Source organism: Panthera leo, chromosome C2 (genome assembly GCF_018350215.1).
Source record: "Panthera leo isolate Ple1 chromosome C2, P.leo_Ple1_pat1.1, whole genome shotgun sequence".
NCBI classification, from domain to species: domain Eukaryota; kingdom Metazoa; phylum Chordata; class Mammalia; order Carnivora; family Felidae; genus Panthera; species Panthera leo.
The window spans coordinates 132,825,809-132,897,897 of record NC_056687.1 but is presented as its reverse complement, the minus strand read 5'-3'; the positions used below and the strand labels follow the sequence as shown (position 1 = coordinate 132,897,897).

General features: G+C 43.4%; 1 long non-coding RNA gene across 4 annotated transcripts; it reads right to left on the bottom strand.

The window, feature by feature from the left end:
• Positions 1-31,625: 31,625 nt before the first annotated feature.
• Positions 31,626-69,917, bottom strand: LOC122198693. 4 transcript variants are annotated; one of them, XR_006193100.1, is made up of 7 exons: positions 69,802-69,917; positions 68,763-68,879; positions 59,171-59,508; positions 40,870-40,943; positions 38,482-38,593; positions 33,630-33,784; positions 31,626-32,952 (listed from the first exon to the last, which is right to left on the bottom strand). It is a non-coding gene; the product is annotated as an uncharacterized LOC122198693 (long non-coding RNA). The 4 variants fall into 4 exon arrangements; XR_006193101.1 differs by having other exon boundaries at positions 33,663-33,784; XR_006193099.1 differs by having other exon boundaries at positions 31,626-33,784.
• Positions 69,918-72,089: the final 2,172 nt, after the last annotated feature.

Here is a 72,089-nt window from a genome sequence, read left to right as displayed (position 1 = left end):
AAGGTGACATATATCTGTAGTTGGGAAAATATTTTGATACGACCTGATTCAAGTCAGTCAACTGAATCACTGAATGCGGTTTTTAATTTTTTTTAATGTTTTTATTTATTTTTGAGACAAAGAGAGACAGAGCATGAGCAGGGGAGGGGCAAAGAGAGAGGGAGACACAGAATCCGAAGCAGGCTCCAGGCTCTGAGCTGTCAGCACAGAGCCCGAAGCCGGGCTCGAATTCATGGTGTGTGAGATCATGATCTGAGCTGAAGTTGGACGCTTAACCCACTGAGCCACCCAGGCACCCCTGAATGCAGTTTTTAAGTCACAGAAGACAAAGTGCTTTTTTTATTGAAAGAGCCAGGCTTTGTTGAGATTTTAGAAGAAGAAGATGGAGGAAGACAAGGAAGAACAGGAGGAAGAGAGAAGAAAGGAGGCAAGAAAGTTACTTTGCTCAGAATTCTAGAAACTAGAGCCTAAATATCCTCCAATTTTTTTTTTAACGTTTATTTATTTTTGAGACAGAGAGAGACAGAGCATGAACAGGGGAGGGGCACAGAGAGAGGGAGACACAGAATCTGAAACAGGCTCCAGGCTCCGAGCTGTCAGCACAGAGCCCGACGCGGGGCTCGAACTCACGGACCGTGAGATCATGACCTGAGCCGAAGTTGGACGCTTAACCGACCAAGCCACCCAGGCGCCCCAATATCCTCCAATTTTGGAGGACTCGCTAACTATAGAGATTTGTACTATCAACCCTAGACTTGAGAAGATGGCAGAAATAATAGAAAACTAATTTTCTATACTTGAGGGGATAAGTGCATAAGGAAGAGGGTTGGAGAGGTATAGGAAAGTTGGATGCACGTGAGTGTTTCCGAGTGGTGGCTGTGGTCCTGCCCTTGCCCAGTGTTGAAATCCTGAAAGAGAGGAGGGAGGATTTGGGTTTGAGGCTCTGAAGAAAGCCCTGTTTGTCCCCTGCAGCCCTAGAAGAAGGGACCCTCTCCAAGTGTTCTATGCCAACACAGTGTGACCACCTTGGAGTAGAAAATGGTGGTAGGGCTGATCTAGACAAAGAGAGGACTCCAGTGGCTCTCTGATGACTGCCGAGAGAGCTGGCAGGAGAGTTTACCTGGGCAAGGGGTGCAGTTACCTGCGTTAGTGGGGCGAAGGCTTAGGCTCCAAAATCACAGACATACCTCAGGACATCTGCCAGAACTGAGGTAAGACCCAAGGCTCTCAGGAACCCTGGGCACAGGTCCAGCCAAGAAAACAGACTAGCTTTGTCCTTTGGCCACTAAGGAAGGAAGCTACCACCAAATACCAAGTGGGACAAGATTGTGCAGTAGAGACCAGCGTTGTCTCACACATCTTCAAAACCATAAGGTCATCTGAGCCTTTTAAACCCAAAAGAAACCCCAAAGAATGGGAAAGGCAACCTCAAGAGATGCAAATTTTCTTCATATTTTAATATCTCTGGGATGGGGATGTGAGTTACAATCAATGACCCCATATAGTTACCCTCATTTGGCCAGTTTGTAGTCATGACATAGTCATGGGTGTCTATTTATGTGTGAAGATCAAAAGTACCAGTTTCAAAAATTGCAGAATAAATGGGTATCAACAACTTGGAGAAAAATCCCAAAGTAATAGGGAAACATTCATTACCCTTAGAAATACAATGGCTGTAGGGAGGGATGAGAGAAGCAGTCAATAAAACACTCCCAAAACAGAGCCCAAAAGTTGGGGTTTCAGATTGGGTTCCCCAGGAAGTAGGATCTGATATGAAGATAACCATGCAGAAGTCTTATTAGGGAATACCCCTGGAATTGACACCTGTGGAAGAAGCAGATTGGGTGGAGAAAGAAACTGAGCTGTGATGTAGTCACAACAAAGGACTCAGCCAAACTCATGGGGAGCTCTGAAGATGGCTGACCCTTTACAGTAGCTCCAGGTTGGGGCAAGGGGCCAGACCTTTATGTCTCTGTGTTGGCCACTTTTAGGGGGCACATCTTGGGCAAGGTGGACTTTTTTCAAATAAGGCAATCCTGAAAGAGGACTGACAAGTGAGAGCCGTCTGCCGGCAACAATCCCAGCAGCTGAGGGAACAAGAGTTTCCTTGCTAAAGGAGAATCTGAGTGGCACATCACAGCTTTCACCACAGCATGCTGGCTCTACCTGATTGAAAATGTGGCTTACAAAGCACCCGGCACCATTGGCTTTTGGATTTTTTATGGATTCATTTTAAGAAATGCTTTACCACCAAAGCTCTTGATGGCATAGAGGATAATATTGTGTGGAAAACACAACATCAATGACTCTGAGTCAAAAAAAAAAAATGATGCCATTGGATTATGGTGTTGCAGACCCACACTCAGAATAGGTGTCTCTTGCTGTGAGAACAAATAGCCACCGAGTGATCAGTTGGTCTTCTGGAGGAGAAGTGCCATATCAGGGACTCAGCATTGGTTTCTGTTGATGGCAAGTCAGACATTTAGAGGGGGCAATAGCTGTATCAGTTTTTTAAAGTGTGAGTCCATGTAATTAGGTCCATGTGGAACCCCTATGTCTGTACCGTGGCCAGTCCACTCATGGGTCCATTTGATAATTTATCATGCCATATCTGGGGAAAGCTAATGATGAAGTCTGGCTGATGTCAACTTTGGTTGGGTATTTTGTCTACCTGGATGTTCAATTCCTGTTTTGTGGTGGATGCTTTATAGTGGATACTAACATGTCATACAAAAATCTTCATGCTTGATGCTCACTCCCAGAGATTGTCTACTTGCTTCTACCCCAGAATTTTTTGTTACAAATCTTCTAGTAATTGTCTTTCTAGGCCTCTAGACAGTACATCAACTCTTTGAACATTTCCCATGAGTCCATAAATATTCTTATCTTGGGCAACTTGTATTTCCACACAAAGTGGATAGCAAGTGCACTACCTACAGCTCGACCCATCAACAAGCTTTTCCCTTTCCACTTTCTTTCAGTGCCAATGCTGAACGTGGTTGTGATACAGAAGCTTCATATTCAGCTTTTATCCACGTACTGAACCAATACAAATGTAAACCAAGTCAAGGTTTTTCCTCTTCCATCAACTGGTCTTATAGGAACCCTCATGTGGCTATAAAGATGAGCTGATAAGCTGACGGAGGGGTGCAAATGCAAGAATGGTGGGTGACAGGTAAGCAAACTGTCCATGCAGTTTACTCACGCCCTCTTGTCTTGCGTGGGCTCAATTCCAGGTGTACCATTTCCATCTTACAGCGGATTGCTGCTCACCTCACCCAATTTATGCCTTAGAAGATCCAACAATTTGCTATGAGGAACTGAATTTCGATGTCAAAAATCAGAGTCAGGGGTAGCTCTATTTTCTCCTTTTTATGATTTACAATAAATATAACATTTGGAAAGATTTCCCAGGACCTCAAATTCCTGGAAGAAGCAGAAAAAATGGGGACAGGAGATGATTTGGTTGTGAGGTCGGGATCCATAATGATGGCAATCTGGAATTTGAGGAGCCAATTCAGTGGCAAGACAGACTGGTTTCAAGCAGTAATAGCACTTAGGGACAGAGTTGGAGGCAGAGAAATTCCTAAAGTGAGTGGCTGACTGAGATGAGGACATCCATAAACAATGGAGCCACGTATTTTGGATGCTCATATGTTTGAAGTTCCATAAGCACCTCTTACATGAAGCACAGAAGTGATATGAAGCACAGCTGAAGGTGGACACTGCCTGTATTCGGTTATGTGATAGGTTGAATATGGCCACAAAACCTTTGCCACTCTTCCCAAGAGGGAGTCTCCCCCCCTCAAATATAGGCAAACTCTGTGACCTGTTGGTTTGACCAACAGAATATGACAGACAGGCCAGTGTGGTGTAGCTTCCAGGATTAACCCCCAAGATCACTATGCTGTGAGGGAACCAAGCCTCTGGAGAAAAAGAAGCCATTTGGAAGAACACAAATGCACTAGAGATGTGCACAAGGCCAAACTTGAGGCTGAGCTCTGCCAGATGGGTGGTCCCAGCTGACATCCCCTGGAGCAGAAGGACCACCCAGCTCATCCCTGCCTGAATTCCTGACACACAGAATTGTGAACAAAAGTCAACGGTTGCTGTTTGCACCAACAAAGTCTTAGGGTAGTCTATTATGCAGCAGTACATAACTACAACAGGTTACTACAGTGTCCAGTGACAGCGGGCTTACCAGAAACCATAGTTTTGATGACTCTTACCCCTTTAGATAGAACAGAAATGAACCTATCAGCAGTCTGGGTGAGAAGCAGTGGAGAGAGAATCCGGAGACACTGACTCAGTAAGTCTGTCTCTTTAAAGGAAACTCATTTTCTATTTGGTTTTCCAAGGCTCTCTGTCATAAAGGAGACACTGGCTTTATTATTAGAGCATCTCACATGATTAAGCTAATGTTTCTATATTCCTCCTCCTCAACCACACCTCCTTCTCCCCACCTCCACCACCATCCCCGCCACTGACAACAAAAAGGCCTTGCTTGAGGCTTATTCTGCAAATTTGACATATGTACATAAAATCATCCAAATAAAAGAACGTTTTAAATAAAATGAACTTAGCCCAAAAAAAAACCTCTTTTTAGTATTTTTATATAGTTTTCTTGACCTTGATGAACAAGTAAATGCAGCATATCCCAAGGGCATCTGTCTCCTCAGCTTTGCAGAGAACTCCCTGGAACTTCTCCGAGGAGTTTATTGAGCTCCTACTATGCTCCAGGCACTGTTCTAGGCATTTGGGATACATTGGCATACAAAATAGGCCAAAAAAGATAAAAATCACTGTCTTCTTGGAGCTTACACTCAACTGAGGAGAGACAGACAATAAATACAATAAGTATGTAAATTATACGGTATAACAGAAAGTGAAAAGTTCCGTTGGGAAAGTAGAACGTGGTGAGGTGGAATAGCGTTACAGGAGGAGGGGAACAGGTTTCAGTACCAAACAGTACCACACCCATTGAGGTAGGCCTCATTAAAGAGATGACTTTTGCACAAAGACTTGAAGGAGGAGAGGGAATGGCCATCTGGGTATCTAGCAGAAGGGCGTTCCAGGCAGAGGCAACAAGGAGGGCAAAGATGGGAATATGCCTGGTGAGTTCAAGGAACAAGAATATTATTGTGCCTGGTGAGAAATGAGGGTGAAGAATGAGGGTGGGAGAGAGAGAGGGTAGTTGGTGGGATAAGTGTCAATCATGTAGAGCCTTTGGCCATTGTAAAGTGTGGCTTTACCTCTGATTGAAGTGGGGGCCATTACTGGCAAAGAAACGACATATGCTGATGTGCCTTTTCCACAGGATCCCTCTGACCTCTGAACTGAGAATAAACTTGCAGGGAACAAGGACAGAGGGAGTCTACTGCACTAATCCAAGGGAGAGATGAGGATCCATGCCCTGAGTTGGGGCTATGTTGAGTACATGGCATATAAAACACGGGGGAAAGAATGAGAGGAATGTAAATGGTTTTTCTTGTTCTCTTTGACGTACCAACTCTGCTCTAGACTACGGCTAGAGGCTGAACTGGTCCCGGCTGATCTTTTCTGGGGATTATGACAAATGGAATGGAGGTAGTGAGAGAGAAAGGGAGACTGTTTCCTTCCAAGTGTGCTGGCAACTGCTCATCTTAGAGGAGTGGCTGGCCGGTCCAGAGAAATCTGATCCTCGCTTGATGTGTATTTTGGGGCACTGAGTGCTTGTGCACTCTTTGAACAGGAAATTCAGCCAGCCGGTCGATAATGGCTGAGTTTTAAAGACTGAAAATACCTCTCATCTAGGAGCACTGGCACCCAGCTTCCTTCCAAAAGAACTGGGGGAGGAACTTGCAGCCAAATATGCAGCAGGACATGTGGGCTAAGAGGAATAAGTTCTCCTGGGCTTTTGATGTTCTAACGTCACTTCCCTTTACACGTGACTCACAGATAATCCCATGCCTGCCACATTCAAGGGAGTACAATGAATGCTATAAAGGAAACTGTCTGGAAGGATTTAGCCCCAGAGCTGAATTCATCCAAGACCCACATCAAATACTTGGAGTGAGCTGATGACCCTGTGACTCGTCTTATTCCTCTAAACACATGATCATCCCCAAATAAATCCACTTCATCAGAGGTTCTTCTCAGTTGTGGTTTGGTCAATCAAAACTTGCTGCAGTTTATACAGAGGTTTAGGAACCCTAAGGGAACTTGACTTTTAAAAGGTGGTCTATTGTATTTTCCTTTGTCCCTTTTCTGTATATCTGGCCTCCTTTTCTCTTTTTCCTCAGCTCAGCCCCAAGACTCTCACTGTTTCTTTCAATCAACCAACACATTTTGGGGACCTCCTATGTACCAAGCACTGAGCTCAGCTTTACAGATTCAGAGCTAAATAATTCAAAATCCCTAGACTTAATTGTATTTACTGTCGAAAGTACAGGGACTTGTACAGAACCCTGATGTACTATGAACAAGAGCTGTAACTAAGTACCCCAAAGGAGGGTTAGATTAGCTTCTGTACCAAGTCTTGGAGTGTGAGATAAAGAGATAAGTGTACACATAGCAGAGAAAATAATAGCTAATAACTACAACTGCTCCTCCCCAAAATATTTTTTTTTATTATTTTTGTTTTGAGAGAAATAAAGAGAGACAGAGCAGAGGAAGGGCAGAGAGAGAGGGAGACACAGAATTCAAAGCAGGCTCCAGGCTCCGAGCTGTCAGCACAGAGCCCTACGCAGGGCTCAAACTCACAAACCATGAGATCATGACCTGAGCAGAAATCTCAACTTAACCAACTAAGACACCCAAGCGCCCCCCTCAAAATATTTTTATACATATAAAGTTATTGTAAGTGTGTTAATAGAAAAGGTGCATAGTACCCAATTTACAAATAATAATAAAATCTACAATACTTATTATTGTAGATTACATTAGTCAATTAATTCTCGTAAAATGTTTTCACTGATTTTTGCTGAAACTTTGAATCCATAACCAAACTATGGTTGCAACTGATATGGATATTGGTTGCTATTTTGTTTTCACGAATGAGGAAGACAAAAGTGAGATAAGAACGCATGTCAGAACTTCACTGGATGGTTGATGACATGAGCCACTTTGCTGAATCAGGTAATCGTTTCAAATATCGGAAGAGTATTTTCTTACGTTTTTATACTATTCATAACATAATACTTATAGACATGACACATTTTTTAATGTAATATGTGTTATTAACAGTTATCTGTCGTTTTCTCTTGTTTTTTTTTTTTTTTTTTAACATTTATTTGTTTAGGGGAGACAGCAAGGGGGGGAGGGAGGGAGAGAGGGGGACAGAGGATCCAAAGTGAGCTCTGTGCTGACAGGCCAACAGCAGCAAGCCCGATGTGAGTGAGGCTCAACCTTAGGAACGTGAGATCATGACCTGAGCCACCCAGGTGCCCCTTACCTGTTACTTTCTTAAGTCTGGGCAATCAACAAAACAATAAATCAAGTCCTGATTTGTAGCATTTGTTGATTTCTGAGGCTGCCATGGCCAATCTCAAGCCACCAGCGTGGCAAATAGATGCACAATAGCAAGATATGATACAGTATTTCCAGCATACAGATACAATAGACGTAAATAACCTCAAGGGCATAAGTAACAGGAAAATGCAGCAAAATGGAAAGGATGAGCTTTGAGCAATTATTTCCTTTTTATTTTATTTTTTTTTTAATTTTTTTTTAACTTTTTTTTTTTTTATTTTATTTTTGAGACAGAGAGAGACAGAGTATGAACAGGGGAGGGGAAGAGAGAGAGGGAGACACAGAATCCGAAATGGGCTCCAGGCTCTGAGCTGTCAGCACAGAGCCCGACGCGGGGCTCGAACCCCCAAACCGTGGGATCATGACCTGAGCCGAAGTCGGACGCTCAACCTACTGAGCCACCCAGGCACCCCTTATTTCCTTTTTAAATATAACTTATCAAATGATGAGTTAATGTAACTTAATGTTTAATAATGGCTATGTTTAACAGTCGTCTTGCAAATTGCCTGGAAACTGAGCAACTGGTTCTCGTCAACCTATCCAAACCACCTCCAGCACAGAACTGATCCCAGCATACAGTGGGAATTCAAATAATGACAACTTCCTTTCTTTCTTCTATTAAGAACCAAAAAAATAGAAATAAATTAGCTGAGGTGAGAGAAAAAAAATGACTGCCATGAATCCATAAAGAAAGGGCTTTCCAGAAAGCACTGGTAATGTTTGCCCCTCCTTCGTCTGAGTGCTCTCTGGGTTATTTTCTCTGGGAAGTGTCAGGCCCACGTTGCTCTGTGAAGGAGAAAGGGCTCTGTGGAATGACCCACATGTGTCAGTCTCCCTCCCAAGCAGGCTGAGCACGATGGGCTTCCCCACAGAGCAGATAATGCTCCCGCTTTGTGTCCAGACAAGGGCGCTCACCCCTGCCTGACCTCACATGCTGTGTCAAGTGACATGGATAGACTGTCTCCAGCGGCTCAGCCATCTCCTTGCCCAGCAAGAACTGGAAATATTTGTGACAGTGGCACAAAGAACATTTCTCAAGCGTCAATCGGGAAAACACTCCATCCTTCTGAAACTCATGTGACAAAACCCACGGGGAGTAAGCTGCTAATATTGAAATAACAAAAGCCATATGCTCTCTGACAGCAGTTTGGGTTTTAAAATACACCTCACCATCCCTGTGAGCTGGTGCTTAACAATCCTTTTTCAGACACCTCCACCAAGCACCGATGGGCTTGCTCTCAGGATGACAAAGAACCAGAGTGTTCCAAATGATGGTCTTAAGGGGTTGGTAAAATGTGATAGCACCTTTTACTTGGAGCACTCAGCAAGGTTTCCTTTGCCTACAGGCTGGAAAGTGAGGACAGGTAAAGAGGAACAGAGAGAGCTAAGAGGAAGTCACGTCCCCAAGCTGGGCAAAGTGATGGTCAAGCTAGTAATCAATTCCCACTTCCCTGGATGAGTATCCAGGGACGACTGCTTCATCTTCTATCTCAGTGGCCACAAGAGATGGCAGAGCGGACCAGCCACGTTGCACATCTATTATTTTGTCCTACACTCTCCCTACTTCTTAGAACCTTCCTTCCCATTTTCTAAGAATCAAGCCACATGGTTTCCATGGGAGCAACCAGTTTGTGCAATATTATCTTGCTCCTCTAGCTACAGATGATGGATTCAGGGATAGGCATCCAGCCCGATTAAAGCTAATCAATCTTATCTCCTAGGAAATTTTGACTTTGTGCTTTGGAAAAGGGATGGGTCTCTCTCCAGAATGCTGAATCTGCCACATGCAAAAATTTGGTCCAGTTGGTGGCCGTGTTCCTCGGTGTAGATTAAGTAGGAGACAAAACCAGTCATTACATGACAGAAAAGAAAAGAAGACAGTAGAGAAAAGCAGAGGCAAGCCATGGTGAGAAATCATTTCAAGTCCATGGTTCTACTGGGATCCTGATGCCCAAATGCCCTGCTATCTGTAGGTCCATATCACTCTTATAAGCCTTTTAAAGCCCTGAATGGCTAGCTTTCCAGGTAATTCTGTGCTGCCCATCAGTGTCCTCTGATGAGTTAGTCTACCATATGGCTTCCTGTTTGCTGCTATAAAAAAAATGACTATTTTTGAACTGTCATCAATGGCAATAATAATAATAATATTTATGGAGCCCTTACAAGTAGCAAAACAGTGCATTTAGAACTGTACATAATTTAGTTCACCTAATCCTACCAACCATCCTATACAGACGGTATTATTTTTATCCCTATTTTACAGATGGGTAGCAATGGGTCTTTGAGCTTTCTATGATTAAGCATCTACACCCCATGGGTCCACTAGAACATGTGAGGAGCTGTGTCCCTTGAGTACTACTATTTGTCTCACTAAACATCCTGATTTCTGTTTCAAAAATATGGCTGTTCTGTTAATTAATTAATTAATCTATGTTTTGCCTTTTTTTAGGAAAGAATTTGAGGAGCACTTCTTTAATAGATAGATAGATGATAGGTAGATAGATAGATGAAAGATAGATTGGTAGATAATGCAGTGCAAAATAATACATTTTATTGGATGCTCAATTGGGATAAAGAGAACGTGCAAACAAGAAGATACGATGAATGCAGGAATAATGACTGTGCAGCAAAAGCATCCAACACAGCGTAATATGGAAGACACTTACCACAGCATTGTTTACAATAATACAAAGTTAGAAAGAAAGCATAGGTACCACATGAAGAGACAGGATAAATTATGACACATCCATTTGATAAAATGTATCATAAAATCAGACCAAGGACGTTAGAAAATGGTCACAATAGATTTTTTTTATTGATAAAACAGACTGTGAGTTGTGACACCAGTTTTGTGAAAATTTAAGGCAGATGGGAACAAACCTCAGGCCACAAATCCAAGTCTGCAAGTGACCATCTTTCTTTAATTTACTTTCATAATGTTCAAGTGGTAGGAATGTAATCATATAACAGCCGCACACCTCGCCAGAGTTCTGGGCACCATATCCTGAAAACACAACGGTGCCATTCTAACTCGCCCCTACCCGTGCCTTCTCCCCACCTCCTCTGTTGCCAACGACATACCCACTTTGGCCACTGGAGTATGCCCAAGTAGGAACAAAAATTCATTTGAAGAGATACATGTCCATATTATCCCAGGGTACATGAAATACTAGTGAATTGTTAGTCCACATTTGTCACTCGTAATAGAGTTATCCACAATCTCGCTATAAATTCACGGAGGGTGAGTATGCTCACTCTTGCCTGGGCTAGACCATGGGACATGAATGGAGTCTTGAAATATGTTTGCATGGCTGAGCCATTCTCTTGTGCCCTTGGATCCACTGTGACAGAAATGCACTCTGGGTAGTTGCTGCCCCTTTGGCCTGGGCCCCTGTGGAGCTGAGGTGAACCCAACCTGCAGACTGGAGCCTGGAAGAGAATGCTGACCCAGCTAAGTTGTAGCCAACCCATGGAACAGTAGGCATAGACTAAGAGATTGTTTCGTGCCACTGAACTTTGGGATGATTTGTGACACAGCACTGTCGTGGTAATAGTTCACTGATACATGTGCATCACGTTCCTCCCCACAGCACCTCTGCTACAAGAAAACCACTGGATATACCCTTTGGAGAAGAAAAACGCGTGACAGAGGAGTTCATCCAATAAAGTTATTTGATGTCAACAAGTGTCCTTGCTGTCTTTCTGACTTGGTCTCTGTGAAGCATTTAGCTAGGCTTCTCCATGATATTTCAGCCTCGCATCTGTTTTGTTTGGTCAAGCAGCCTGCAAGGGTGTCCAACGGGCAGTAGTCCACTCATGCAAGCACGGGCCCTAGATAATAGCCCACAGAGTCATGAGCAAGTGTAAGTTCCTGATACGACTCTCCCAACAGCCCGTGTGATAAACAGTCTCCCTCACCTCCCAGGGCCTTCCCCCCCACACCGTGAGTGCCTTCGATAAGACCCCCATGGACCTTATCAAAATTCTTCTCTTTTTTGTTTGAATTGACCGATCTGGTCTCAGCCTCGGAACCCCAAAGCACTTCACCCATGAACCCTAGTAAAGGCATGTGCCCAGGGCCTGTTGCTCCCTTTGTCTGCACCCTGCCTTGACCTCCCTGTGGCCCCTGGAGGCATGCTGTGTACTTCCTCCAGGACCTGTGAGTGATAAACCTATTTCAGTTTCTCCTGTGGTCTGTTGTTGAACCACAGCTCACCATCCCAGACCCTCTGCTTCCCTTACCAAATGTTAATTTAACAAAGTCCCAACAGTCTCCTTTTCCAGCTCATGGGATCTGTCTGAAGTGTGTCCAGAGAGGAAACAAATGCATATGGCCCAGTATGACCTCGCCACACAGAGGCAAATGCCAACTCCAACGGTTCAGGTGAACATCAAAACATTTGCTAAAAGACCCCAAACCCCAGGGTATGTTTCCAGTGTGGAGACCTATTGTCTCTCATCTAGAGTACGTTGTCCAATATCGCCAAGGATTAAACAAAATCATGTGTGTGAAACTTTGTTGAACTGTGCTCCCAGATAGGAGCCCCAGCCGTTCCATATTTGAAGTTGGAACAGAAGGAGGGGTTGATCCTTGGGCATGGGCCAGGCTCTCAGCTGAAGGAGAAACCAGCAAAAAAAAAAAAAACAACCTGATTTTTTTTTTTTTTTTTTCCCAGCAAAGATATATTGGAGACAATTCAGAAACTCAGGTAGTGAGGTGAAAGACCATATCTCCTATCTGGGTCTGCACCAGTTTCCCCCACACTGGTGTATATACATCAAGTGAGGAATGTCCGTGTTATCAATTGATTCTGTAAACGAACAAGAGGAAGACACACTGCTATTTCCAAGTTTTGTCGATAACGGCAAGGGGGTTTCAGCCCAGGGAACTGACAGAGCCCAGAGAGAGTCTGACAGAGACAGAAGTGCCAATGGGCTGATGGGCAACAAGCTATGAACACTAATAAGTAATGGTGCTCCTTGAGCCGCCCAGATCAACTAATGTTCCTCATATCCTTTTCTTGGAGTCAGCTTCAGGGCAGTCCAAATTAAGAAGGGTTTGTTGTGTTTTTTTTTTTAATGTTTATTTATTTTTGAGAGAGAGAGACAGAGTGTGAGTGGGCAAGGGGCAGAGAGAGAGGGAAACACAGTCTGAAGCAGGCTCCAGGCTCTGAGCTGTCAGCACAGAGCCCAATCCAAGGCTCAAACTCATGAACCGCAAGGTCTGAGCCAAAGTCAGACGCTTAACCAACCGAGCCACCCAGACACCCCCAGGGGGTCCAAATTAAGACCTGAAGACTGCTCAGATTCTTTCCCCCGTGCAGAGAGACTCTGTCTTTTTGATATAGTCAGCTCACAAACTGGGCGTCTTAAATAACAGAAATGATTTTCTCATAGTCCAAGACCAGCCGGGTTGATTCCTTCCGGGGCTATGAGGAAGAATCTGGCCCATGCTACCCCAGCTTCTGTGGTTTGCTGGCCATCTTTGGCGTTACTTGGCTTGTAGACGCATCACCCCAATCTCTGCCTTCATGTCCTCCTGGTGTTTCCATGAGTCTACACCTGAGTCCGAAGTTCCCCTTTGTGCAAGGACACCAGTCGTGTTGGATTAGGAGCCCACTCCAGTGTGACCTCATCATCACTAATTACGCCTTCCATGAACCTATTCCAAATAAGGTCACATTCTAAGGTACTGGGGGTGAGGACTTCGACGTATGAATTAGGAGAGGGAGACCATTCAACCCACAACAACAGGTTGAAGTACAGTATAATGGTTAAGGCACAGAAAGGAAATTGACTCGGTTTGAATTTTTACTGTTCCATTTCCTCGCTCAGTGGCCTTGGGCAACTTCTTAACATCTCTGAATCTTAGTCTCCTCACCTATGAAATGGAGAGGATAACAGCCGTCTCAGAGAGTCGTTGGCAGGATTAAATTCAGTGATGCGTCTAAGTGCAAAATAAGTGAGAATATATCATTCTTGTTACTGTTCATAGCTTGCTGCCCATCGGTCCTTTGGCACTTCTCCCTCTGGCAGAGTCTCTCTGGGCAGCCCCCTGGGCTGAAACCCTCTTTCCATTATCATTACAACTTGGAAATAGCAGTGTTCCTTCCTCCTGTTCTTCCTGGGGTTGCCTGGGCTTTTCTTTCTTCAGAGTCAGTTGATAACATTGACATTCCTCACTTGGTAGATGAGCCTGCATGGGGGAAACCAGGGGTGTGCAGCATGGGAAAGTGAATCAGGAAAGGGGAGTCTCCAGTCAACAGTGTCTGAGTGGCGTGGCGGCCACTCTGGGCAACTGGAGCCCCATCCTATGGAGGAACTCCAGGAAACAGACAAAACACAGACCTCGGAGTTATCGCTAAGAAGAATGGAGGAGTCAAGGCATTTACACACATTAAATCCTATTAATCCTGGCTGAGAGCTACACTGGAGGAGAGGTAGCATTAATCTCCTGATGCTTCTGGCCTACCGTGTGGGTAGACAGGAAGGCCTCCCACAGTTTCAAAGAAAGCCCTCAGGCAAGAGTTGCAGCTGTTGGTAGTTGAAATTTCGCCTGCGGCACAATGGAAGCCCTAAGGACATGGTAGAGACACTTCTGTAGATTTTTCCTCTTGTCCAAACCAGCATCCCAGGGGGTTGGTGAACCATGTTACTGAGAAAAGTTAAAGTTGAGCGTGAGCAGCAAATGATCCAGGACCAATATCGCAAGAGCCACCAAATTAAAATGAAAATTCGTGGAGAACACTCATTTCTCATTAGCAGGAGTGCTGCTGCCATAAAGGCAAATTCATTACCTGAATGGTCTGGGGGCCTCCAGGTGGGATGAGGATCATCAGTGTTAATAAACCTGGTGCCAAAAACCAAGTGCAAATCTAAAGTTGTTGTTTGCACAAGCGGGAGAGGAACAGAGAGAGGGGGAGAAGAAGAGACTCTCAACCAGGCTCTGCACTGTCAGCACAGAGACTGACGCAGGGCTGGAACTCACCAACTGTGAGATCGCGACCTGAGCCGAAATCGAGTCGGATGCTGAACCGACTGAGCTACCCAGGTGTCCTCCTGAAGGCAAATTTAGAGCTCGGTATTCTGTCTCGGTCAAAGGGGTGTGGGCTGATCACAGGTAGGTGGCCATTTTTATTGTTTCCAGCATCCAGGGAAACACCCTTCTCAGAAAATAAATGCTGGACTTGTGTTTGGGACCCTTTCTCCAATCCTTGCAGTGCCCTTTTTATCCGTCCAGGGCCAGGTCAAGTTCACCACTCCCTGCCCATCAACCCCGCAGAAGCCACTTGGTCTGAACTGATGTTCAGAACACTTGTCTGCTCTGGGAGGTAACATCAAACGATGCAGGGCAGCAAGTAAGAGGCCACCATGGAGCTCAGCTGAGACACACAAGTCCCTCATGCCAGCCCTCCTTAAAATGAGGGTAGGCCAAGTCAGAACCCTCAGGTCTGGGTCTCCTCCAAAATATCTCTTCTGTCATTTATGTTATTATTGCCGTATCTCTTTTCTTAATTCTCATTATTACTGAAACATCTCTGCATGTGTTCTGTCTCTGCAAAGCCATCATTAACTCCTTGAGGGCAGAGATCATTAATTCTACAGGTTTGGGGTACCCTGTAGCTTCTTGTCTTCTTCCCTGCCAACAGAACTCAAATTTTGTTCAGGAGGCGAGGTGTCCAATTTTGGACAGTGACACCTGCGAATAAGTCTGTTGTGAGGGCTTCTGGGAAGGCCTTTGCCTTCAATAAAAAGAGGCCAATAATGGTGATGTTGTTCCCCTTTTCTACTTTGTTTTTGTCCTGCTTTCAACGGAGATGTGATGGCCGGAGCTGACACAATAGCCTTGTAACCATGAGGGAAAGTCTGAAAGAATTAGACAAATGCTGCTCCTGATACTGCTGAACTCAGGAACCAACCCAGTGACTGCCTACCTCCAAACTTCTTCTTGAATGAGAACAAGCCCCCGCGTGTTTAAGCCACTGTAGATGAGCTGTCCATGCTTGCAGCTTCACAATCGTCTTTGCCAGAAGAAAGAGCAGAAACTGTAGGAACACAAGTTCCGCTACGTTGTGTTCCGTTCTGCTTCCCAAATCCCGCAGAAGGGCTTGGCGAAACTCGCGTCTCCTGTGAAATCTGAACCAGAAGTGATATCTGGGATGTAAGGAAATATCTGGATTTGCCTACTACTACAAAGGGGTCAGAATAGAGTTGAGTGAGCTACTCTGCAATACCATACCGTCCATGGTGAGTAGGGAGATGGGGGTCCCCAGGAATGCTATTCCTAAGTCACGCTTGTTGTAGCAAAGTAACACGCTAGCTGTTGTAACAGGCAAACCCCCAAATCTCAATGGCTTAGCACAATAGAAGCTTATCATTTAATCCTGCGTCTTGCTGATTGTGGAAGGGCGATGGGAGTGTCCTGTACTGTGCAGTCATTTTGGGGTCCAAACTGTCTTCTTCAATACTCAACCGGGAGACAGAGGAAGACACGCTCACTTCTTCAAAGTCTTGACCTGGAAGAGACCTATATCACTTCCATTCGTATTCCGTTGACGCAAACTCGCCGTGTCGCTCCCACCTGGTAAGATACAAGGAACATGGTCTCTGGCTTGGCAGCAACTTCCTTAGAACACTGCTCTAGATGGAGAGAACAAACCTTTGGTGGACAGCTAGCTCTCTGCCACCAGCTAAACTGGATAGAATCTCTGTGGATGCCTTCATCCCTAACGTGGTGCATCAGGGCTCAGTAACTCTTCAGTCCATAAACGGATGAATAAACGAATCTTTGCATCTCAACCCACTTGTTAAATTTAAAGAAACTAGTATCTTTTTAATGCCAATGCCCATAAAAATCATTTTCTCCTAAGAATCATTTTAAAATGTTGCTAACCCTTTTTAAGCGAGGGGAACATGCATTAATAACTTGAATGTATCATTTTAAATTCAGTTTATGATATTGAGGATCTTTTTCATTTTTAAAAATTTTAATTCCAGTATAGTTAATGTACAGTTATATTAGTTTCAGCTGTACAATATAGTGATTCAACAATTCTGTCCATTACTCAGTGCTCATCATGATAAGGGTATTCTTAATCCCCTTCACCTATTTTAGCCATGCCCCCACCCACCTCCCCTCTGGTAACCATCAGTTTACTCTCTATAGCTAAGTCGGCTTTTTGGTTTGTCTCGTTGCATCTTTGTTCATTTGTTTAGCTTCTTAAATTCCACATAGGAGTGAGATCATATGGTATTTGTCTTTCTTTGACTGATGTATTTCACTTAGAATTATACCTCTAGATCCATCCATATTGTTGCCAATGGCAAGATTTCATTCTTTTATGGCTGAGTAATACTCCATGGTATGTATATGCCACATCTTCTTTATCCATTCATCTATTGATGGACCCTTGGGCTGCCTCCAGAATTTGGCTATTGTAAATAATGCTGCAATAAACACAGGGTTGCATGTATCTATCCCAATTCGTGTTTTTGTATTCTTTGGGTAAATACCCAGTAGTGAAATTAATGGATCCCAGGGTAGTTCTGTTTAAAAATTTTTGATGAGGGGCGCCTGGGTGGCTCAGTCGGTTAAGCGTCCAACTTCAGCTCAGGTCACGATCTCGCGGTCCGTGAGTTCAAGCCCCGTGTCGGGCTCTGGGCTGATGGCTCAGAGCCTGAAGCCTGCTTCCAATTCTGTGTCTCTCTCTCTCTCTGCCCCTCCCCCGTTCATGCTCTGTCTCTCTCTGTCTCAAAAATAAACATTAAAAAAAAATTAAAATAAAATTTTTTTTTGATGAACCTCCATACTGTTTTCCACAGTGGCTGCACCAATTTGCATACCCACCAACAGTGCGTGAGGGTTCCTTTTTCTCCACATCCTCACCAACACTTATTGTTTATTGTGACCTTGAGGTTCTTAACTGGGGAAGTCTATGGATAGGATTCAGAAAGTTTGTACTTTGGGTAGGGAAAAGGTAACATTTTATTTTCACTAATCTGTAATTGAAATTTAACATTTCCTTCAATTCTGCGGGTAGGTACCCCATCATAGGAATGTTAGCAGCACCTATGACTGTCACCAAGCAAAATCAAAGATATTTTTATGCTATTTTACAGTTATTGTAGATAACTTATTGCTAAAGCTCATCATCGCTTTGAAACTATTGTGGTCAGTGGACCTGCTGTTGGATCTTGATTGCATGTTAACAAAGAAACACATATTGTGTTTCAGATATTTTGATAGCTGTCCTTTAATAACATAGTTGTACTATGTTATATTTTATGCATGTCAATTTTTCTTCAGCAGGGGGTCCAGAGGCTTCACTAGATTGCCAAAAGGATCCATGGATCAGATAAAATTAAGACCCCCTGCTCTAGAGTGTGCAAGGCTATTGGTGCAAACAGCTTCCCACAACCCTTTTAAGTAAATAGTTCCTTCTCTTTTGCCCCTCCTCCCAGCCTAGCTCCCTTCCCCCAATTTTTTGGGATCTTCAGTTGTCCTGGGCTCTTCTCAGAGGCTGGTGGGAGGCCTGTGTTGTATCTTCAGAACTGGATAGAGTTGGCCAGGCAGCTCCCCCAAGGGAAGGGGAAGCAAGGAAATGTGGTCATGTCTGATTCCTGGGCCTCACCCCGAATCACTGAACACGCCAGAACTGTGTGGATCCTCCTCCAGATGCCCTGAGGGCACCAAAGCGGGCTTTCGTCTGGGCTTCCTTCTTCCCTCCCAGCAAGCCCAGGGATTTCCCCTGATCAGACAAGCTTCTGCAGTGAAGGGCATGGGTTGCTTTCCTCCCCAGCAAATATTCACACCTTCCTTTTGCACTGCTCCAGGAGATGCTAGTTAAGTGCTATTAATTGGGGCCTGATTTGCATCCCTTATGGATTATTAGCTGTTTGTAGCTAATGGGGATCAAAGCTTGCACATACAACTCCACCCCATTCACCCCCCGCAGGGGCCTGGGTTACCCCAGTCTGCTCCTCGGAGCCTAGTGAGAACAAGGAATAACAGGTTTGACATGGTAGGGCCAGGATGCCCCCTGGAAATGGAATTGACACACACCCCTGGCTCCCGAGTGACACAAAGGAAGCCCTTTCACCGTGCTTGCTTGGGAGGATGGCTGCACGACTTCTGGGCTGTGCTGTATGGTTTAGTCCACTGTAGGAGATTTTTCCTGGCACCCCTGCCCCCAAGCCCTGTCATCACAAGCTGGCTGGCATTAGAATTTGAAGAGATTTTTTTTTTTGTCTTGTTTTTTTTTTTTTTTTTTAAATCAGTCTTTAAGTGCTCTTTGTGTTCATAATTAGTCGTAAGCCCTGGGATGGCTCAATTCACTTCCCTGTGCGGGCACCCGCCCCCCCTTGCTTGCCCAAGTGCTGTTAATTAGCCCTGCAAAGATCGGCAAGCCTGATTGGCAGCAGCTTTTGCAAAAAGGTTCCCAGCCCTCTCAGCAACAAAGAAAAAACGTCTTAGCATCTCGGTATCATAGCTGTCATCCGATTCTTTGCTTTCTCATTCTGCTACTGCTGAGGATTTCATGGATGCATTTATTTATTTTGAAATGTTAGCACCAACGTTTTGGTAGAAATTTGTAAGTTTCGCGTTTGAAAAATAACCTTGTGTTTGAGATTTGTCACATTTGCAAGAAGGGATGGAATGGGGGCGGGGCATTCCTTTTTAGAGTAAGAACAGGGCTAGCTGTTTAGAAAGCTGCCTGGCAGTGTCACTAAATCTAAGCATGGACACACCCGTGAGCTGGCAGTCCCACTCCTGGGTAGTTCCCCCAGAAATGCACTGAGCGCTTCCTCAAAAAGTGCTGAAACGTGCCCAGTTGCACTATCATAGTAGCCTCAAACTAGAAACTGCCCAAATGCCCATCAACAATATAATGACTTTTAAAACTGGGCGAATTCACACAATGGAACACCATACAGCAGTGAGAATACAGACTGCAGCTACAAACAACAATATGGATGAATTTCAGAAACGCAAAATTGAGATAGACACAAAAGAGAGTATCCTGTGTCATTCTGCTTACAGCGAGAACAAAAATTGGTGAAAATTAATCTATGCTATTCGTCCAAAAAGTGGTTAATTTGGGGTAAGGGGGGCAGGCAGTAGGAACTAGAAGGGTTTCCTGGATGCTGGTCATGTTCTATCCCTGACCTGTAGGTTGGTTATAAGAGAGCGGTTAGTGGTTACTGTATGAAAATGTATTGAATTGTAAATGTGTGTGTGTACTTTTCTGCACGTATATTGCACTTCAGTAAATAGTTTTTTGTTTTTTTTTAAATGGTGCCAGGTTGAAGTTACCTTCTTAGGAGGAAGCTTTAAGGTTACCTGCTCGTTTAGTAATTTGGAGTAGACACAGTTGATTTTGCCTCCCTAGCCAGCTGAACTCTGCCTGGGATGTGGTATCCTAGAGGCCTGGGGCTGCTTTAAGGACCGAGGTCCCTTGATCATGGACTGTGGTTCTGAAAGCCTAGGAAGTCATCCTAATCATGGCTCAAAGAAAACCAGGTAGATGACCTGAAGAACTTAAGTACAGGGGGGAAAGTCAGGGATGAGAAAAGGAATACAAGGCATACAAAGTTGTCTAGGTTCATCCCCTAGGCACCCTAGGCATGGTGGCCAGGGCCTGGGGGCATCTTTAAACCCTATGAAAAATTTGGAGGGCTTAAAAACATGTGTAATGACTCCAAAAGGCAAAACAGAAAATTATATGATTGAATTGAGCCATCCCGGGGTCAAGCTCCATCTGACTCCAGATGCCCAGGCATTCCAGACATTTCGGTCTCAGCTGAGCTCCTGGTCCAGCCTTCAGACTGTTCCAGCTAACTCCATTTGGAGGAAAACCACCACTGAAAGACGACATGTTGTTGTTTTAAGCCACTAAGTTTTGAGGTGATTTGTTACACAGCATTAGCTAACTGCAACAAAACCCTCTCAAATGTTTTAGAGCAAGAACAAAATGCAGTTTATCTAATTACATGTTATCAAATGTAAGATACTTGATATAGAGTGAAACAGGTCCAGAATCTTCAAAGACCTTAAATATCCCAGGTCCTAACAAAAGGACCAGCAAATCCTGCTGCAGCTGGTAGGAGAAGGGCTTCTGAGTCACTCCAGTCCCTAGAACCAGTAGCTGCAGCAGGATTTTTGTGGTTGTTGTGGCCGCTGTTGTTTTGTTTGGGTGAAAGGCCTGGCTGGCCCAGATCAGCCTGCCAGTTAGCTGCTATCATCTTTATGGCAAAGAAGGCAGCTGGGGATTTTTCCACATATGTGCCTTGGCATATGGCTTCTGGGGGATTTGAACTCTTAATTAGAAGCTTCCTTTTGCCCAGAAATTATTGTGCAGCTGAGTGATAAGAATGAAATCAGCCAAGTCTGATCTCAGATTCCCAGAAGCACAGCAAATAAGCAGACCGAACAGGAAACCTTGAAAGCAGTGGCTGAGATGTGCTGCTCACCTCACCCTGTCCTTGAGTCCCTGAGCCCTCTCTCACTGCCACACACTACAAGGAAACCAGCTTCTGCTTTACTCTGTTCTACCAATCTGGGACCTGATGGCCCACACCTGCAGGAACCTCCCTGACCTTAAGCAAAGAGAATGGTGGGCAGTGGTTCACTCATTATTCAATACTATATATTAAGAATGTCCTGTGTGCCAGGCAGGCACTATGCCGGGCATATGTTAGTAAATAGAATAGACATAGCCCTTCCTGTCAAGGAGGCCACAGCTCAGTGGAGGAGACAGATGGTAAATAGGTAAGCACACAAAAACCATAGAAATGCCACATCCATTCCTGCCTTGGAGGCTGTTTGCATGATTTCCTCCTCTGAAGTTGCTCTTTATTCTCATATTTTTGTTGTTAGATGTCAGCTTAAACACAACCTCCTGGCAACGGCCTTCCCTGCCACCCAGTCTGATCCATCCTTCTGATTTTATTCTCTGAGTAGCACTTACTATTACCAGATATTTTGAGTGTTTATTGGTTTATCATCTCTTTCTCATCCAACGAAAGTAAGCTCCAAGAGAACAGGATCTCTTGTTCGCTGCTCTGTCTGGAGCCCCGTTAACACGGTGCCCAGCATGTAGTAGGTGCTCAGTAAATGTGAAGGAATCAATGAATGAACCACGACATAAAGTTGGCATCTCACCTTTACATCACCAAAAGTTTTATTTTTTATCATATGAAAGTTAGCTGCTGATTTTACTTACTTTTTCCCACATAAGAAGAAAGAAAGAAAGAAAGAAAGAAAGAAAATTGTGATAATTTGCACATTTTTAAAAGGACAAGTAGGTACTAACAGCCCATTTTGTCTTCCGTTCCTCATGAAAAACCTGGGGCATCAGAGAAGACTGACAGAATTCTAGCCAGAAACAATGTAAGTGGACATTTTAGTCAGGGGAGGGGGGGAGGTTCTTAACCTGGGTAAGTGCGTTACATCCAATGGGCCTTGAGAAATCTTGAATTGTGCCCAGGCCCTCATTACGATTGTCACAATGTCCAGGTGGGCATGACTGACTTGAGAAGCTCCCGCCAACACTGGGACTCATTGTCAAGTATTTTAAGATCATTGTCCTTCCTCCCCTCCATTGAGCACCTGCCAGCCCGGTGCGGAACGGGCGCTGTGCTAGACCTGAGTGTATAAAGATGAACACAACACAGTCTCTGACCTCAAGGTGCTCAGACATCATGGAGGAGACTGAGACCAAAACCAACGGGTATCGTCGGCTGTGATTCATGCAGTGAAGGAGCTGGGCGGAGGAACACCCTGGTGGGACACCTAACACAACCCCTGGTCAGGGGTTGCCCGGAGGAGGCGTTTCCCAAGTTGAATGTCAACAAACTAGAAACGGAATGGGCAGGGTGGACAGAAGGGACAGAGGGTATGGGCACAGAGGGGAAAAACAGCTTGAGAAGTCAGAGAACAATGAGGAATTGCGAAAGGGTGCTGGAGCAGAGGAGGGCAAGGAGGAAGAGGTGGAAGATGAGGTTGGCCAGACAGCAGGAAACGGTTGGCACAACGTTGGACTCCGGTTCTGATGATGAGATGTTACCTTGTTCCTTCTCTCCTCCCTGCCTTAGCATCCCACCTGGGACCTAGTAACCTGCCGGGTAAGAACAGGATCCAGATTTACGAAGAGCAGTGTGAGCATTTTTGTCATTGTTCATTTCTTTAGGAAGACCTTTTTACCTGCATTAGAGAGTCTGAAGGTAAGCATTTTTCCCTTGTACTTCTTTTTGCTCCTAGTAACAGCTAGCTTTTAAAAAGTCAGCATATGTCCATTAACTTTGAAAAACTGCAGCAAAGAATCCAGGAAATTTCCACTGTTTGGACAACCGGCAAAGAGAATAGCTTTCTCTCAGCAGCAGGCCACGGTTTCACCCATACTGCAGTCAGGGAGGACAGACAGCAAACTGGAGAGAGAGATTAGCATTGAATGGAACTTATTTTTTTCCCAGTTTCTTAGGAAACCTTAGAGACCCGAATTTTGTTTTCCTCTTCCACAATGAAAACGTGAATATTTCTTGTAGTTCCTTCTGCTTTGTTCATCAAAAACCTTGGCCACTAAAATAGGTGCCGTGGTGCTGTGCAACCTAAAAGGGCAATTTTGGAAGAAGCCCTACAGGGTAGATTTCCGGCTCCCCTCCCAGGCTATTCACCGAGGGGCAAAGAAATTCCTTTTAACCTGGACTACTCAGCAATAAATGTTTTGCCCACATTTAGACCGATAGCCAGAGATCCCTTGTCATCTTAAAATCCGCTGTGCTGGGTTTACACACACTCACATCATGAGACTTGGAGGGGAGGGGGCCGAGTGCTATTGGTGCCTCAAGAGAGAGAGGGGCGGAAGGACCTCAGATGAGTGTGTGGCATCGCCTGCGGCTGCCTGGGGCTGGTAGCACAGTGGCTTTGGGGCCTGGGGGACTGGGGACAAGAGGCAGGGAACAGCAGGAGAGGGCAGTATTAATACCAGGATCACGGCCACTGGAAAGGGCATGAAGTCCCGTTAGCCCCACGGCAACACGACCCTCAGAGATGATGACAAGTTCCGGAACAAAAGGGGAATGTGAGAGATTGACCAGATTTAGCAAATAAAAATGGAGGATGCTCAGTTAAATTAGAATTTCAGATTAAAAAGAAATGAAAAATAAAATTTTAATGTATAAGACGTCCTATGTAATACTTGGGATAGACTTACACTAAAAATTATTTATTTGGTTTTTCTCTAATCTGAAATTCTAATTTACCAAGCTGTCCTCTATTTTATCTGGCAATCCTACCTTGTAGATCTGCAGCCCACCAGATCCTCCCCCGTAGTATTTTCTTTCCCCTTTCCTCCTCTTCTGGCCCTCCTTCTTCCCCATCAATACACGAAAGGATCTGACAATAGGTCCCAAGTAACTGAAGCTCATTCAATACCAGTGTATTCTCTTGCCTCAATTTGCATGTTTTCTCTTTTGAGGTTGTCAAACGTTTAAAGACTTTGTTCCCAGCTGAAGTTACCTAAGCAATATGCAGCTGATGAGGGGAGAGCTGGAAGCGAACTGCCTTAATTCAGGTAGAAATGTTGGAGGGTTTGAGCTGTTCTCGCCAGGCTCTCTGCAACGTCAGCACCTCTCCCCTGAGAAATTCAGTTCACAGCCTGTGGATCCAGTTGTTGCTAACGAAGCTCGTTGCTGCTCAGGAGTTTACGTTTGGGGAGCAGGGAGAAAGGGAACACTCTGGGAAGAAAGAGGCTGAGACCAACATCCAGCTCTTGCATGGTAAGATCTAGGATGTCTGTTATTTAGTTTATGTGAGTGTCAGAGTTTGCATGTGAGGTGATAATTAAGTGGTAGGTGGTACCGGGGAAAATTATCAACACAGAGGCTGATGAAAGACACCAGCGACCTAAACACATCAGCAAAGTTAAATGGATTTGGCTGTGTAGAAGTAATACTAATTGCAGTCATTTTGGTGTGCCGTCTACCATGGATGCCTAACTGGTGCCATAATGCTTATGGGTATCATTATACATGCCTTCCGCTAACTTTGTTGTAAAGTATAATTTGATTAGAACTGGAGACTCAACATGTATTCAACCGAGCCTGTACAGTTGGTTACTCACACTGAACGGATACCCGCTACTCTTGAGACTTTAGTGCAAACGGGGCCTGGGTCATGGTGAGAAAAGCAACTGCGCGGGCAGCCTCTGAAATAGCTCCGACAACGCCCTATGTCCCGGGACTCGGGCCTTCTCGTCATCCCTTCCCCTCCGGCGTGGCCTGGACCTGACTCACTCCCAACACACAGAAAACAACGAAAGGGATGGATGTCACTTCTGAGATCAGAAAAACGCCTGTGACTTCTGTCCTCCTAGCCTTCTCTCATGCTCTCTGGCTCTCTGGCTTGCTTGCTCTAGGAAAAGCCAGCTGTCACGTTGTCAGCTGCCCTCTGGAGAGGCACACATGGCAAGGAACTGAGGCAGGCCTCTGGCCAACAGCCAGCAAGAACCTGAGACTTGCCAATAGCCGCACGCGCGTGGGTTCAGCTTCCCCGAGCTGAGCTTTGAGATGCAGGCAGCCCTGATGGACGCCTGCAACGAGGTTGAGGTTGCAACCTCGTGAGGAGCTCCAAACTGCAGGGAAACTGCCCCACAGAAACTGTGAGATAATAATAATTATTATTATTAACTTAGCAATAATAAATGTTCGTTGTTTTACCCTGCTAAAAATTGGGGGTTATTTATTAGATAGCCACAGGTAACTACTACAGTCGCTTATTCAAGACAGGACTTACAGGGTTTCTTGGGTGGCTCAGTCGGAAAAGTATGCAACTCTTGATCTTGGGGTCATGAGTTCAAGCCTCACGCTGGACCTAGAACTTTAGGGGAAAAAAGACTGTACTTATGTGGTAGGGAGGTATGTCATTGAGAGAGGTGGCTGATTGTATTGTATTCTATGATGCAGACACAGCAACAAATGAGGCATCTACACCATGTGGGGGGTGTGTGTGTGTGCATGTGTGTGTAGTGGGTAGGGACGGGGCAAAAAGAAAGACATGGAAACTGGTGGTTTACTGCATCAGCATTGCCAAGTTCTTGTAGCTCTAGCAGTGCTCCCACCTGTCACTGAACAATCTTGAAGTCTTGGTGTTATAACTCAGACCTGCTGTTTCCTGTTTGCAAACTGAATCTCCAGTCACTGGCTGGGCCCCAAATTGCTATCTTTCTTCTCCCTTTGATTTGTGTTCTTGGGTCAGTCTGTGCTGACCAGGTCACAGGCTACTTCTTTCTGCAACTCCTTGGATATTAATTAACTCTTCGGGGAGGTGGGCTAGTTAGTCAAAGCTCTTGTCTCTTGACTTCAAACCTACCATTCTGGACTCCGCTTGGCGCTGTGGGCCTGGAGCCCCGCAAGCCGAATTCCTGCTTTGTCAGCAGCTCCTTGCCAGGTTCTGCCAATAGGGGGCGTTAGAGGGCGCTTGCCAGGCTGAAGGACTTGTTCTCTCAATGCTGCTTCCCCTCTACTTCCTGTTCCTACAAGCATCGCCCCAGCTGTAGCAGGTCCTGTGGCAGCAGCCGAATGTCTTCAAAACTGTACAGCCAACCTCACAGGGCCCTGTGAGACGCTAGCAGGCGCTGCGTCGCACTCACTTCTCGGAGGGTGGGGTCCCAACCCCCAGGACGTCCTCTGAGTTCCTAAGTTTTCATAATGTCAATCTCTTCCTCGAGTACCCCAGCCTGAGGAGCGGTGGCTGCTTCCCACAGTTGCCACCTCCACGATACGTTAGGGTTCTTGCTTTTCCAGTTACCTTATTCACAACCTTGTCTTGAAAGGGCGGGCCTATGCCGGCCGACTCCATCTTGTTCTGTGTTCTCCACCTTGAGTGACTATGTCCCCGACATGACCCCTTTTCCGGGAAAATCACAGACACCTCAGACCACGCCTCCTCCCCTTGAGTAACCTCCCGCTCACCCGTTCAAACTTCCTGATCAAAACACGCCCAGTAACAGGACTCCGACCCTTCCCCAGCCAATCGGCCGAGGCCACGACCCTTCCCCAGCCAATCGGCTGAGGCCACAGCCATTACCTCACCAACTGCCCCTAGACCCCTATAAAACCTTTGTGCTTTTGAAACTCGCTCTCTCTCCCTGGTATCTCACCGCTGCGTCGGTGCAGGTAGGGGATTGAGCTCGAGCTAGCTCGAATAAAGGTTCTTTTGCTTTTGCATCGGACTCGGCTCCCTGGTGGTCTTTGGGGATCACGAATTCTGGGCATAACAGTCTATCGAATCCTCTCTTATAGAAACAAACCGATGCAATTTCTGTGTCCCAATTATATTCGGGCTGTTACAGGGGCTCCCCCGCCCCTACTCCTGGCCTCTGACCAGGCTCGGCCCCAGCTTCCCATCTTACCGCTTGAAAGAAAGCTGCCCACCCTGCAGGGGCACAACCCCACCAGGGACTCTTCTGGAAGTTGTGTGCCCTAGGCTCCTGCTGGCCTCACACTCGTTCCAGCCTGGCCTTTCGGAGAGAGCCAGGAAGTGGGGACCACAGACACCAGCCGACCTCAGAGCCAGACACAGTGACAGTCTCAGAGGAGGAGAGACGTTAGTATAAAGAAGCCAGAGTCCACCCAGCTCAGGGATTGTTGGTGCCATACAGATGATCCCTGACTTAGGATGGATCGACTTGGATTTTTCGACTTCACGGTGGTGCAAAACCACCATAGAAACAGCACTTCGAATTTTGGTCTTCTCTGGGCTAGTGCTATGGAGTCTCTGATCCTCTCTCATGAGTCTGGGCTCAGGCAGTCATGTGATCACAAGGGTAAACATTCGCTCTACTTCAACCATTCTGTTTTTCACTCTCTGTACAGTGTTCAATAAATTACATGGGTTACTCAACATTTTATTATCAAATGGGCTTTGTGTTAGATGATTTTGCCCGACTATAGGCTAATTAAGCATTCGGAGCATGTTCAAATTAGGCTAGGCTAAGCTATGAGGTTAGGTATATGAGATGCATTTTCTTTTTTTTTTAAGTTTTATTTACTTTGAGAGAGGGGGGTGGTGCACTCACATGCACACAAGTAGGGGAGGGGCAGAGAGAAGGAGAGACAGAATCCCAAGCAGGCTCCCACTGTCAGCGCAGAGCCGGATGTGGGGCTCCAACTCATCAACTGTGAGATCATGGCCTGAGCCGAGATCAAGAGTCAGAGGCTTAACTGACTGAGCCACCCAGGCACCCCTACATTTTCAATTTACAGTATTTTCAACTTATGATGGGTTATGAGGACACAATCCCCTCACAAGCTGAGGGAGATCTGTATGTCCAAACACAGCTGGAGCCACAGGTGACAGCTGAGAACAGGTGGCTGGGAGGAGCAGCACTGGGCCACCAGGTCTGGGTACCGTGTGGGGTTATGGTCCACCTGCTGCTGGCTGGTTTCATCTGCTTATGCTACACCTCCACGGTTGGCTCTGTCATTTCTTTCAAAGGGTCCAATGTCACAAGTCTCCGACTGACAAATGGCCGCGAGGCCAAGGAAAGGACTGTATTTTTAAATATTTGTGTTTAAGTTAGGGGGCCCTTTGAAACACAATTGCTTAAAAAAGGAGGCCAGAGTATAAACTTAAATTTGCATGCGAAACTCAGTATAACAAGCAGAGTCTAACCAGAAAAACTGAATTCAGTTTGTATCTAAGCAGATCGGGGTGTAACACAGTGAATTGGTTACACAGTCAGTGGAAAAATCTAAGTGTCCAAACAGCCACCCAGAGATTAGCACCACAGGAAGCCAGTAGGCTTCAAGGCAGGAAGGACGGAGGGAAAGAAGTGGTATTGGAGGCTGGGTTCTCCAAAAGCAGACTTAAGCATAGTTTGTGGTATAAGACACTTACTAAGGGTCAACCCCTGGGAAGTGGGAGAAGCAGCAGCAGGATGTCAGGGGAAGAAGGTGCAGTGGGGTGCAGCCTGAACTAAACCTCAGCCAAGTCTGGAGGGTTGCTCACCAGAGCATCCCGCATCAAGCCAACACGGTGAGGCATTTAATACCGCACTCCCTCGGTCACCAGATGTAGGTGGTTTGGAAAGGCACGACCTCCAGCAAGGCTGACCCTGCGGTAGCTGACAGCTGGAGGCTGGCTGCGTGCCCTGCCGTTGGGCAGCAAGTCCTTCCTTGAAGGAGATTTGAGCATTTTGTGTTTGCCACCGCACTTTCACTGGAGCCCAGGGGCTCAGGTTCCCTGGCGGAGGCAGGAAACACACTGGGCCTGAACAGGAGAGGTAGAGCTGGGAGACAAGGCTGCCAATGGAGAACCTGCCCAGGGCAGAAAGGGAGAAGAGAAACACCTGCCCTCCCCCTTCCTCTTCCTTATAATGTCTGATCCATAGCTCTTACTGGCCTGGCCAGAAACAGCTAACAGGGAGCTTGAGAAGCTCCAAAGGACGCTTGAGAAATGCAGCCTGCTGGTGTCAACACCCTTGAGCAGAGCTGAGGAAGGGAAAGGACCCTGCAAGCAAACAGGCCCAGGAAATCAACTTTTCTTCTTTTTTTGGTTTATTTTTTTTATAGAGAGTGGGGGGGAGGGGGTTGGGGCAGAGAGGAGAGAGAATCTTTTTTTTTAAATTTTTTTAAATGTTTATTTTTGACAGAGAGAGAGAGAGAGAGAGACAGAGCATGAGCAGGGGAGAGGCAGAGAGAGAGGGAGACACAGAATCCAAAGCAGGCTCCAGGCTCCGAGCTGTCAGCACAGCGCCCAACGCAGGGCTTGAACTCACAGACCGCGAGATCATGACCTGAGCCAAAGTCGGACGCTCAGCCGACTGAGCCACCCAGGCGCCCCAACTTTTCTTCTTTCCAAAGCCCACCTGTCTCCCCTGTGATGAGCACTGTGCTGCCCCACCCAGCACGGCCTGCAGAAACCAAGGACTCACCCCCTCAGCTGCTGGGAGTGCTGCTGGGAGACAGTCCTTCGGTTGTGACCCTCTTTGGGGACAGTGATGGCTAAAAGCACCACTGTGCCCAAGGTTGTACCCCTTCCTGTGGCGGCCGATACCTAATGACTGAGGCGAGGCAAAAAGGTCCAGCCCAATTAGGAACCACTCTGAAGGGCCGTCTGGCTTCAGAACTCCCAAGAGTTGATGAACACCGTCTCTGAGAAAAGCATCATAGCTCAGCTTTTCCCTCTGTCCAGTCTTGCTTTCTTTCCCCCCAGGCTCCTTCCTTTCTCCCTCATAAACCTCCTACATACTAATCATCTCAGAGGCTCCTTCCTGGGAACCCAAGCTGGGACATTCATGTTAGGTTCCATAATTGAGTTAACTTTGTTTTGATCCTTTCGGCCTTCGGGGTATCCTCCTGTCATACCAGGGAGTGAGGAATCCCCTACCTGGCCTCCATTCGGTGACTCATACATCCACTGCTAGAATGTTCTTCACAGACAATCAGCAGCCTCAGTCCTTCACCTCATTTAGGTCTCTGCCCAAATGTCATCCACCCATGAATCAAAGCCTTCTCTAGCGCCAGACTCTTCCTTACCTTTCTTTACAGCACTTATCGTCAGCTGACCAATTATTTACAATTATTTCTTTATCATGTCTCCACTCAAGAACAGGGAGTTTGGATTTGTTCATAGCTGTTTGCCACACAGTGTGAGCTCAGTTAAATTGACTAATGAATTCATGCGTTCGTTTAGTGAGTGCCAAGCCCTGTGTCAGACACTGATGATGCGTTTGGAAATTTCTGGTCTAGTGGGGAAATTAGACAAGTAGAAAAATCATGGTAACACAACGTGGCAAGTCAGTAACCGAGGCATAGTTGTCAACCGATGAGATCAACTTAGGCAGCCAGGGCAGAGCTCCAGAGAGCAGGTGATAAGGGATTAGCTCCCCAAGGAAGGGCAGAGAAGACAGGTCCTGGAATGGGTGAGCTGTAGAGTGGTCCAGGCACACAGGTGGGTGACAGCAGAGGTCTCTAGGACATCAGGGTCAAAAGGGCAATGAGACAAGGAAGGCCAGGCATGCCCTAAGATCCAGCCAGCACTGCCTTTTCTGGAGTTCCTCATACGTTTGCTTGAATGTGCAAAAATTCACATACAAGGGTGATCACTGCCACACTGGTTACAATGGCAGAAAAAAAGGAGCAACATAAATGTTGATCAAGAGGGAAACGGCTAAATCAGTAAAGGAACCTATGCACTTTGGAGTACGGCAGCTATTATATCAGTCATGGGGCACCTGGGTGGCTCAGTCGGTTAAGCGGCCGACTTTGGCTCAGGTCATGATCTCACGGTTCGTGAGTTCGAGCCCCACGTGGGGCTCTGTGCTGACAGCTCAGAGCCTGGAGCCTGTTTCAGATTCTGTGTCTCCCTCTCTCTGACCCTCCCCCGTTCATGCTCTGTCTCTCTCTGTCTCAAAAATAAATAAACATTAAAAAAAATAATTAAAGAGGGAAACGGCTAAATCAGTAAAGGAACCTATGCACTTTGGAGTACGGCAGCTATTATATCAGTCTTTATGCACCAACTTGCAAAGACTATATGTACACATTATAATAGTAAGTGGAAAGGGAGATCATGGAAGTATATCAACATATTCATACCCTTTTGTTCAAATACACACACATGGACGCATATGTGTGTTTACATAAGCAGAGACTCCTCTGGAAGGAAACTTAGTTGACAGTGGAATAGTGGGACGGGAACAGACAAGGGGAGGCTTTTGTCTTGGGGGTATTATTTGAGTTTGTTAAAATTGTCATGGATTAACTTTCACATTAAATAAAAGGAAAGGAAGAGAGAGAAGCAAGTCCTACAAGCTTAAGGCCACCAGGCAGAAGAGACAAACTGAAGATCCACAATTACAAAGAGGATAACTGATCAAAGCAGGTCAGAGGTGGAATGCTTGGGTGGCTCAGTCGGTGAACATCCGGCTTCGGCTCAGGTCATGATCTCACAGTTCGTGAGTTCGAGCCCTGCGTTAGGCTCTTTGCTGACCGCTCGGAGCCTGGAGCCTGCTTCGGATTCTGTGTCTCCCTCTCTCTCTCTCTCTCAAAAATAAATAAACATTAAAAGCAGGTCAGAGGGGTTAAAGCAAATTAGAGATAGGAGTCAGGAAAGTGAGCTAATTCAAGAGCAGGGCAGGGCAGCGGGGAGGGACTGGGACCTAGGTGACCTAATTCCAGGAGCAGCACTGTTGACTCTCTGGCCTCCAGGCCACTTCCGGCCTCACGTGTGAGGCTGTCAGAGCCTCCCTCAGTTACACTGCACTTTGAAGGAGGAGTAGCAGAGTTCAGATGATGAGCCCCAGCCTTCGAGCTTTCTCTACCTCAGTACTCCGTTCCTACATCCCTGAGGACAGAGAAGGTGGAGCGCTTCTGCCTTCTCTTACCAGCTCCTTTCACCAAAGCAGGTCTTTTCTTCTTTGCTCCTTGTGAGACTTCTCAAAGCCTTTAGCAAGCTTTATTTTTTTATTTTTTTTATTTTTTGCATTATGAAGCTCTAACAGGGGATGCTGTATGCAGCATTTCCAAAAATGATCTGGCCACAGAGCACTCTTTCATTAGGTAATATATTTTAATTGTAATTAAGTTTTAATTACACAAGTACTCTGTGGGTGTTTTCTCCTTGTAAAGAACATCCAGTCTACCCTGCTGGAGGGAAAGGCCACATGGAAAAAGAGGCCCTGGAGGATGAGACACCACATGGTGAGAGAAATCAAGTAGAAAAGGTCCAAGGCATAGCAGCCTTGAGGGTGGGGCCATCTTGACCATCCAGCCCAGTCCCGCTGAATGCAGTTGCACGAGAGGGCCAGATGGTTCTGTGTGGAAGAACCCTGTGGGAAGTCTTGACCCAGAGAATCATGAGAAATAGTTGATTTTTGTTTTAAGCCACTAAGCTTCAGTGTGGTTCCTTATGCAGCAATAGATAACAGATACATTCTCTCATCCCATCCCCAATGTCAATCTCCCCCTTCCCCAAGGAAACATTATCTTGAAATTTGTCTTTATCATTACTTGGTTTTAAAAAAAATAGTTCTATCAAGTATTGTTTTGCAATATAATATATGATTTGTAGCTGTTTTTTAGCATTATAAATATAGATTCATGCTACATGTATTTTGGGGAGAATAGAATTGTGGAATACTCACCCAATGAAATACTGTCACACTAGTGAAAATGAATATTGCCACACACAATACCACGGGTGGATGAAAAGCTTAGAGTCATAGTGTTGTATTGAAAACAGCAAGTTGCAAAAGACTATAATACAGATCATTCATCTTTTCGTATCATTATTGGCCATTTCTTCTTCTTTGATTTTCTGGTTCATTTCTTTTATCCATTTTTCTTTTGGGTTGTTTGTCTTTTTCTTATTGATTTGTTGGAATTCTTTATTCATTTTTAGAAGTGTCCCACTGAAGGTAGAGTACGAGGAATTACTTGAATCTGGAGAAACATTTCCAAGAATAGAGTTTAAAATTACCAAATCATACCAACCAACAAAAAGCACCCTGGAAGGTATTGAAAAAAATTGGACAAAATTAATAACAAATTACCAGGCTCTTCAACTTCTGGGCTAAAAATTCCAAGGATCAAAGACCCAAAAGAGTTTTGGGCTCTATTGCCAGATAAGAGGCTATTTATATACATCCACACTGCACAGAGGTTCTATTTCATATTTTCTTCGCTACCAATAGGAAATGCATCATTTAACTTGAGATATGGCCCCCCTTTTAAACATTTCTTAGGATAGACCAATGAATTACTGTTCTCCCAGCAGCGAATTTATATTGCACTAAGAAAAAATAGACTCCTTTAACCCCTGAAGAGTCACATTTCTTTCATTTAGGTCACTTGATAGGGCCATTATAGACTCCGATAAGACATGTGGGACTCTGTTTAATATCAGGCAATTTTCTTGTGCCTCTTCATTTATTAAAAGAATGTATCCATTAGCAGTCATTAGTACATTCTGTCAAGATGGAGGCTAAATTATCCTCGATGGCTTAAGAGAAAATGCTTTTTGAAGAAAAATAATGGCATTAATTGCTCAGTGGAATAGATACGGCTTTCTTTGTCATAACCTCTCCCTCCTCCCCCCAGTGCAATTGGACACTGCTTACCTCTGTGAAAGATCCAGGCCATTTTCTCCTTACCCTATGAGTCAGCTCCTTGCTCCAGCCTGTGGCCTCTCCAGTGGCAGGCCACTATCCACAGGGAATACACAGAGCTCCTCGGCCCATCACAGTGAGGAAACTTGACCGATTCCTCTTGCTCCCTAATTCATCCAAGGGTGGAAGAGGAAGGAGACGTCTCACTTAGCAAACAATCTCATTTGAAGGGACTCAGTTTTAGCAACAGGAAGCAAACCACATTAGAGAAATAATTGCCCTCCTATAGCTCCAAACTGAAACCCATCTCCTTTTTGACATTTCATTTGGAACATATGCTCTCTGGAATGTGTGGTTGGAGGAAGGAGGTTGTAGGAGTGTATGTTTGTGTGTGGTATGTTTTCATAATTAAAAACAAATTTCCTATGTACCTTTTTTATTAAAAATCTTAAGGTTTGATTAGTGAAAAGCTCCCATCTCCTAATATGGGTATATCTCCAGGTTCTGTCTTTCTCTACTCCCTCCCTCTCAGATTATGTCAGTTCTCACAGGCATTAATAATTACATCTGTTTTAGTTAAGATATGTTCAGGGGAAAGTAATAAAATACCAACTAACAGTAACATAAGTAACAAAGACATTTAATAAACTTGTGTGTAACAAGAAGTCTGGAGGTAGGCAATTCCAGACTTGGTTCAGCAGATCAACAAGGACACCAGTGACTGACCAAAGGTTCTTACTCTCTTTCCGCTTTGTCACCATCACTGTGACATATGTGTCAGCCATATCTCTCAACACGTCAAGCCACATCTCTCCAACAATCCCATTCTCTCCTGACAGGGTCGCAAGCAGGAAGGAAAGAAATGAAAGCCAAACAGCCTTCTCCTCATGGAGGTCTGTTTTATCAGGAAGAAAATCCTTCCAGAAGTCCCTTGGCCATTGGCCAGAATTGGATCACATGTTCACCCCTTGACCAACCAAAGGGAAATAAGTTATCATGTTTGGACCTTGGCCAGTCATGATTTATCCTCCCTGTCTGAGCCATTGCAACCCAAACACAGGTGGGATTCTACTCAGAAGAAAAGAGGAATTGAGGAGGCAACAGCTCCCAGATCTTATTTCCAGCCCTGACCAGCTCTAGTTACATCTTTCCAACTGCCTAATGGGCAGCACTACCTCTTGTCCTACTACCATCCCAAACTCAGTCATTTGGGGAACAGATTCCTTTTTCTTATCTCCTAATACTGCCTCTCTTTTCTGCATTTCCTGACATTTCCAGTGGTAATTTCATCCACCCATTATGGAGGCTTTGAAACTTAGGATTACTTTTGATGTCCTCTCTGTCTGGACTTCCTTACCCAGTTGGTCCCCAAGAGAAGTCAATTCTCTGTCTTCCTAACATCTTCTACTCTGGTTCATCGTTCCCACTCTTTTTGCCACTCCCGCCGTCATGCTGTTCCAGTGGCACATGGGCCCCTTCATGTCATCTGAAATAGGCCCCAGCCTCAGAGTCACGCACTCTGCAACCACACTCACCTTCTTTTTTTTTTTTTTTTTTTTTTTTTTAATTTTTTTTTTCAACGTTTTTTATTTATTTTTGGGACAGAGAGAGACAGAGCATGAACGGGGGAGGGGCAGAGAGAGAGGGAGACACAGAATGGGAAACAGGCTCCAGGCTCCGAGCCATCAGCCCAGAGCCTGACGCGGGGCTCGAACTCACGGACCGCGAGATCGTGACCTGGCTGAAGTCGGACGCTTAACCGACTGCGCCACCCAGGCGCCCCCACACTCACCTTCTTAAAGCCTGCAGTCCTCATTCCTCCCACATCTAGAAACATACACCCATGGGAAAAAACTTTTTAGTTTGGGTTTTAAGATATTCCACATTACATTTGAAAACGCTTCCCCATTATTCTCTGCTCCAGTCATACTGGTCAGTTCACTGTTCCCTGAAATATGCTTCATGCACCCATTTGTCCACACCATTCCCTTTAAAAAGAAACTTCAGGGTTAAATAACTAGACAAGTGTAACTCTGCAATGGCCATATTACTGGTGCTTTACAATGTGCCAAAATAATAGTTGCAAGGTAAATAATGACATAATATCCATAGTCAAATATTGGGGAAAGTTTTAAAAATATTTCATCCTAGTGTTGAGCTTCAGAGAGTTCAGAGCCCTTTTAAAAGATAAAGGTAGTAGCACTCTAGACCAGGACTGTAATAGATTCTTCAAAAGAGTAGCAATAGGATAGGGGCACCTGGGAGGGCGGGGGGGGGGGGGTGGTGTTCAGTCGATTAAGCATGACTCTTGGTGTCAGTTCAGGTCATGATCTCACAGTTAGTGGGATTGAGCCCCAAGTCGGGGCACTGTTAGTGCAAACCCTGCTTGGGATTCTCTCTCTCTCTCCACCTCCCACCCCTCAAGATAAATAAACTTAAAAAAAAAAAGAGTAGAAGTAAATCTATACAGTATGATGTCATCTCTTGGTGGAAGGACCATTTATTCGTTCATTCATTGGTAATCAGGAGATTGCAATTTCATTGCCTGACAACTGCCAGGCAGAATTCTTGGCAGGAGAACTCTCTATATTTAGGAAAATATCTTGACAAATTGCTTGGGGGTAGAAAGTGAGGTTCAGACAGAATCTGACTACACTATTTTTATCAGGGTGCCATGCTCGTGTCTAGGTAAGTGAAGGACTTATCTTCTTAAGCATTTTTTCAGAAAGAAAAAACAAATCACTCGAAGAAAAACGGCAAGGTTATCAAGGCAGAACCTTGGGTCGAAAACCAGGATATACTCCGAACTGTTTTCTGTTCAATATTTTATGAACAAAAAAGTAGGAGGCTTTGGGCTTGGCTGTTAAGATCAGGTGAAGGTAGGGTCTGGTATCAAGTTGCCCATAGGGCTTCTCTGAAGGAATTTGTTAAAGTACAGCTTTTTGTTAATATCTAGGGTTTATAAGCCTAGCAGGAACTCTGGCTCTGTCCCTTCAAAGCTTTGTCGAAACTCTATGAACTCATTTCTTCATTTGGAAGATAGAAGTGGGGGTGGGGGTAGGGGGGACACTATACTCCACCCAGGCCTGCTTTGTATTGTGTTTCCTATATGCATCCACACATTTATGTTAAGCTGACTTCTCATTTTTTGATTCACATTTCTTTGGTAAAATTGTCTATATCAGTAGTGATGCCTTTGGCTAAAAGTAACAGAAACTCCATTTCAACTGGTTCATACCTTAAAGGGGATTTACTGACTCATGCAACTAAAAGAGTCCAGATGTACAATAGCCATCAAGTGTGGTTCCATCAGCCTCCAAACTGCCTCTCTATCATCTGTTTGGTACCTCCCTCTTTTGTAGGTTCGCAGCATAGTCAGGCTGACGGCAAGGTGACCGTAGCATCTCCTGGCTTTGCAATCTGGCCATAACAATGTCCAAAGAAGAGGGACCACTCCGCTCAGTAACACGGCTGTTAAGAGTGAGACCTCTTAAACACTCTTTACCCTAGACAATAGATGTCACATGTGCACTGTAAAAAACTTGAAAAATAGAGACAAACAGATTGAAAATCATAACTCAGTCACTCAGAAAACCACTCCTTTAGCATTTTTCTTCTAACGAGTTTTTGCAATTGTTAAGATTCTAGAGTTTTAGCAATTTTGAATCCTTTTTATTTAATATTATGTCACAATCATTTTCCACATCATTATAAATCTCTTGAAAATAGTACTTTTAATGACGACACAGTGCTCAATTATGTTCTAAAATGGAAAAAAAAAAAAAAAAAGTGAGACCTCTTACCCTGAAACTCCTGCCAAACCTTCCATTGCATCATCTCATTGGCGAGAATTTGGTCAGATGCCCACCCCTGAACCAATCCCTTTGGCCTGAGGAATGTCACACACTAACTAAGGTCTGGATTCCTAGACTTTTTCTGCAGCAAGGAGGGAAGATTATTCAGACCAATCAAGCCCACACTGCAACTGGAGGTGGAGTCAACTTCCCTAAACCTCAGGGCTGCATGGACCCAAAAAAACTCCCTGAACAAATCAGGGGGCCGCCAGAAACAGGCAAAAGGAAATGGATGCTGGGTAAGCATCTTCAAAGTTCCTTCTGTACAAAATTATAGAATACCTATCTCATCTCATACCACTAAACAGGATACAGGCATGTCTGATAACCAGAGGCTGTAATGTTCACAGAGTTCAAGTCTGCCAGATCTTTATCTAACAAGGAAATGGGAAGCATGTAAACAGTGACCGCTCTGTGGGTAACCATCCACCAGCATACGTGAAGCCAATTGTTTCCACTCCATATGGGATACTAATCAGCTTAATTATGTGGGGGAAAAAAAAAAAAAAACAACTCAAGAACCAAAACTGCTCCAACGTTTCACCAGAGTTGGGGGGAAAAAAAGGTGAAAAATATGCTTTCTTCAAACAGAACAGGAAAATGTTTGAAAGGAACAATCAAAAGTGAAATATTCTTTAATCGCTGGGGTTTTTTTCACCAGAGGAACATAAAAGATGTTGGAAAATATACTCTGTTCAGATAGAAAAATAGAGTGTTGGAAAAGATCAATCAGAGACTGAGCAGTTTTTAATTGTCAGTGATTAATATCCATTTTTATTCTGCTACCAAATTTACACTCAGCATTTACATAATATTTGCAAAATACTATGTTTATCGGTTTTGTGGGTGTGGCGAGAAGTCTGTCAATCCAACCCTGCTTTTGGTCTCAAATTGACTTAGAAGAACAGTCGATCCATTCTTCCAACAAAACATCTATTGAGGGCCTCTGACGTACCAGGCTGCCCCGTGCCTGCTGTATAGTCACGTGGTCAGCCAGCTGCCTTCCTTACCTTTCACAGAAAGAAGGTGCCTTGGAGGCCATCATCCAAGGCCCTTCTTTTGAGCACCCTGATCCTTCCTCTGATGCCAGCTCAGATGGGTCACCGACTTATTAAGCTCCCACTACCAAGAAAGAACAATACAAAATGCGTTGTGCGAAGATAAAGAGAAATCATTAACATACCTCATATTCCTGGGACCTTCGCAACCTTTCTGGAGATATAGCACCACCAGGAAAGAAAGAAGAGCCCATCTTCTTTCAAAGAGTTGGTGAACTGACACCGGAAGGGTAGGTAGTGCAGGAGTAAACTATGTCCAGGTTAATATTATATGTGTGCAGGGTGGGAAGGGAGACTGGCATGAATGGAGAACAGTGGGGATGAACCACTAAAGGCTAAACTGAGGAAGGCTTGGAAGTCAGAGATAGATTTAGACCCCATGGGCTAAGGAAAAGGGAAATGGTTTACATCTCAAAAGCAAGGCTGTGATCCAGTGCTTCCTCCCCCCACCCCCCCTAAAATCCTGCCTATTGAAGCAGCCAATGTGGTACAGTAGAAAGAGTAAAGCCTTTGGTGTCCAGCTAACCTAGGGTTGAATCCTGGGTCAACCACTTGCCAGCCACGTGACCTTGGGAAAACTACTTATCCTCCCTGAGCCTCGGTTTTCTCATGTAAATAAAGAAATGAAGCCCATGTTCTAAAGTTGTGCTGTCTAGTGAGGTAGACATAAGCCCTGTGTAGCTATTGCACTTGAAATGCAGCTTGTCCAAATTCAGATGTGCTCTTAGTATGAAATGTACACCAGATTTGGAAAATTGAGTATGAAAAAGTAAAAAGAAAAATATCTCGTAATTCTTTATATTGATTATATGCTGAAATGATAATGTCGGATATATTGGGTTAAATAAAATACATTATGGAAATTCATTTTATCTGTTTCTTTTTGCTTCTTGTAATGTAGCTATTGGAAACTTTAAAATTACATAGCTATAATGTTAGGCAAGGCAAGAAACAGTTCTTTTTTTCTGGTAGGAACTGGAAGTAGAATTTTGTTCCTTAATGTCTTTAAAATCAGTGAGCACAGTAATTTGTAAACATGGCTACAATTTCTATCAATGCCAGTTGGCCGTGTCCTCCTACTCAGACTCTGAGCTGAACTTGCTACTTGCTTTGCTGATGGGACTTGAGCAAACAGGGTGCGAGCAGAGGCTGTCAAAGTGCTTGTGCATCAGGGCTAACTCTCCTGTGTTCTTGGGAACCTCACAGCTAAATGAATAAACCCAAGCTAGCCTGCTGAATGACAAAAGATACATGGTCAAGTCTCCCCAATGCCCCAGCTGTCATGGAGCCAACCACCAGACATGTAAGTAAGGTCATTCTAGGTCATCCAGCCCCAACTGAGCTGATCTAGCTGACCCACAGAATCATGAGAAATCATAAATGTTTATTGTTTTAACATAAGTTTTGGGGCATCTTGTGCAGCAAAGGGTAGCTGGTAGAGTGTGGATGGGTCCATGACAGCCATGATATTGGTAGAATCTTCACCAGAGTCTGGGGAAGAATGGAGACTGAAAAATTCCAGTTAATCTGGTCTCTGAGGGGAGAACTTTCAACTGCGTTCATACACACATATACACTGACACACACACACACACACACACACACACACACACACACACAACTGAGAGGAGAATTAGAAATGTGGGTGTAAACAGATTAAAGATCTCACACAGGATTTTCCAACCTTTTGGGGCATAAAGATTTCTTTTTCTGAGGGCAAAACACTTGGACAGTTGTTTATTAATATCTATCTATTGACAGAGAACATATATAATGCCCAGAGAGCCCCTGCTGGTATTTACATGCATTTATGAAATTGAGATAAAAGAAATCTTTCTAGATGGATCAATTAAAATATGGTGCCACCTGGGGATGACTCAGCCCCAAAGTAGGACAAATGGCTCATGGAAAGGAATTGGGGTTCGTTTTCAACCCTTGTATGAGCCCCCTCATACAAGGCACTTGGGGCCAGGGGACAACCCATTTAACCATAGGGAAGCCCTGATGACCCAAAGACTCTATGGATTCAGTAAAGCCTTGAAATAAAACTGTGTTTGGCTCATAGGAACAGAATCTGGATGAATTTGAAAAATAGTCATTATTTTACAGAAAAGACAAAAAAAAAGCTTTGAGGTTTGAAATGGATTCAGACTCCTTGCCATAAACTTATACTTCCCCAAGGCTCTATAGTCCAGAGCTGGGTTCAGACAACTCAAGATTGTGTCTAATGGTCACAGTGGGGCAAGAGTGAGGGTGACATTGTCCATCTCTGGCCCGAACTCAGTTCACAGCTGCAGATCAAGTGTGAGTATTGGCAAAGGAAATACAGTGACAACTTACCACTTTGCCCCACATTGAAATCACGGGATATGATGCTAAATTAATCCTTTTACGTTTTGTTCACACGTATTTTTCTGTGAAAAAAAGATGCCTACAAGTGAATAATCTTAACATAAAATTCTGAGTTATTAATAGCACTCAGTTTGAGCCATGAGTTAATTTAGCCACTCAAGTGTCTCAGCGTAACCGAAATGTGCCATCTTAAAAACTGCTCCGGTGCATCAGGTTCCCCCAAAAGGGCACAGATTCCAAAGATGGGCATTGGAACATTATTCTATTGCTCCTCACATCCAACCAAACACTAAATTCAATACAGAAATATGCCTTCGTATCCGTTGACTGTTCTCTTGAGACTGTGTGATCCTCTGCAACGATGTCTTGTGTTTGCATGAGGCATTCGCTTTTTTAGAGCCCATTCATGAAACCACAGAACATAAACCACAGAACTATTTTAGACAGTTAAAATAAGTTTTTCTTTTCACAGTGATCTTATGGGATGACAGGGGCAAGCATTGCACTTTTGCCTGCTTCAGAGATGGGGGGAAATTGCAGGACAGAGACGGTATTCCCAAAAGTATTAGCAGAACTAGTCAGTGCCCAGCTCTCCCCACTAACATGTAGCTGCTTTCTAAGGGGCAATAGGACATCCCAAGGACCATACTTTTCAACTCATTAGTTAACCCAAGCCAGTGGCGTGCTGGCAAATGTATAACAACTGAATCTCCAAGTGACAAAGCCGTGATTTGCACAACTTGCCAATTTCCATGGTATAAAGACGCCTATTGCAGCTGATACCCAGCTACCACGTGATATCACCGAGTGCAGCTGGGGAGAGGTGCTCAGCAATACTCCATTATTTAATATTTCTGTACAATAGACCTCAGCAACCTCAAGAATGTGATAGTAGTAAAATGTAGTCAAATAATTAGTACATGATGAATTTTGAATATTTGTTACCTCCATTTTTAAATAGAATTTATTTAATTGTAAGTTCTTATAAGTTAATTTTTAATGATGGCCGTATCACCCAATTCCTGAAAATTTAACAATTGTCTCTCACTCGTCAGGAGGAGCTAACTTCGCATGCTCCCCGCCACCCCCCCCCCCAAGCCTTCCTTTCAAGTTATTTCAGTTTTAAAATAAAATACATATTACCCCTAGGGGGCACAGCCAGGGATACACTTAACTCAGTCCTCCCCAACTAACACACATATTTTGACACTTTTTAGGTTGCACAAGCGAACGCATAGCAATTTGTAGATGGCCTGGGCTAAAAGTCAAAGACAAGTGCTAGAAGCAGAGGTCTGAGGACTGTTGATAGGATTAAGGAATATGCACTGAGGAATGTTCATACAACCTTCCTGAAGACCAGAACAAAGAAAATCTGCCCTCCTGTTGCAGAAGAAGAGAGTACCTTTGGTCTGAATTATTCCGCTTTGGCTACTGACTGAACTAAACCAGATTATTACACAAGTTTCCATTTTCTTCTAGCTTGGCCTAAGGTTTATGTTTGGGACATAAAATATTAGCACTGGGAAAGATAGTAGTCAAGCCCGCCTCATCAGTTTACAGATGAGAAACCCAGAGGATGAGGGAATAGAGTAAGGCAAATAAGGTACTGGGGGTGCAAAATTTAAAGAGGCATGTATTCTCAGGGTCAAGTGCAGTAAGGATCCAGTGTCTCCTTAAATTTTGCACTCGAGGCACCTCACTCGCTTCGCCTTCTCCTGGTCCTGAAACAAATGCCCAAAGAGGTCCAGTTTTCTCTGCTAGCTGGAACTAATACAGGTCCTTTAACCTCTGCTCTGGAATCTTCCCCTCCAGTAGGCTACCCCCAGCTCTGGCCAACCTTTGGAGGGAAGACCTTCAAAACCACGCAGGAAGTTTTGTGCCCAGCTAGAGTAGCAGTTCTGGCTCTCAATCGAGGTGGCATAATAGAATATCCCCAGGGAGCCTTAACTGTTTCTGATTCCCGGGTGCCACTCAGATTTTAATTTCAGACTTGTTCTGAGATGGGCCCTGCATCATATTTATTTGTTTTTTTTTTAATATTTTTTAACATTTATTCATTTTTGAGAGAGAGAGACAGAGACAGACAGACAGAGCATTAGTGGGGGAGGAGCAGAGAGAGAGGGAGACACAGAATCCAAAGCAGGCTCCAGGTTCCGAGCTGTCAGCACAGAGCCCGACGTGGGGCTTGAACTCACAAACCATGAGATCATGACCTGAGCTGAAGTCAGATGATTAATCGACTGAGCCACCCAGGTGTCCCTGTTTATTTGTTTTTAAAGCTCCTCTGTGATTATTATATGCAGCCAAGGTTGAGAACCATTGCATAATAAAAACAATAATAATAATAACTGTCCAAATAAAAACCCAGATTAGTTAAGAAAGGGCAGGTTTTGTTTAAGCCGTGGTGTGGAACATCATTGTTTGTGTCCTTTCCCATTGTTATTGTTAATTCAGTACATTATCTGCATCCATAAAGAACTACCTTATTTAAGAAAAAATGAAAATCAAACAAGCACGTAGCACCTTGGCCTGCATTAAGACTGCACTGATTCTGTCCCACAGTGCAAGACCTCACCCACCACAAGGCAATCATAGTATTCCAACAGGTGGACTTTTGCACTCTCAGTGGGAAAAATGCAAAGCAATATATATACAAGGGTGGGGCACCTGGGTGGCTCAGTTGGTTAAGCGTCTGACTTCCACTCAGGTCATGATCTCACTACTCGTGAGTTCAAGCCCCACATCGCGCTCTGTGCTAACAGCTTGGAGCCTGGAGCCTGCTTCAGATTCTGTGTCTCCTTCTCTCTCTGCCCCTTCCTGCTCAAGCTCTGTCTCTCTCTGTCTCTCAAAAATAAATAAATGTAAAAAAAAATTTTTTTAATAAATGAACATTTAAAAAATTAAAAAATATATATAAACAAGGGAAAATAGAACCATTTGACCAAACAATGACTTCGCTAATTTACAAATCACTCCTCTTATTGATTGAGACACAGAGGATCCTCCAAAAGGAAGAGAGATTTTACCATTTTCATCAGTGTTTGTCAGAGATTTGAGAGCAAGAATTCTGCATTTATTCAAAAATATTCTAGACTATAGGCTTTTTAGTAACACGGGTATACCCAGAAATCCCTATTTCACTCAAGAAAAAGTAAACTCTATGAATCAATTTGTGGTGGTGGTTCCCTGATTGCATACATTAGTCAAAACTCATAGAACTGTACACACTAAAAGTGGTCAATCTCACTGTAAGTAAATAGCATCTCAATTTTTAAAAATTAAACATAGGAAGGGGCGCCTGGGTGGGTCAGTCAACTCTTGACTTAGGCTCAGCCCCACGTGGTTCATGAAATCCAGCCCCACATCAGGCTCTATGCTGACAGTGCGAAGCTTGTTTGGGATTCTCTCTCTCCTTCTCTCTCTGCCCCTCCTGTGTGTTCAATCTCTCTCTCTCTCTCTCAAAATGGATGAATAAACTTAAAAAATAAAATAAAATTGCTCTTCTGAAGGCATTGTTTGTACTGCAGGCCAGCATCTCTGAGACTAAAGACCTACTCAGTTGCCTGTGTAATCCTGGGTATCCCGTTTAAGCACAAGTTATTCATCTTTGAGAACTAACAAAATCAGGTATTAGAAATCATGGTATCACTGAGTAGAATAAATTGTCTGTGAATTTAAATGCAACAATAGCAGAAAGTTTGCCATATGTCAGGCACTGTAATGAAATGATCAAACTTTTCTTTTCAACAGGACCACTCTGGCTTCTATGTTGAGAAGTGATAGAGGTGAAGGGAGGAAGGGGTGTGAACAAAGTGGAAGCAGGGAGGCCCATTAGAAGGGTATTGAAACATTCAGGTGAGAGATAGTGATGGTTTGGTCCGCAGTGAAGGTCGTGAAAGTGGTGGGACAAGGTTGCCGTTTGGATATTTTGAAGACAGAATCCATCATCTTTGCCGATAGATTGGATTTGAGGTGTTAGAGAAGAAGAGGAGGCAAGAATGTCCTATTGATTTGAGCTCCTGAATAGCTAGAAGGATGGAGTTGCCATTTCCTGGGATGGGAAGATAAAAGAGAAGGAAATTGCAAAGGACAGAAGGTCAGGTGTTCGGCATGTTAAGAGTGAGATATCTACTAGCTGTCCAGTAGGGTTGTCAAATGGGCAAGTGGAGAAATGAGTCTGGAGTTCAGAGGAAGGGTCAGCACTGCAGGTGGGTAAGCTACAGCCATGACACTGGAAAACTTACCATTGGATGAGGGAGGTAAGAAAGAGAAGAGGTCCAAGGACTGGGATCTGGGACACTGCAACATCAGAAGGTTGTGGAGGTAAAGAGCAGCCAGCAAGGGACCGAGCAGGAGCAGCTAACAAGGTAAGAAGAGGGTGATATCCTGGAAGATGAGGGAAGACAGTGTATCTGTAGGGGGAAAGATCTACTGCATCAAAAAGATCTTGGAGGTTAAACTTTTAGTGAGGCAACCTGAAGGCTGAGTGGCCGGTAGCCCTCCCTGGATCTCAGTCCAAGAGGCCACCCTTCCTTCCTCACTGTCAGCTTGCCCATTTCTATCTCTGTCACATGTGTTATTACTCTCTCCTGTAGTCAGCTCCATTCTCTATCTTGAGCTCTCCTCTTGGTCATTTCACTATTTCCGGTGCCCTGTGTATGCTCAATAAATGGTTATTGACTAAACAAAAGATGAATGAGTGAGAAAATGGTCAGGGATGGGAACGGGATTGGAGAGAGGTTTATATGCCTCCCATCCCCAACATCTAAGGAAAATGAGTTGTCTTCAAGTGCCACAAGAGTCAGGGTTCAGTTGGAGCCTCTTCTCTTGGCTCACATGCACTGTTATATTTTCTGGAATTCTGATAGCTGGCTATTAAAAACAGCCATAATTAAAAACTACATTATGCAAACTTATACCCAAATAAATACATTAAATGCAAAGGTAATAAAATCTCCACTTCCCAATTATTTCACTACATTTTACTATTCTCTGTGCTCTTGAGTTTACCACTTCTATTGCATCTGAATGGTGGAAACACTATAAAATGCGGTGCTATTGGATTCTTCTTCCCAACATCGCATTCGGTGGTATCATGTTGGTAGCTTGAAACAGAAACAGACTACGGTGAGAGTGTTTCCACCACAGACACAAGCGCTTTCTACAAATCAGGGACCCCTCCCCCCAGTCTGTTGTTAAACCTTTGCCATCTTACCATTGGCAATGTTCTTTTATTATTATTTTTTTATTTGAGAGAGAGAGAGAGAGAGAGAGAGAGAGAGAGAGAGAGAATCTTTAAAAAAAAATTTTTTTTTTAAATGTTCATTCATCTTTGAGAGAGAGAGAGACAGAGCATGAGCAGGGGAGGGGCGGAGAGAGAGGGAGACACAGAATCCAAAACAGGCTCCAGGCTCCGAGCTGACAGCACAGAGTCCAACACGGGGCTCGAACCCGGGAACGGCATGACTGGAGCGGAAGTTGAACACTCAAACGACTGAGTCACCCAGGTAAATATATATATTTTTAGATGTTTATTTATTTATTTTGGGAGGGGAGGGGCAGAGAGGAAAAGAGAGAAAGAATCCCAAGCAGGCCCCATGCCCAGCACAGAGCCCGATTTGTGGCTTGATCTCACGACTCTGAGATCATGACCTGAGCAGAAATCAAGAGTTGGATGCTTAACCAACTGAGCCATCCAGGTGCCCCAGCCCCTGGTTATTCTATATTTCCTATAACAACCTCCAGTAGGCGACCTTTCTTCAACGGGGGAAAAAAAGATCACTGAATTCTCTGAGAAAGCAACATTTTCTTCTTTTAATTTCTATCTTTTACTTGTGTGGATTGCAGGTGGACAAAACAACCAGTGGATTCACTGAATTCTTTTTCTCCCACCAGTGGTTTGATGGTTTGCAGACAGCTAGTGTTTAGCGCCATCAATCAAAGACGTTTGAACATCACCACTGATGACTTCTCTCCCAACCACCACCCTGCAGCCTCTTCTGCTGGATTCTTATGAGAGAAAGTTTAGATTTATAAAAATCACTCATTATTATTTAACTGGGTCGGCAGCTGAGCTGGTTATGAAACATGTGTCTGGATCGGAAATGTGGGTATAAACTGCCAGACTTTAGGGAATTAAAAAAAAAACATATATGGTGAATGTGGAGGAGAGTAAGATTATTCCCTTTGAATGCTAAGATTCCAGCCTGATTCCTCTCCAGGTCTCTCTCCAGCTCCCGGATGATGCAATTCATCTCCCCACTGGAGTGCATTATGCTCTCTTTAAAGACCCAGAGCTAATGGAATGCTGAGAAAATCAATCCTTTCTTATTATGCAGGCCTGCTGTTTGGTAAATGGAAAGCAAATCCTTTCTTCTTCTAAGTAGGAAAAAAAAAAACCAAACAAACTTGAGAGACACCTTGATTATATCCTCTGCATGTCCTGAATGAGAGTCTACACACAATATCTGTGCTTAACATACATCGAATTCAAGAAGGCCAGGTGCATATCCACTCACAATTCAATGGAGAGACGGCACACACACACCCTCTCTATCTCTCTTTCTTTCTCTCTCTCCTCTGAAGAGGGCATATATCATAATGCAATACTTAGGAGGAGATGTATTAAATTGACATCTCACATCCATAGTAATTTTTTTTACCATTTATTAAGCATTTACCATGTGCCAATTATCATGCTTTAAGCATACTTTTTTTTAAAATTTATTTATTTTGAGAAAGAGAGAACAAGTGGGGGAGGGACAGAGAGAGGATCACAAGCAGGTTCCATGCTGTCAGCAAGGAGCCCAATGCGGGGCTTGGGCCCATGAGCCGTGAGGTCATGACCTGAGCTGAAATCAAACGTCATAGCCAACAGGTACCCCTAAACATTTCTTTTAAACAACAACCTCAGTAAGTATATTCTATTCTTATCCCCATTTTACATTGAGCAAACTAGGTGAGATAAGTGGACTGAGGACACTGTTGGGAACACACTCTGGATTTAAGCCCAGTTCTGTCTGACTCTAAAACCAGGGCTACGAAACTTAGTTCCATGCTGATGATCATGCCTCACTTAGAACTAACAAAGTGAAAAGCTATGGGCAGTGTCAGATTTGATATAAGGATTCTGCTAAGAGTGAGAATACATTGCCTTGCAAAAAGATGAGCTCCCTGATACTGGAGGTATTCAAGAAAAAGTTGAAAGAACACTTCCTAGTGGAGGCTTCACCATTTGGTAGGCTTCTGTTCTAAGAAGAATGGTTGGTCAAATCTATTTCCCTAAGTGGATTTTTCACCAGAGAAACAGAGAACATATTTTTGGTAAGAAAGTTGACTGTTCTAGGGGCACCTGGGTGGTGGCTCAGTCAGTCAAGCGCCGACCTCGGCTCAGGTCGTGATCTTGCGGTTCATGAGTTCGAGCCCCACGTCGGGCTCTGTGCTGACAGCTCAGCGCCTGGAGCCTGCTTCGGATTCTGTGTCTCCCTCTCTCTCTGCCCTTCCCACACTCGCACTCTGTCTCTCAAAAATAAATAAACATTAAAAAAAAAAAAAGAAAGAAAAAAAGTTGACTGTTCTACAAAACCAGACTAGAAATGATGGACAAAATGCAATGATTGGGCCATCGTGAGGAAGGACTTCTTTTTAGTCCATGCAGTGAACAAGGCTTCGCTGAGAATGATGACCTTCTCTCCATGAGGTTGTTTATGGAAAAGCTGGTGACCACACATAGAGTTTCTTTTGCCTCTACCCTTGTCTAGGGGACTTTATTTTCTCTCACTTGTAGTTTTGCCCCATTTTCCTAACCGATCCATCCTCCAATCTCTCCACAACCTAGCCCATCCTCACACTGATCTGAGTTATCACCACCACCACCCAAGGCAGTCTTACTTTTCGCTCTCTTGCTTAAAGACTTGTTAGCTCACATTGGCAGACTGAGTTCCCAGGGAAGCAGGACGAGACAGAGACCAGCAGGTCCGATGTTTACTCAGCAGAGCTCTTGACATGAACACCTGTGGCCAGGAGGAAAGGAGGCAGGACTGGGCACATGGAGAAGTCATCACAGCAGAGCTGCAACTAATCCCAAGGGGGACTTTCGATACTGGGACGGCCCTTCAGAGTTCTCCTGAAGTGGGGTAAGATGGGCAGCCTCTTTCTACTCCTATGTAGACCAGTCATCAGATGTAGGCTGCTCCAGGAAGCTGCGCGAGTTCAGGCAAGGCGGCTGCCTTCAGGAAAGAGTGCAAGAGAACTGAGACACAGGGCCATCTGCTAGCAGCACTCCATGAAGCTTAAGCCCACCGGTCCTGAAAGGGGATCTGGGCAACACAGCACAGTATATGCCAGTGGAACACACTCAACTCTTTGACCTGACCTGCCAGGCCCTTTGCAATCTAGCCCCCGCTACCTGCCCAGCCCCATCTTTCTCCATTCCCTATTGCTGAACACAGATCCATTCGGCTTCTCAGGGGATTCTTCAATGTGCTGCCACTTTCATGATTTGTACATACGACTCGCTCTTTCTAGGATGCCCTTACCTGCTGTATTAGCTTCCTATGGCTGCTGTAACAAATTACCACAAACCATGTGCCTTAAAACAACACACATTTATTTCCTCACAGTCCTGGAGGTCCAAAGTCCAAACTTCAGTTCACCCAAGTCGAAATGCAGGTGTCAGCAGAGCCATGCTCCCTGAAAGCTTTGGGGAAGAATCCAACTGTCTTTTCCAGCCTCTAGAACTACATTCTTTGCATTCCTTGGCTCCAAGTTCCTTCCTTCGTCTTCAAAGCCAGCAGCAAAGTACGTATCTTGCTTCATTGTCACCTTCACTTCTGCTGCTGTTACACCTACCTTTGTCGCCCTCTTATAAGGGTATTTGTGATTGCATTTGGGGGTCCACCGGGATAATATCGGACAATCTCTCCCACCTCGAGATACTTAATCACACCTGCAGGTCTCTTCTGTCATATAAAGGTAATGTTCGCAGACTCCAGGAAAAAGGACCTGGTTATCTTTGGGGGCCATTATTCCGCCTACCACACCTGCCTCGACCCACCTCCCTCTCTTTCAAGTCCCAGATCAAGTGTCACCTCTTCTGTGAAACTTACACTGACATTCTCAGGTAGCTTGAATTGGCACCGCATTGTCATCCCTCAGCACTCAGCCTATGTCTTTATTCAATCAGTTACGCTCTCATGCGTACTTCAGTCATGAAACGATGAATTCATTCATTCGTTGAGCACTTCCTATGTGCCAGGCACCGTTATGAATTCTTGGGATTTGAACAGTGAACAAATGGGACAAAAGGCCCTGCCACTGTCTAGCTTCTATTCCAATGAAGGTGGACAGACAACTTAAAGTTAACATAAATAGTGTGTTAGGAAAAAACAAGTAGGCAAAAAAAAAAAAAAAAAAAAAGCAAGAGCATGAGCATGAGCGACAGCCAGGTATAGGAGAATAGGAATGTAGTGGAGGAAGATGGAAATAGTTGCAATTTAAAATAGGTGGCCAAGGAAGGCCTCAAGGAAATGGTGACATTTGAGTAAAGCCTCGAAGGAGATCTGGATGGATATCTGGCAGAAGAGCTTTCTCTAGGTAGAGGGAAGCACGAGCACCAAGGTTCTGAGGCTAGTGTATGGCTTACCTGTTTGGGGAGTAGAGAAGAGTTTCTAGAGCATTTTGTGCAGAGGGGTAATGTGATCTGTCTTTTAACAGGATCCCTTTCCTGGGGCTGCCACATATAGCCCTATGGGGTGTACGTTTCACAGCACAGTCTAGTGGGTTCCGTTTACATTTTTAGTCCATGTACATAGACTATATGTGTAACAAAGAAACTATAATGGCTACTGGCTGAGAGAAAATGAAGGAGATGCCAGGGTGGAAGCAAGAAGACCAATGAAAAGGCCTTTATAATAATTCAGGCAATCTATCTACCGCTAGGCATCTCCAATGCCTAGAACAGTACCTGGAACATGGTAAGCAGACAAGAATAAAATGACTATCACATTTTGTATCACAGTGTAAGCTAGATTTGAGGACTCACTGGTTACTTCTTGGATTCATACTCTTGAACGAAGGGGTAGACCAGATGATTTTTCAAATCTAAAATTCTGTCAACCCAACTGCCATCTGGGCTTCTCCATTAGGATGTTCCACTATCATCTCCAATTCTACACGTTTAACCTGTATTTCTTTCTTTCTCCCCTCCCCACCTGAAAGAAGTTCCTCCTGGCTTTCCTCATCTGTTGATGGAGGCATCATTTTCCCACCTAGATTTGAAATCTGTTATTTTAACCAACTATATCCAGGTCCAAGTCCTGGGACACCTCTTCTTTCAATTTCACTGCCCATAACCCAATCCTGCCCTCACCACGTCTCCCCAGGAGCCAAGAGCCCACGGTGGCATCTCATTCTCTATCCGCCACCAAGTTTCTGCATTTGCGTCTTGCCATCCCTCCCCACCCCTCAGATGCTCTCCTGTCCTTTGCTGTACCTCCAGGACTTCCATCCAAGCTCAAGCCCTTTACGGTCCTTTGTCAGTCCCTATTGGCCCCATCCCTCTATGATCCCATTCTCCTCAAAATTTCTCTGCCCTTTGTGGCCTGGCATTTGGTAATATCTAGAGAGGAGGTGATGGGTAGGGGAAAGAATGCAAGCTTTGGAGGCAGTCAGGTGGGAATAAAATCCCAGCTCAGCCATCTCCTAGTGAGGGGTCTTGGGAATTCATTCACATTCTCTGGGCCATAGTTTCTTCATATTAAAACTTTTTTAAAAAATTAAAACTTTAAAAAGTCTACTTTGTAGACCTGTGTGAGCATCCAAAGATAATGTTTACAAAGCATCTTGTACACATTAGGCGCTTGGTAAATACTGATTCCTTCTTCCCTGCCTGCTGTCCCTTGCCCGCAGCTCCAGTGCTTGTGTTTGGCATTTTGATTCCTTTCCCTACCACCTTATTGAATTCAGTTAAATTCTTATTTATAAGTATATGTTAATAACACATTTATTTCAGCCCGGGTTAGAACACCAGATTTTGGAAAACCCTTTCTCAGTAATTACCTACTTTAGATATGTATCAAAATCACCTTACAATTGTCACTGTCAATTTTTTCAACTTATTTGGATATTCTCAAAAGCACTCTACAATAGAAGAGAATAGTGTAATGAACCTCTGTGTACCTGTTACCCAGCTCCAATAATTGTCAATTCTTAGCCAGTCTTGTTTCATCTATTACTCTAAATTTTTATTTCCGAAGCATTTTTCCCCAGAGTATTTTACAGCAAATCTCAGACATCATATTGTTCTACATATAAATAATTCAGTAGGTATCTCTACTATGTAAAGACTAGTCTCAGTTTGCTAGACCTGCCATAACAAAATACCATAGATTCAGTGACTTAAACAACAGAAATTTATTTTCTAACAGTTCTGGAATCTATAAGTCCAAGATCAAGGCATCAGCAGGTTTGGTTTCTCCTGAGGCCTCTCTTCTTGGCTTACAGATGGCCACCTTCTCTCTGTAACCCCACATGGCCTTTTCTCTGTGCCCATGCACTCATGGTATCTCTTCCTCTTCTTATAAGGACACCAGGCCTACTGCATTAGAGCTCCACCCTTATGATCTCATTTAATCTTAATTATTTCTTTAAAGGCCCTGTCTCCAAATATATCCCTTTGGGGGGTAGGGCTTCAACATTTAAATTTTGGGGGAACACAATTCAGTCCATAATAGGACTTCTCAAAAACATGATTGTAACATCATTATTATACCTAAAAAATAATAATAATTGCTTAATATTATCTAATATCCTGTCCTTGCTTAAACTTTCCTAGTTGCCCCAAAAACATCTTAATTTTTTTTTAAGTTTTTTTTTTTTTTTTTTTTTTTTTTGAGAGAGAGAGAGTGAGACAGAGCATGAGTGCGGGAGGGGCAGAGAGAGAGGGAGACACAGAATCCAAAGCCGGCTCCAAGCCCTGAGCTATCAGCACAGAGCCCGACATGGGGCTTGAACTCACGGACTGCAAGATCATGACCTGAGCCAAAGTCAGATGCTTAACCAACTGAGCCACCCAGGTGAGCTGCCCCAAAAACATTTTTAAATTGTTTAAATTAAGATTCAAAAGGGAGCATATTGTTTTAGAAATACAGATTCCCAGGTCTTTACCCTGGAGTTGTGATTTAGCTTCCACCCAGCTGCCTCTTCAGGAGGCAGCCTCTGTGGAGTCATGGTAATTTTTGACTGTAATGTTACCCCAATGGAAGTTTGGCCATAAATGTTTTAATCAAAATTATGCCAACATTGATAGATTTCTATCAAGAAAGTAATTTCTACAATAAGTGTTTTGTTTGTTTGTTTTTGAAAGAGAGAGAGAATGACCAAGCAGGGGAGGGGCAGAGCGAGTTGGGGAAAGAGAATCTTAAGCAGGCTCCATGCCCAGCTTGGAGATCAATTTGGGACTTGATCTCACAACCGCAAGATCATGACCTGAGCCAAAATCAAGGGTCTGAGGCTTAGACAGAGCCCCCCAGGTGCCCCTAGAATAAGTGTTTTCTTTACTGAAGTATAGTTGGCATACAGTATCATATTCGTTTCACATGTACGACATAGTGATTGACAATTAGATACATTATGCAGTGCTCACCATAGTAAGTGTAGTTATCATCGGTCACCATACAATGTTATTACAATATTATTGACTATATTCCCTATGCTGTACTTTTCATTCTTGTGACTTATTTATTTTATAAATGTGTGCCTCTTAATCTCCTTAATCTCCTCAACCTACTCTCCAACCTCTTCCTTTGCTGGCAACTACCAGTTTGGTCTCTCTATTTATGATTCTGTTTCTGATTTTTTGTTTGTTCATTTGCTTTGTTTTTTAAATTCCACATATAAGTGTAACCATATGGTATTTGTCTTTCTCTGTCTCACTTATTTCACTCAGCATAATATCCTCTAGGTTCATCCAGGTTGTCACAAAGGGCAAGATTTCTTTTCTTTTTTTATGTCTGAGTAATATTCCATTGTATATATGTATACATGACATCTTTATTCATTCATAGGGCTTGTTTCCCTATCTTGGCTATTGTAAATAATGCTGCAATAAACATAGGGGTGCATGTGTCTTTCTGAATTAGTTTTTTTGTTTTCTTCAGGTGAATATTGAGAAGTAAAATTACAGGATCATATGGTATTTCTATTTTTAATTTTTTGAGGGACCTCACATTGTTTTCCATAGTGGCTGCACCAATTTATGTTCCCACCAACTGTGCATGAAGATTCCCAGAACAAATGTCATTAAGTAATAAAATTCATTGATTCCCTAAGCACAATTCGTTTCCAGTTTTACCACTTTCATTATAGTTTATGGGAATTATTTTCATCAGCATTAATTCTTTTTCTGTTTAAATGTTACAATGAAATCTGATTCAGGTTTTCATCCATGTCAAATTTTCCCAATTATAACATCTGCCTTTCATTTTGTGGCCATTATTTCTACTAAATCCAATTTTTCCCCAGTCAGATTTGGGTGTCTACATTTTGGTCAAGGTTGGATTCTTCAGGCCATTTTTTTCCGGGTATGTAGTTTTAGCTGTTGTTACTCTTATTTTGTGGTGGTTATTTCCATCAGGAATATTCATTATTACTTGGTAATAGGCTGAGAGCTTAGATTTATTTCTTTACTTATCCATGAAAAAATGCTATGTATCTAAGACATAGCAAGGGAGATAAAGTGTAGGAGTCAGAAAATGACAAAAAGAGACACACACAGGGGAGACAGATTGAGACAGAAGCTGCAGCTATCTTGAGATACTGTTTGCTAAGCTCTCTGAGGGGTCTGAATGTCCTGAGGGTCAAAATGGCGAGATTAAAACAATATGGAGACCGCAGTATGGTTGTTGAGCATGGGCTAGGCAAATAATTCCAGGACTTTAAATCCTAGGAAGTTAAACACACAGTGTTACTCACCCCGCCTCCTCCCCCTTTTATGGCTCTTTTTATTTCCTTCTTATCCTTGCCTTGGGACTGAATTTTAGCCCTCTGCTCTTCTTGAACTTCAGACTGACCACAGCCTGCCCCAAACCTCTATTCCTTCCCTTCTATTGTTCATAAAGCACCTTTATCAGTGGTGACCTCCCACATGGTTTTATCAATGTCTAGCACAGTGCCCTACATGCAGTGAGTGTCCAATAATTACTTGTTACTGGTTTATCTTAAAGTATCACCCTTCTGATTTAAACTCCCATAAGCTAGGCCACTGTTAACAAAATCCAAACACATCTAACTCGACCTACCACTTCCTGGGGCTTAAGTGGGTGGATGGAGCCAGATTCGGCAATTCTGAACTGTTGGGGGGCCTCTCAATCTGTCTGCAGAATTGAAGCTTGAAAAGTTTTATTTTTTGCCGACGTTCCCTAGCAAATGCCTGCTGCACACCCACACACTTAGCCTGCAAGAAGAGAAGAGCTGTTGCAAGAATTGTTCCCTCTGGGACCAATCACCACAGGAGCAGCCCTCCCTGAAGATTCGTCCAGCGGGGGGCCTCCAGTCCCTCTAGTCCAGCCCCCCAGCTGCCATCCGCAGAAGCTCAGAAGGAGGAGGTGTTGAGGGGAGGTGCAGAGAAGGGCTACAAATGGCAGCTCCTGGAGGGAGAGTGAGGCCCTGGCGGAGTGACCCTGTGGAGGCCAGGAGGAGGGACACAGAAACCAAGCCAACAGAGAGACAAGTAGATAAGGAGAAGACTACAGGGCTGGGTTTTTGCAGTTGTCTTAAATGGCTTGGAATGGCGGCACCCATAACGTAAACTGTGTGATTACAGCGTTAAAACCTGAGGATTAGCAAAAGAAAACAGAAGTAACAAGAGAGATCTGCTGGCATTTAAGGGAATAGGAGAAACAAGACTGAGACGGGCTAGACTTGATGTTTCTCAGACTCGGCTGCAGGTTGAGATCGCCTAGGGAGATTTAAAAAGACTGAGGCGTGGGTCCCACCCCAAGAGACTTAGTTAATTGGTTTGGGGTGGGTTCTGGGCATCCAGATTTTGTAAACGCTCCCCAAGGGGTTCTAAAGTACAGCCAGCTGAGATCAACTGAGCTACACTGAAGACCGAAAAGGAAATACAATCTGCTGTGTCTTCTGTGGCCCCGCAATGCAAGAGAGAAGGACCTTGGGCCGGACCCCCTTTGGTGTCTGTGGCCAGCTGTGTGTCTCAGTGGAGACAGCTGAGCACGTGCATCTCCAAGTCTTGGTTCTGGTTTGGGCTTGACCACCACCGTGGCTGGTGTGACCTTGGACAATGGGAGTCCTGGTCAGAGAAGACCTGAGCTCACCCTGTGCTGGGCTGGTCACTTCTCCCTGCCTGCACTTCCCTCACATAATCTCCAGCTCTGAAACATTTCAAGTCTCTACTTTCATTAAAATAGCCCAGTCACTTCTAGTTCAACAGATTTTTTTTTCATGAATTATTCAAACTTGGGAGTTGAATGTTGAAAATAACATGTTCGAGTTGTCCTCATTAGGAAGCTTTTAGCTGCGGATCTCCTGTCTTCCACCATATTTACAAAGCCCGGTATCCGCAGTTTTGGGGATGAACGCAGTCAATCACTTACAAAGTCTCTAGAGAATTCCACATGGAAATAAAGTAAGTAATAAAGCCCACACAATAAACAGAAATGGTGCAACAAAGGGAGCAATAAGGAGCAGCCGTGGGCACCCACAGCCTTCAGTAAGCCTCTCGGCCTCGCTGGGCTTCTGTTTCACTTATGTTCATGAATGTCTACTTCATGCCTACCTTGTAGAAGGGGAATTAAACAGATGACAGTTGCCCTTGAAGGATCCCTAATCTGGGGGATTGTGGCAGACTCATAAATAGCCAATGATAAGGGAATATGAATGAGAGGCAGAATGTGGTACAGGCTTTTAACATCTGACTTTCTCCTTGACTTTTAACCATGAAGCAGTAAATCAGAGGAAGCAGAAGGTGGGACTGAGCGATGACACCCCTCAGAGGGGCCCAGAGCCTCTGCCTGTGGGACACCATAAAATCATCACAGACGTTGCCACGTTCCAGACAACACAGGGCTTCATTGCAATTGCGTCTTTAGATGGGATTGCTAAAGCGTGGAAATGAAAACCTAGTGGTCTGTATAATTTGTAATAAACTTATAAATATATTGTAACTCTAGAAGAAAGGTATTTCTAGAGAACAGAAGTGAGATAAAATTCATTTGCTTGGTTTTCAAGATCATTCTCCTTAAAGGGGCGCGTGGCTCAGTCGGTTAAGTGTCCGACTTCGGCTCAGGTCACGATCACACACAGTCTGTGAGTTCGAGCCCCGTGTCGGGCTCTGTGCTGACAGTTCAGAGCCTGGAGCCTGCTTCTGATTCTGTGTCTCCCTCTCTCTCCTCTCCTCCCCTACTCGCGCTCTCTGGCTCTCAAAAATGAATAAATGTTAAAAAAAAATTTTTTTAAAAAGATCATTCTCCTTATTATTACTTCATGATTAAATAAATCCCACCCAGGACGGTGGAGAAAGTTATATCTGGTGACTGTGTTCATGCATATCTCTGCAAGAATCAGCAGACAGTAGTATCTGGAATTTTCACAGTATATGTCAAGGAGGTGAGGAAATTAAAATGCTAAGACATTTATGATATCATTTTACTTTGCATTGGAAAAGATGGTTGTAAGCTGTCATAATATAAACCAGTAATTCCTGACCTCTAGTGTGCATGGGAATCACATGTAAACTCGGTTAAAACACTGCTGGTCCCACCCCCAGGATTTTTGATTCAGTAAGCCTGGGCCCGAGCTGGAGTATTCGCATTTCTAACAATTTCCCAGCTGCTGCTGCTGCTGCTGCTGCTGCTGCTGCTGCTCCTGCTGCTGCTGCTGCTGATTAGGGACCACACTTTGGAAACTGCTAATAAGGGTATATAATTTCACTATACAAAATGCTGTGCAAAGCAGGAAAAAAAAATGCATTTGAGGACTCTCAGTGCTGTGCTTCTGCTCTACTGTGTGATCTCTCTTGTCTATTCATGTTCTGACTTAGCTCTCATAACCTATAACACTGATCTGTGGTTGATCAGCAGTAGAGAAACGTGTGTCTTCTTGGCCACCATCATCTTAAAGTATTATTGGCATATAAGTGCTATTGTAAAATCTGAAATTTGGCTCGTCGGTGCAGATTATTTTTCCGCCAGTATCTTCACGAGTGAATGAGATGATTTTTAAGAACTTGCTCTGGGTTAGAATCCCATGATTTTATGAAGCAATGATTTTTAAGAAGCACTGTCCATTTGTTTTGGAAGGAGGAGCAACATCTGTTATATACATCCATTCAGCTACTTATGTGCTAGGCCTCATTTAATTCCCTTGTGGCCCTTTGAGCTGCTGGCCATCTTAGAGATAGAGACATAGAAGTTCACAGAGCTTAGGTAACTTGTCTGCATCCCTCAGCTAATGAGTGATGGAGCAGATTTTGAACTCTGGGCAGTCCTTGCTCTGTCCAGCACACTGTGGGCTTTTCTGCTGTGGAGGCAAAGTGAGAATGATGTCGGGGAAATGCTCCTTCCCACGGACTTCTGCTCCCAAACACCACTGCCACTAGGGTGTTTGTGCCCAAGAGGGAAGCTTTGGTGCCAGGGGCCCTTGTTTAGAGATCTGGAATCCCACACACATGGAGAGTGAATGTGGGGCCAGAAGGGAGGGTGGAGGGCTAGGCCAAGCTCAGATAGCACAACTGTCAACCCAGCAAAAAATACAGAGAAAGGCGAAAACATTTCAAAAATACAACCACAGCCATTTTCTTCTTGTTAGAGCCAGTAGCTTTTGACCCTCGATTTGAATGGGCTTTTATTTTCCGTAAAAAAAAAAAAAAAAAAAAAAAAAAGGAAAAAAAAAGCTATTCTATTTGCAGCTCCCCTAATGACAGTGTTCACAGGGATGATGGGAGGAAATCTCTCCGTGACACAGGCGGGTCTTGCCAATCTTAACATCAAGTGATTCAAAATCACAGGCTGGAATGAAACTCAGGGAGGAAAACAGACCTACCCAAATCTGACCATTAGCGAGAAGGAAGTAAGAGCTATCAACCAACACTTACCAAGGGTCCCTTAGGGGCCATCTAGTCTTACATAAGCAGCTTTTCAAATTATTTGTAATCAGAAAGCCCAGCTCAGCCAGTCCCATAGGCTGCTAGAAACCCAACCAGCAGACTTCGTAGAGAACGGAAGCCAGGAGCATTAGCAGCAGACGCTGAAGAGGTATTTAAATGATAGCCTACCCTAGGAAGGAGCCCACGCGGGGAACACGGACAGATTCCAGGCTGCGAAGCCACGTTCTTCCGGGAGGGGAGTGGCGGTGGTCCAGCTCAGTGTTTCTCAGACTTGAATGTGCTTGCAAATCACCCTGAGATTCCATCAAATGCAGATTCTGATTCCGTAGGTCTGGAGTAGGCCCAAGAGTCTGCATTTCTACCCAGCTCCCAGGTGATGCTGATGCTGCCTGTCCACAGACCACATTCCAATAGCAAGAATCTGGACAACTTTCCATGTGAGTCTTGAGTTCTTACGGGAGTCAATTTTCAGATCCTCAAAGCCTGTTTTTCCTCTTTTCTCAAATCTACCTAAGAAAAAATGAGGTCAAAGTTGTACGTTCCTCTTGTGAAATGGACATCTTTCCACCTTACAGAGCAAAGGCCCTCTTCCTTCCATCTCACATCTTAGAGAATACATTGCCTCCGTACAAAACCCACCAGGTTCCCTGGTAAAGCAACAATGTGAAACATCGATGTTATGACTGAGAAACTGACTCACTCTAATAAATGGTTACAAACATTTTCACAAGTCAAAGAGTATTGATTCCTTGCTTGCAACAAAGTTGAAGGAGATGTCAATTATCCACTGAGTGTTCTTTTAAAATAATCTTGAGGGGCACCTGGGTGGCTCCATGGATTAAGTGTCCGACTCTTCCTTTTAGTTCAGGTCATGATCTCAAGGTTTGTGAGTTTGAGCCCCTGATCAGGCTCTGCACTGACAGCCCGCAGGGAGTCTGCTTGGGATTCTCTCTCTCTCTCTCTCTCTCTCTCTCTCTCTGTCCCTCCCGCACTTGTGCGCGGGCGCACACACACACACACGCACACACACACCCGCTCTCTCTCTCTCTCTCTCAAGATAAATACATTAATACAAAAATAAATTTTGAGGAAAAAACAACCACTAAGTGATTTTGAACGTTTAACTCAAAAAAATTCAAAGAATTAAAATGACATTTCTATAACAAAACTTCCAATCCCGCTGCTTAAATATGAACAAAATATCTCAGCATTTACATCTTTTAAAAAACAAAAAAAAATTGGGGTGCCTGGGTGGCTCAGTCAGTTGACTGTCCGACTTTTGCTCAGGTCATGATCTCACAGCTCGTGAGTTCGAGCCGCACAACAGGCTCTGGGCTGACAGCTCAGAGCCTACGGCCTGTTTTGGATTCTGTCTCCTCCTCTCTCTCTGCCCTTCCCCCACTCGCTCTCCATCTGTCTCTCTCTCTCTCTAATATAAATAAAAATTTTTTTAAATTAAAAAAATAAAAATAAAAAATGAAACAATAGAATGAGTACTGATGCTGAAACCTATTCCATTTTGGCAATTTTATTAATAGTCAACATGGAAATATCAATTTGTTTTAAAAAGCAGAGCAATGTAAATAAAGAAAATATCTCTTATGAAAAGATCTGTTTCCAATAAACATTTTGTTTAAAAATAATAATTACCCAAACACATTTATGTTGTTTTCATAATTTGTATACCAGTGATGACTGTATGACTCAACCCAGAAGAAATGTGTTAACACTTAGAGACTTATAGGCTCTGAGTTTATATATATTATTTTGTTATAGAAAAAGATGACACAAATTATGTTTCATAAGGATAAAGTTTTATGAGGTAAAGGAAGGGAAATAGGAATCAAAGAGAAGAAAGAATGATGCAACGTTTAAGAACCTGTTCTTCTATTTCTAAAATGATGCTGATGTCAAATCACCATGGTATATAGGTTCCATTGGAAGCATTTTTAAAAATCATATAAAAGTCTTGTTTTAAATGTCAATACTTTATGAAGAGTTTGCCCTTGTGTATTTTTATCACATGATTATATATCAAATTACCATAGAATATAGATTCCATTGGAAACAGTTTTTGAACTGTGCAAAAGGTTTGTTTTAAAATATCAGCATTTAGGGGTGCCTGGGTAGCTTAGCTGGTCGAGCATCCAACTGTTGATTTTGGCTCAGGTCATGATCTCACAGTTCATGGGACCAAGTCCCACGTCAGGCTCCAAGCTGACAGTGGGGAACCTACTTGGGATTCTCTTTCTCCCTCTCTCTCCACCACTCACACTCAATCTCTCTTTCAAAATAACTAAATAAACTTAAAAAAAATAAATAATAAAATGTTGGTATTCATAATAAGCAGACACTTGCACTCTTTACAACTACTTAAACTCATAACAAAATGTAAATGAAAATTATGAACTATACATAGCTTTTCATATTTTCTCTAACAAGTTCATAGCAAAACAAACAAAAAGTTTGAAGACCACATGTCTGAAAGCTTTTCCTCTGATCTTCAAGGCGCATCAGGACATATCAAGACACAGAGTCATCTTGTCTGCTATGAAGCCCTCTCAGGCAAGCAGAGCAACCCCCTTGTGACCTCGTGCCTCCAAGTCTGCCCAAGACCTGATTCCAACCTCACACTGTCATCCCGCAGTGCGATTACCTCTAACTCCTGTTCACATCCTCTCCAGGAGCTCCTTAGCCCAGGCATGAAGGAGCAACTCAATGCTGGAGGACAGATGAAGGATGGATGGATGCATGCATACATGGACAGATTGCAGCCTACGTAGTCAGGCATTCTAGATTATTCAGGACAAAAGCATTGATGTTTAAGGTTAAAAACAGCTCTCTGAGACCCTGATTCCAAGGGGCTTTCTGTATAATAGCATTCCACCAGATTATCACCACCTCCTGCTCATATCATAGAGTAAAGGGTGCACCTGACTGGGAGGAATTAATGTTGTGGCAGAACAGTCTCCTCAGCTTTTAGGATTATCTTTGGTATCTTGGTTTTACTCGTTAGTTTTTTATTTTGTTTAATTTTAAAATAACTGTATTCAAATTATGGGTTATTTATATGGTTTTGTTTGTTTGTTTTCTTTTTTTGGAAGTGGGGAGGTGGGAGGAATAGGGAAGGTTGATAGAGAAGGTAAAAGAGAATACAGACTGGTATCTCCAAACGATATCATCACTTCCTTGAGTTATTTAATACATAGCCATCCATTCCAGTCATCTTCTCATTTCTGATCTCCACTTTTCTTCCTTATTTAATACTTACAAAAATGTATAAAGTATTAGTAATAATAGTATGAACTGGGGCACCTGGGTGGCTCAGTCAGTTAAGTGTCTGGCTCTTAACTTTGGCTCAGGTCATGACCTCACAGTTCATGAGTTTGAGCCCCATGTCGGGCTCTACACTGACAATGCAGAGCCTACTTGGGATTCTCTCTCTCTCTGCCCCTCCCTCACTTGTGTGCTCTGTCTTTCTCTCTCTCAAAATAAATAAATATACTTAAAAATTTTTTTTAAATATGAACTTTCATGGATCGACCACTCTGTTCAAGAAAGAGAACGTTATCAGTCCCAAGTCCCCTCTGTGCCCCACCTCCGTGTCTTTCTCCTGACTTCCCTTTTCCCAAACGTAAGCACTGCTCTAAGCTGTGTGTATATCATCCCATCACTTTTTTAAAAATAGATTTTCACACGTCTTAACACTATATGGTTCAGTTTTGCCTGTTTTTGCACTTTGTATGTTATCATAGTCCATATATTCTTCTACAACGTGATGTTTTTCACTGACATTTTGTTGGAAAAAAGCATCCATCTTGTGTACGTAGCTAAAGTTCATTAATTTTCATTGTAGCAAGGTATTCATTGCACAAGTATGGCAAAGATGATCCATTTTCCTATTGCTAGCCATTTAAATAGTATTTTATTGTTTTCACTACAATCGAAGTGCTGCTGTGGACATATTTGAACCTACCTCAGTTGCACACGTGTATGAGTTAGTAGGAGGAGGGATCCACCCATTCCTAGGAATTTCTGGGTTACAGAACACTTTATGTGCATGTTCAGCTTTACTAGATAATGCCAAATTATTTCTTTTTTAAATTTTTTTTCATGTTTGTGAGAGAGAGAGCAGAGCGTGGGTGGGGGAGGGGCAGAGAGAGAGGGAGACACAGAATCCAAAGCAGGCTCCAGGTTCTGAGCTGTCAGCACAGAGCCCAACGTGGGGTTTCAACCCACGAACCGCGAGATCATGACCTGAGCCGAAGTCAGACGTTCAACCAGCTGAGCCACCCAGCCGCCCCAATAATGCCAGATTATTTCTAAAAGTGGTTGGAATAATTTATACTCCCACCAGCAGTGTATAAGACTTCATGTTAACCCATGGCTTCACCAACATGTTTTTAAAATGTTTTATCAATTTGGGGGCTATAAAATGTTACCTCATTCTTTAATTTGTATTTCCCTAATTATAAATGATTGAACATGTTTCCCTGTTTATTGGACATTCATGGTTTCTTTTCTATTAAATACCTTTCTGTGCCTCTTGCCTATTTTTTTAATAGAGTTTTTGCTTTTTCATTGATTTTTAAAATATGTGTGTATTAAACGTGTGTTATAAAACATATGTCTTATATATATATTACACAACGTACGTTTTTTTTTCTGGATAGAATTCCTTGTCAGTTATGTTTTGTGAATTTCTTTTCCCAGATTATATCTTGTATTTCACATTGTTCTGCCCTCTTTTGATAATCACAAGTTCTTAATTTTCACAGGGCCAAGTTTGACAACACTTTCCTTGCCTATTTTTCTTTGTTTAGAAAACTGTTTCCTGTATGGAGATCAAACAGGTATTCTCCTACATTTTCTTCTAAAAGTTTTGAAATTTTCCTTTTCACACGCAACTCTTTGGTTTACCTCGAATTCACTATTGTGTTCTGTGTGAGGGAGGAACCAAACCCCAAAAAATTTTCCCGTAAGTATATTGCATGTTCCATACTTTTCTCCCCAATCTGTAGTGCCAGCTCCATTATTGGTATAAAACATTCCTAACCATGCATGGGGCAAGTTCTGGGATCTGCTCTGTTCCGTTGGTTTCAATTTAAAAAATCTCTCTTTAGCTTCTTTCCAATTGTGCTTCAATCAGTGTGGGGAAGTCATACCATTATCCTCATTTGGCTGAGGATTTGGGGGGCTATCTGGTAACTGCATCTACCTCACAGCATTGGCGTGAAGATCTCACACAGGATATGACACACACATTGTTTAATAAAATGCCTGGCCCAGAGTAAACCCCTCAGTAAACTGTACTTATCATTACCATGATACCTTATAGTGTTCATAATTTACTTTCTTTAGTGTCAACAGTGGCTACATTCCTTAAAAAATAAATTTATTTTATTTTTATAATTTATTATAAAATTATCTGAGGATATTCAGGGAGGGGGCAGGCCATGTAGCATATACTGCCTGTTTTATGCCAACAAAATTAATTAAAAGAAAAGAGGAATTAAGTCATGAAAAAATATGTGTGTGTATCAGGAGGAAGGATATTAAAAGGAGAGGTGGGCTCTTTGGCCAATGATCAGCCCAGGCCAGATCTGAGAGTGTTTGAAAATTTCATCAAGATTTAAATTTAAGGCATCTTATGGATTGTGGTGATGTTAAAATATGTCCACAAATTCTTTTTTTTAATTTTTTTCATTTTATTTATTTGAGAGAGAGAGAGAGAGAGAGAGAGAGAATCTCAAGCAGGCTTCACGCTCAGCACGGAGCCCAGTGTAGGGCTCGATCCCACAACCCTGGGATCATGACCTGAACCAAAATCAAGAGTCAGACACTCAACCGACTGAGCCACCCAGGTGCCCCTGTCCACAAATTCTTTAACATTCCTCTTCTCAAAAAGTGGAGCCTAAATCCCTTCCCTCAAGTGTGGGCTAGACTTAATGGCTTACTCCTACTAACTAATAGATTGTGCTGGAAGTGATATTTATGTGACTTCCAAGATCAGGATCCAAGGTGTATGGCTTCATTTTTGCCCTCTTTTGAATTATTCATAGTGGAGGAAACCCAGTGATATGCTGTGTGGACACTCAGATAGTCCTAGGGAGAGGTCCATGTGGTGAGGAACTGAGGGAACCATCTTGGCAACAGATCTTCCAGCCCCAGTCAAGCCTTGAGATGACTACAGTCCCAGCAAAATCTTGACTGCAACTTCATGACAGACCTTGAGTCAGAACCACTTAGCAAAGCTGCTTCCTAATTTCTCAGCCCCAGAAACTATTGAGATAATAAATGTTTGTTGTTTTAAGCCACTACGTTTTGAGTTAATCTATTACACAGCAGTAGATAACTCATATATGGGTCTTCCATGGTTGATAACAAATAAAAAAAGTGATGAAAAATAAATAATTAAAACGTTAAAATTAAAAAATAAATTAATTTAAAAAATAAAATTCAAACAAGTTAATTTAAAAAATTAAAAAATAAAGAAAAAGAAGCTGAGGAGAAGACAGTGATGGATATGAGGAAATGACTTGATGTTTGTATCTGGATAATGACCAGGGTTGGTAGAGGTTTCCATAGTCCAGTGACATTTGCTTAAAAGTAGAAGAGGTACTATCCCATTTGTTAATTTGCTTATTTTAATGAGGAAGAATATTAAGATGAAGAACAGCATTTTAAGTACATGATGTGTCTTCACCTGTATCAATGAATAGCTCCGTTTTACAGATGAAGAAATATAGCTCAAAGTTACACAACCAGTAAGTGGAGAAGCCTGCCCAACTCCAGAGCCCATTCCCTTAAAATTTATGTTATACTGGAATCTTCTATGATACCATAGTCAGTCTTATTATAGAATATCTAATTTCTACCATCCGATTTCATAAACACTTGTTGAACACCCACCGTGTAAGCATCTCACTACCTATGTGATCCCAAATTAAATCTGGGCCTGTCCCTGCTCTTGAGTTGTACACAATCTCAACATAATATCTAAAAGCTGTGACCTTCTTGCCACTTCTGCTGGCACACCCTACCCGAAGGCATCATCCTTCCTCACCTACACCCCTACAAATAGCCTTCCCTAACTGGTTGCCTTGCTGTATTCCTGCCCTGCTCCCTCTGTTCTCCACATGTCCAAAATGATCTTGTCAAAATACCATTTCAGTCATGACACTCGCCTGTTAATACCCACCAATGGCTTTCCACCGAATAAAATCCAATCCCTTCACCACAACCTGCACAACTCCACAGAGTCTAGTCTCTGCCTGTCCCTGATCCCTCTTTCTTTCCCAGTGGCCTCATTTTGCAGCCACATAGGCCACTTCTCCAGTCCTCAGTCCTGTCGGGCCTCCTTCTTCCTGGAAAACTTGTCCTGCTCTTCCCATACTTCCGATCTCAGTTTAAATGTCACCTCCTCAAGGGAGATTTCTCAGACCGCCCCCTTACTCTACCCACCTTTTGTCTCCCAGCACATCATGGGTTTCCTTACAGCAATTATCACAATTTTATGCACGAATACATTTGCTCATTTTTCTATTTTCCCCACTGGAATGTAAACCTCTTGAAGGCCAAAGCCATGTATATCAAGATCACACTTTTTTATGTCCAACCTAGTTCTGTGCCTGCATAGTGTGGATGCTGAATAACTATTTATTGAATGAATCAACCGATCAGCTGAGGGGGGGAGAAAACCAGCAAATAATTATAATATAGGTGTCAATCATAATGGTTACCATTTCTCAAATACTCCTGACGAGCCAGGCAATGTATTCATACACTTAAAATCTTGTTTTGTTGAGTTCTTATCTTGTTCCAAGTCCTTACAAATACCATTTTTTATTTCCACAAGAACTCTGCAGAGCAAATACTATCATCTTCATTATTACAGATGAGGAAACTGAGGCTGTACACAATTTATAACATAGTTTATGGAAGGCCACTAGACAAGAAAGTGGAAAAGTCAAGATGTAACAGAATAGTCTTGCTACCAAGACTACACCTTTGCCTTTTTAAAAATATGTTTATTTATTTTTGAGAGAGAGAGCGTGAGCAGGGAAGGGGCAGAAAGAAAGGGGGAGGCAGGGTCCCAGGAGGGTTCTGTGCTAACAGTGGTGAGCCTGAAGCGGGGCTCAAACTCACAAAACATGAGATCATGACCTGAGCCAAAGTCAGACACTCAACTGAGTGAGCCACCCAGGTACCCCTACATCTCTGCCTTATATCACATCATGTCTCTAAAACTTGGTACGTCACACAAAACATGAGTTAAGTGCAAATCCTTGTATCACCATCACCCTATTCTAACCAATAAAGAACCAGTTATAACCAGGGATGTACCAAGTGCTATAGAACTCCCTGCACTTACTTAATAAAATATAATTGTATACATCAACGCGTTTACGTATATGAAGTGCTTAGCTTCATGCCAGGCACAAAATAGTCACTCAAGAAACGGTTGCTCTAACTGGGAGGTTGACTCTCAAGGTGGTTAAGGGCATGGACTATGGAGCCGGGCTAAATCTGAATTTGAATCTGGTCTCCTCAACTTACTAGTTACATGACCTAGGGTAAGTTCGCTCACACTTCACACCTCGATATCTTCTTAGGTTTGCTGTAAGATTAAATGCATTTCAAATGCTTGGCACAGTACCTGGCACATGATAAACAGCTAACAATCAATAATTTTCATTGTGTTGGCTATTGAAGCATCACAGAAAAAGTGTTTAACTCTCCTCAGAGCAGCTGCATGCTGTGTTACCTGATGTTAGCACCTTTGCATTTCAGGGGGCTGTGCAAGCATAGAGCCCATCAATGCTGCCCCACTTATTTGGTCATATGGCTGACCCTGTCTTCTTTCAGACTGTTTCCTGATAATGTGGAGTATTTGGAATTCTTAACTTGTGGTTATTGTTTACCAAATGAAACAAATATATATATATATACACACACACACACACACACACACACACACACACACATATATATGTGTGTATATATATATATATATATGTTGAAGCAAGAGAAAACTGACCTCTCATATCAGTTCTTCCTAGCTGTGCATGCTTGGGGTTGGTTAAGTGACTTTTCTGAGTTTCTGTTTCTTCATCTATAAAATGAATACAGTAAAACTTACTTGCTAGATTATTAGGATTATTTGAATGTATATGAGTCATGTGGGACAGTGAATTGTGCATAGTAGGTCCTCAATCCATAGCAAATAAACTCATTTGCTGATCCAGAGACCCAGACCCTAAGTTAGGTGTCAAAACTAAAAAAGAAAAAAAAGGTATCTTTCTGCATCATAGATTCTAACACATGGATTATAAAATGATAATTTCATTTGGATCACATGGTGGTATTGCTGTTGCCAACATTTAAATATTGGCAGATACATTAATACCGTTGGATAACTTCCATCGTCCTCAAGGTATGTTTTCACTAGAAGCATTGGAAGAGACAGTAGGTGTTGTCTCCCATAAATTAAACACTATGTTAATAATTCATTAATTTATGATGAAAAACATTAACTTTAGGAAGCAGGACTCAAGCCTTCTCTAATCAACACATTCTCTTCCGGGAGGAGATGTACATGGATGGCCAGATTGTAGACAGAGGATTCCTTGGTGAAGAGCAAATCAGAATATGGGGTGTGTTCAACAATCCCAATGGCCAGTGACATCAATCCATAATGAATTCATCCAATAATTCCCTCCAAGGGGAACTATGGGAAAGAGCTCCAAGGGGCAATTACCTGAGTCTACGCTCTCTAATGGACAGCCCTGGAGAACACCATTGACTTGTTATTCTTTTGCACACTTGACTCTTCTTCGGTTGCGCTCCATGCAGACATAGTTCAGTTCAAGCCCTCCTATGTAATAAAATTGATAAGTGTAGTGTGTTAGCAGAATACTTTTTTAAGTAAATAGGGGAAAAGTTCACTGGAAAAAAATGAGGGAATTATAAGAAAAGAATGCATTCAACATTTTATTCCAAAATTTAAACGCACCTTTGTATGTCAATCTTTTGATCTAGGACTAAGACCGATTCTTTAAAATTTACCTCATTTCCCTTGCATAAAGCCCACCTACAAGGAGTCATCTACAATTTCCTTTTAGGTTTTTTTAAAGTGGAGGAAGAACATAAAGGTCCCTATGAAGCAATCTGAGGGCAGAATACTTCTAGATTTTTACAATTTCAACCCAAAGTTGTCTCATTTACGTATCATTCAATGGTAACTTTAATAAAAAGCACCTTGGCCAAGTTTTTCACAGCACCTAACTAATTTTCATCAGTACAAGAACTCATCATTTTTTTTTTTTTGCACTCATTATTTCACAGATTAACATAGTATTTTATTTAAGTATATAATTACAAAAGGCACAACTGGCATAAAACAGGTTTGGGAACAAACCCAACTGAGTCTAGGAAAGTCTATAATGTTATTAGGAGATATACATCAGACTGGACTTCCAGCCAGAAGTTTTTAGTGAGATGTGGGCATTCATCAGAATGTCTTACAGAGAAAACAGCACATCAGCTAACCTAGCTAGTCTGTTTAGTGGGAGTCAGTTAAAAAAATACAATCTAGAAGCTTTTTTTTTTTTTTTTCAGATCATGGCTTATATAACTGGTTGGATCCATGCTCTCTTAGATACAATTACAATCCTCTCTTGCCTCCCTGAGAATACAGCCACCCACTATTTAGCCACCCAATGAGTGATTATTAAGTCAGGAAGATTCCCTTCTCATTTATCGCAAGCTCATTTTGTAGCTCCAAGTTTGGAACTTACCTTGCTATAGCCACTATGTGATACTTCCAGGATCTGTTGTAAGGATCAAATGTGAGGGGTGCCTGAGTGGCTCAGGTGGTTAAGTGGCCAACTTTGGCTCAGGTCATGATCTCGAGGTTCACAAGTTCAAGCCCTGCATTGGGCTCTGTGCTGACAGCTCAGAGCCTGGAGACTGCTTCGGATTCTGTGTCTCCCTCTCTCTCTGCCCCTCCTTTGCTTGTGCTCTGTCTCTCTCACTCTGGAAAATAAATAATAAAACATTTTTTAAAAATGTTAAAAAAAAAAAAAAAGAAACTGTATCTGTGAGAACACTTTGTTAACTCAAAAGCCTTAATCTAAAGGCTGTCATTCATTCTGTGTGCATTTATCAAACCATCCTGTTAGATTGTGGGTTCCATGAGGATAGGAAAAAAACCATTCCATACAAAGCCAGCAGAGTACTGACCACGCAGTGAGGACCAAGATTACTTGGGAATTGATATTCTATGGGCATATGTAAATCATCCTCGTTGTTCTTATCTGCCAGGTACAAGCATATGCTGGAAAGAGGATCCCGTCAATTCTGCCCATCCCATAAGTACTAGAACATTGTCAATGATCAAGAAAATAATGAATTTTACAGGATCCTTCACTCCAGAAGGAATCAGCTGGTGGCAGCTCCTCGGAATTATCTGGGATGACAAAGGAGATTGACAAGGAAGATGAGCAGGTGGTTTTGTCTGAAAGGAGTGGCACTTTCACATAAAACCACAGCTCAATTTTTTTTGACATTTTTCTTTGCTCTCTTCCTATGCTATAAAAAGTCTGTTTTGAAATCATTGAATGTATTTTTTTACAGGCAAAGTTTCTGTTTTTTCAGGAAGGATAACCACCTGCCATTACTGATTTATTTCTTCCTGGTCATTGGTGATATCTTTGTGGTATTTTTCTTTTTCGTGTTTTTTTCTTTCTTTCCTTTTTTTTTTTTTTTTTTGTAAAGATGGTGGGTGGCAATAGAATAGTATAAAGAAGTGTCTGTTACAGAGAAAAAGCATCTGAGTTCTTGATGTCCCAAAGCCAGAGCAAGTCTTCTAAGCTCAAATATTCTATAACAATCATTCTTAAACTTTAACCTGCATCAGAATCTCCTGGAGGGCTTGTTAAACAGATTACTGGACTCCGCCTCCAGAGTTTCTGATTCAGTAGGTCTAGGATGAGGCCCCAAGAATTTACATTTCCAACAAGTCCCCAGCTGATGCTGACACTATAGGTCTGGGACCATACATTGAGCACCACTGCCCTAGCCCTAGAAAGCTAGTTCAGTTACCATATATTGAACACCTACAATGGGCTAGGCTCTGTGCTGGGGACACCAAGATGGGTGAGACTCATCTCATGCCCTTGAGGAGTCAAAGGCATGGAGCAAAAAATAGACATAGACATGAATTCATTTACTCATTGAGCACTGTTAAGGGAATACAGCATCAAAGTTCTTTCTCTGGGCCTCAGTTTCCCTCCTCACATCCCAGGCTTCTGGTGTACCATCCCACTGCTCTTTTCGACACTAGCTCTTCCCTTCTCTGACTGGGTGACCAGGGTAGAGAACCGGCTCCAGAAGGTCACAGATGAAAAGGAACCTTGGGTTCTTGAGGAGTGGGTAGAGAAGACAGGGGCTGGTTTCTTTTTATTAGTATGTCCGTGAAGCTCCCTTCTGGGCCAAGAGAGCACTGAGGAAGGAGCCAGAGGGGCCTGGACACAGGTCAGCAGCACTTTGGTGTGGAAGGCAGAGTGAGCATGTCAGAAATTATCCCCTCACCCAATCTCTACCCTTGAAATCCTTATTTCTTCATGTCCAAATGTCACCCTTAATTTAAACCTTGGCTTAGATGCCATCGTGTGTGCAAAGCCTTTCTTGGCCCTCTATCCTTCACTGTCTCCACTGAACCTGCTTCCCTCACTGTGAATAATTACAGGATTTTATTCTTGCCTCTTCTGGGGCAGCTGCTTCCTCCTGCCGTTTAGAATAGCCCAGTCTTTTCTCTCTTGCTGACCATGAATTCCATCTTTTCTTAGAATTCTCCATTGCACGTGGTGCCAGGCCTCACACAGCATTCAACACACATCAGAATGTGGAATGAATCAGAATGTGGAATGAGGAATGAATAAACTAAGAGTTCATGCTACAGAAATCACTTCAATCCCAAAACCCACAATGTGAAGCAAAAGAGAGCGGAAGGGAAGTGGGGATGGAAGGAAATGGGAAATGGAGTAGGTAGGCTGACCAGTTCCAGAATTTGGCTAGGGACTGG